General features: G+C 34.5%; 4 protein-coding genes across 8 annotated transcripts in view; all 4 read right to left on the reverse strand.

The window, feature by feature from the left end:
• Positions 1-6,340: 6,340 nt before the first annotated feature.
• Positions 6,341-23,755, reverse strand: LOC142342206 (sodium-dependent proline transporter-like). 3 transcript variants are annotated; one of them, XM_075393451.1, is made up of 4 exons: positions 23,534-23,755; positions 11,332-12,252; positions 9,609-10,663; positions 6,341-6,941 (listed from the first exon to the last, which is right to left on the reverse strand). In XM_075393451.1, exons 2-4 carry the CDS (start codon positions 11,997-11,999, stop codon positions 6,706-6,708), a joined length of 1,959 nt encoding a protein of 652 aa, XP_075249566.1. In that variant the 5' UTR covers positions 12,000-12,252; positions 23,534-23,755; the 3' UTR covers positions 6,341-6,705. The 3 variants fall into 3 exon arrangements, with proteins under 3 accessions (XP_075249566.1, XP_075249568.1, XP_075249567.1); XM_075393453.1 differs by lacking the exon at positions 23,534-23,755 and adding an exon at positions 22,927-22,988; XM_075393452.1 differs by lacking the exon at positions 23,534-23,755 and adding an exon at positions 14,901-15,628.
• A 601-nt stretch (positions 23,756-24,356) lies between these two features.
• Positions 24,357-34,816, reverse strand: LOC142342207 (uncharacterized). Of its 3 annotated transcripts, none has more exons than XM_075393455.1 (4): positions 34,458-34,816; positions 27,892-28,065; positions 25,465-25,491; positions 24,357-24,892 (listed from the first exon to the last, which is right to left on the reverse strand). In XM_075393455.1, exons 1-4 carry the CDS (start codon positions 34,589-34,591, stop codon positions 24,616-24,618), a joined length of 612 nt encoding a protein of 203 aa, XP_075249570.1. In that variant the 5' UTR covers positions 34,592-34,816; the 3' UTR covers positions 24,357-24,615. The 3 variants fall into 3 exon arrangements, with proteins under 3 accessions (XP_075249570.1, XP_075249569.1, XP_075249571.1); XM_075393454.1 differs by having other exon boundaries at positions 27,892-28,068; XM_075393456.1 differs by lacking the exon at positions 25,465-25,491 and having other exon boundaries at positions 27,892-28,068.
• A 15,144-nt stretch (positions 34,817-49,960) lies between these two features.
• Positions 49,961-52,743, reverse strand: LOC142342780 (uncharacterized). Its single transcript, XM_075394343.1, has 3 exons — positions 52,611-52,743; positions 52,378-52,460; positions 49,961-51,889 (listed from the first exon to the last, which is right to left on the reverse strand). The coding sequence occupies exons 1-3, from the start codon at positions 52,687-52,689 to the stop codon at positions 50,075-50,077; spliced, it is 1,977 nt and encodes a 658-aa protein (XP_075250458.1). The 5' UTR covers positions 52,690-52,743; the 3' UTR covers positions 49,961-50,074.
• A 6,399-nt stretch (positions 52,744-59,142) lies between these two features.
• Positions 59,143-72,089, reverse strand: part of LOC142342782 (uncharacterized) — a 123,135-nt gene continuing 110,188 nt past the window's right edge. The window contains exons 22-26 of the mRNA XM_075394347.1: positions 68,343-68,432; positions 67,697-67,829; positions 60,580-61,060; positions 60,048-60,272; positions 59,143-59,629 (exon numbers count right to left, since the gene is read on the reverse strand). Coding sequence (XP_075250462.1) covers positions 59,477-59,629; positions 60,048-60,272; positions 60,580-61,060; positions 67,697-67,829; positions 68,343-68,432 — 1,082 coding nt within the window. The 3' untranslated portion in view covers positions 59,143-59,476. The remainder of the gene's footprint in view (positions 59,630-60,047; positions 60,273-60,579; positions 61,061-67,696; positions 67,830-68,342; positions 68,433-72,089) is intronic.

The raw sequence follows: 72,089 nt of genomic DNA on the forward strand, positions 1-72,089 counted from the left end.
AACTTAAACAAGCCCTACGTTCAAAAGTGGTACACTGAACATATAGTGTAAACCATGACACAGTCAACAGAACCTCACAAAAAGACCCCTGTTGGATTTAGGCGATTTCGGAAAAAGTAGAATTCTTACGCTCACTTCAAATGGCTAAAACTGGTGGATGCAAATGAAGTTGACCATCTTGCAATAGAGAATATTATAAAACTATTATGAGGACGGCTTGAAATTTTTCAGATTGATTATGTTAGGGAACGCTTCGCCACAATCTATCCATATGTTTTCTTAAGGTTGTTTTCCTAAAAGAATCATTATTAAATTTTTCCGAAAAAAATTAGAGATTATTAGTAAACATAATTTAGCTCAACTCCATTAGCTGCTAAATATATTGTATCCGTATAAAGCAGAAAATAAGTTTTACTGATTCAGAATGCAGATTGTAGCAAAGATTTTTTATTATTTGAGCAGGATAAATTAATAACAACCTCAGATCACATAACTGGTGAAAAAAAATTGATTGATTAGTTATATACGTATAATCAGTAAACAAAATAGGAAAAACCAGTCAATTGGTTGGATTCTGAAATGTTAAATTAGTTACACAATACAAGGTTATGTCTCACAAAGACGCAGAGGCCTAATACATATTTTGGCATAAACTAATTGCAAAGGCTTTTTTTAATATGTATACATATTTTCCCCAGTTTAACCAAATAATTGCATTGCACAATATATATATATATATATATATATATATATTAGCTGATTTCAGTTTCCTTCATTTCATCCTATTTATTCAAGTATTACACTTGATTCTTCTCTTCAGCTCTCATTTCTGAAAACAAATTGAGTCATCGGTAACCTGTCAGCGTTTTTTCTCTCTCGATCTAGAGTAATAGTGATGCAAAGCACAGTACAGAAGCTAAATGCCTTCCTATAACTTAAGCAAGCCCAACGTTCAAAAATGCTACACTGAATATAAAGTGTAAGGCATGACAAAGTCAGCAAGGCCCCACAAAAGAGATCTAAACTATTCCGGGAAAAAGTAGAAATCTGAACCGCCTTTCAAATAGCAAAAAAGTTGGATGCAATTGGAATTGACCATCTTGGAAAGGAAAATATTATACAACTATTAAAAAGACGGCTTGCAGTTCTCCGGAATGATTATGCTAAAGAACGCTTCACCACAACCTAGCTGGATAACGCTTCACCACAAACTATCCATTTTTTCTCAGGGTTGTTTTCCTAAAATTTTCATTATTAAAAATTTCCGAAAAATAACTAGAGATTATTAGTACAATCCATTAATCTCAGCTCCAGCAGCATCTAAATTCATTGTATCCGTATAAAGCAGAAAAAAACAAATTGGATTTATTAGTTTCAAACCTATAATTAGTATGCCCGGCAGAAAAAAGAAGTCAATCGCGCACTGGTTTAATTTTGAAAGTGTTAAATTGGATGCAAATGAAGTTGACCATCTTGCAATAGAGAATATTATAAAACTATTATGAGGACGGCTTGAAATTTTTCAGATTGATTATGTTAGGGAACGCTTCGCCACAATCTATCCATATGTTTTCTTAAGGTTGTTTTCCTAAAAGAATCATTATTAAAATTTTCCGAAAAAAATTAGAGATTATTAGTAAACATAATTTAGCTCAACTCCATTAGCTGCTAAATATATTGTATCCGTATAAAGCAGAAAATAAGTTTTACTGATTCAGAATGCAGATTGTAGCAAAGATTTTTTATTATTTGAGCAGGATAAATTAATAACAACCTCAGATCACATAGCTGGTGACAAAAATAGATTGATTAGTTATATACGTATAATCAGTAAACAAAGCAGGAAAAAACAGTCAATTGGTTGGATTCTGAAATGTTAAATTAGTTACACAATACAAGGTTATGTCTCACAAAGACGCAGAGGCCTAATACATATTTTGGCATAAACTAATTGCAAAGGCTTTTTTTAATATGTATACATATTTTCCCCAGTTTAACCAAATAATTGCATTGCACAAAATTGGTTCATTTATAAAAACAAATTTTTGCATATCATACAATAGAGAAAAGTAGAGAACAAAAAATGCGAAGTTGGACATTGTGTTCACTAAGACCATAATTGCATCTCAATGAAAACGATATTACGCCTCTTGAGTATACCATACATAACCCTAGATCGAATAATACTTATTTTTAGTTGTGCAGTAAAATTGCAATAATCCATTTATGTTTCAAAATCCATTCAAAATTTACTCATCTGTTTTCATTAGCGTGTTCAATTTTATGTGTAGTATTTTTATCCCTCTTCGTGAGCAACCATATATATTCCCACTCCGTGCTCACATAAATTAGCTGATTTTAACTTTGTTCGTTTCATCCTATTTATTCAAGTATTACACTTTAGTCTTGTCCTCGACTCTCATTTCTAAAAACAGATTGAGTCACTAATGAACTGTCAGTGTTTTCTCTCTCTGGATCTAGAGTATTAGTAATGCAAAACACTTTCGAGAGGCCACATGCTTTCCTATAACTTAAGCAAACCCTGCGTTCAAATGTGCTACACTGAACATATAGTGCAAAGCATGAAACAGTCAGCAGGTTCTCACAAAAATACCTCTTTTGGATTTAAGCTATTTTGGGAAAAATAGAAATTTGACGCTCCTTTCAAATAGCAAAGAGTGTTGGATTCAAGTGAAATTGACCATCTCGTAAACAAAAGCATTGTGCGCGACAACCTTCGTGGCCCACAACCAAAACGTGTTGAATTGCCCTTCGAACGAAAATATGAGTAAAAAAACACTGGCGCTTCTGCTCAGTCGAAACACTTCAGAGAAATGCTTCAGAGAAATGACAAAACATCTAAACAAAAAAATGATAAAAGAGATATCAAAGACGTATAGAACTCGGTAATATGTGTTGCCTTCAACCCTGGAATCTGGCCGGTCTTTATAGGCCGTCTCATTCTTGAGACCAATAAAAGACATATCATCATTAGTCACAACCCGCATCTCATGATGGATATCATAACATCAGCTGAATTTTGGTCTCTCATGGAAGAAGCTTCCTTTCAAACCCCCAATATCACATTTAACCGCTATGTTTCTCTACAAAAAACAATCAAAGGGATAATAAATTTAGAAAAATTTGGAACTTTGAGAGAAACTTTTGAAATTGAAATCTTTAAACTCATGAAGACACAATATTCCGCGATGTCGTTATAGCTAACATGCAATCCGTTATGTAAGTTAAGACCGAGCCTGCTGTCTTGTAAAAGTACATGCCTGAGTACATATAAAAGCAAATTGTAAAAAGAATATTATTGAAATAGCTGAAAAAAAGCAATAACTTTAATATGTAAGCAGCACCGCTTATGCGAACAAAAAACGACCGAGATTGCCATTGAAACCACTTTTTGGCCGTCGCGCTAACAATCTTCCTAGCAATACTAGCACTTCTCATTAAAACAGCGATCTTGCTTATATAAAAATACTGAAATACTGTTTAGATGAAGAAACGATTACGCGGAATGACCACCCCTCGGAGCAAAATTCGATAGCAAATAGAAGTGGAGAGGGCTCTGGCCTCAACATGTGGGCAGCTACAATTTATGCCCTAAAAAGAGAACGTGAAAGCATGGACAATGAGCCACAACTTTTACACTCCGAGAAGATATGCAGAGCAATCTGTTTGAAAGAGAACAGGTTGTCCAACAAAATGGTGCCTGAAAACAATCCACTAAACGACGATCTAATAAAATTTAGACGGAATATTATAAATGTTTGCACCAGGCTCAGTTATCGTGAAAACGGATGAAAATACTTCCAAACTTTGAGAGCTAAGGAAAATACACGTAATTGACGTAATTGTAAGCAATGTCAAATTCTGGCACCCGGGCAGAATGGGTGACATGCTTGCTAGAATACAGCAACCGGCGCTATCCACGAGTTCCCAAAAAAACTAGCCACGGGCACAACGGAGACACACATAACACAGTCAGTGCGAATGCGGAAATGCCACCGTAAGATTGAGCATAGGGAACGTGATATTGCTAACACATCTCCTCTATACGCAGAAATACTCCCAGGTTAAGATGCCAGACCGAAAATTGATATGTCCAGACCACCCCAGACGGAGGGTTTCTATGTTCAGACTCTCCCAAACTGAAAGAGCCTATGTCCAGACTTTCGTGCGTTCCAAAAGAAAGTTCGAGCGCTCCAAAATTGATAATTTGTACGTTCATGTCCAGACAATCTTGTGTTCAAAAGACCCTATATTCAGACTTTCGTGCGTTCAAAATTGCCTACGTCCAAATTTTGTGTGCTCCAAACCAAAATTCGTCCGCTGCAAAATTGATATTCTGTGCGTTTTGTCGAGGATATCCTGCTTTCAAAAGACCTTATGTCACTTTAGGCTGGACATATCGACTTTCGGTCTGGAACCTCAAACTGGGCTGCATGCGAAATAGGGGGTAAGAATTACAGGATTATCTGCCAAAGTTGTTGATCCAGAAGAAATATCAGATCCAAAAAGTCGCACAACCCCTATCTAACAATGGCTGACTGATATTACCAGCAACATCTGCACCCCACAAAATCTGAAATAAAAATGATGCCCGCCCAAATTTTACGCCAAATTTTACTTAAGATCAGTCTACAAATTCTTGCCTCCGGACTCGATGACAACAAAAAGACGAAAAAGAATTAATGGTATGGAATTTCATCAACCTCCTTTTTATGTCAGCGATTCAACTAATAAAACTGCGGCCCGACTGCAATCAATCCCTCATCAATTTCTTTTACCGCTTATCGGTACGGAATAACCAACAAAACGGCGAGTCAGAGCCCTACACGGTGACCAAACTTTGATGTAGATGAGCTTCAAGTTGAAGGAGAAGAAAAGTTTGTTCCTCAAAAAAACTGGATATCTTACGATTATAACTAAATATTTCCAACAAGCATACATATTCCATCTTTTTTTATGTAACTGGTGAACAATTTATGAAATACACATTGCTTTGGAGTTAACCATTTTGGTTTTAGTTTTGTGCATGATAAAAACTTTGTTGAAACAGAGGTAAAGATTTACTTATTTCAAGGATTTTTTTCAAGTCAATTTCACATGTACATTAATTGTACAAATGTAAATTGTACTTAAATTGTGTGGACCTCAATTTCAAATTATTTTACTCATTTGTTTCGACCAGCGTGTTCGCCTTCATGTCTAGAACTAGTTGTCCCGCTTCGTGAACAATTATCTGTTCATGTATATTAGCTGGAGCTAATTGATTCTCTCTGTTTTACCCTTGGTGTATAAGTTGCGCACTTTTGGTTTCTTCTCGCTTCTCATTTCTAAGGACAAATTGAGGCAAAGGTAAATTGTCAGTGTATTCGCTTTTCGATCTCAATCATTCCTCGTATATTTTAAATATCAACTTTCTTTAAAGGGGATCAAAGCAATGAACGCTAATTTATAATCAGTTGTCCAAATTAGATAATGAAATTATTTTAGAGAGGAATATTTTTTAACTGTTCTTAAAAGGTTTAATTTTTTAATGTCAACTACATGATGCACACGTAATATTTACACGTGCTCGAATCGAATGAGCAAAAGGAAGCTAACGGGAAAGCTAACTACCCAATCGAATAGCCTTTCAAGCAGTGTTGTTTTCTTGAAAAACTTAAATTAAAATCTAAAGATAAGGTTTTTCCTGATTTTTCTAAGGGAGTTCTGCACCAGGATCAATAGAAGTAAGTATTCAGAAAATTGTATCTTGAAAGTGTCATCATCTATAGTTTTGTTTGACAAAATAATTTCGTTGCAGACAAGATATTTCACAGCTGCTGACTCTTGTATTGTTTTACTTGAACATTTCGATTTTTCAATTTCGAAGTTTTCGCTTAAAAACCAAATATCTTGGCTTCAGAAAAACTATATTCATTACTTGAGTTTGAAAAGAAATTCCACTAAAGCTATCATTTTCTCCGTTTTAACAAAGGAACGTCAGAGGAGAATCAGACTGCAGACTTAGTTGTACGAATGCATTGATCAGGTCGGTTTTCTACATGATCAAGATATCAAGCAGCGGAAAAGCACCTAAGTTTTGCTCTTGTTTAGTGTTATAACTATGTCGCAACAGTAACTCCGAGCTGGGTTAAGTTTCACGAGGCTCACGCGGAGGCCTAACAAATTTCACTGAAAATTAGATTAATGAATAGATAGCCCAGTTCATTCAAAGCTTTTTTGTCTCTGATTCTTTTTTGTTAGACTTTTGAAGCCGCCTGTTTCATTGAAGATTGTAATCTGCTGTGTCTATACACCATGGTTTTCTGATGAAACGAGATCATAACAAGCATTTTTAATTAAACAAGTTTTGGTCAATAAAACATCAAACAGGATAAATGTCGGTATAAAATACTACAGCAAGCTTCAAAATTTGTAACAAGTCGGGGAAACTATAAAATAAGATATCTAAACACAGAGGTAACAGAATGTAATTTAAAATTTTGTGGTGTTTTCAATGCCCTTCAAGTTTACATAAAATTTTTTTTTCACTCATGTTAAGCGTGAACGAGTTTTAACCTTGTCAGTTACAACTGTTATTTTTTAGAAAATGCGATTTTATGGGCACTGAAAATGTATCATATCTACAAGTATTCAAAGAAATGTTGATTTAGTTTTAAAATAATTGAGGTGATAATTAGCTTATTAAATACACGAGTCGACGGTCATTTGAGTTTTGTAAGGGTTACTGGTTGTAGTCGGGGTTTGAACCGAACTCATTCGGCGGAATTTTGGGCCCCATTCCGTGGTCGGTTGAATGAGAAGACGCCAGTTCCAGTTGTTTAGGGCTAACTTGATCACACCTACGGCTGGGACTATGAGGACTACACAGAAACCCATAGCCAGGCCCAACATTGGCGTGTAGTCAGGGAAAACACGCCCTAAACAAAAAAATCATATTACGCATGACGTTTTCCTGTGATAATGCTGTTAACTTTTGGTGTTCGCGTGCTCAATTGCTCTTTTATGCTTATCATGGTTCTTCATTGCGCGTCATAAAAGATACATATCTGCCTCTTAAAACCAAACAACCCTAGTTTTCGTGGACATTAAAATTAAGGATAATTAATTATCTTTACTCTTTATTACTTAATCATCTTAATCATTTACTTTATTATTCCACTTATTTAAATTTGGAAGACAAAATTAAGCAAAACAAATGATTACACGATGTACTATCAAACGGGAGTCACGGGGGAGGGGGATGGGGAAAGGGGTGGGTTTTTTCGAGTATTTAGAGAAATCACTAATGGGCTTGAATTTTTGCTATCACAGCTTAGTATAGTCGAAAAAGTGCTAAAACGATCTATATTGGAAAATAAGACCAATTTTACCGCACTACTCATTTGGCTCCAATAGTAAACTGGCGCCATTTGAGTCGCTTAAATAAGTGATTGAGAGTGACTTAAATCAAGCAAACTTCAGGAAAGATGCATTAGAAATCGCACATTTTCAATTAAAAGCATGGCCGGACGACTCGGGAAACCAAATCAAATTTCTGGCCTTCTAAGAAGAACATTGCTACCTCTTCTTACCTTGATTACCACCAATGTTATTGTTTGGTCTAAAATATGAACATTTTGACAAAATCATGTTTTAGTTCATATATTTTGGTTCTGAATTTCTACATCATAAGGGTTCATTGAGGGAGCTAGCGTATTCAGAATATTTACCAAAGACAACCTTTTATACCTTCAGAGGTCTTTTTTAGAGATTTCTGCATTTTATAAGATTCTTGCAGTTTCCAATAAACGAATACGTTTTATAAGATCTTACAAGAGTAGTGCATTTCTTATAATAATCTATAAAGATTAGGCTATGTCATATAAGTTCTTCAAAGAAGGACATTTGTGCCTTTTTTGTCATGCATTTAACAATTGTCTGCACCTAGTGATCAAAAATTTTGTAGATTCCTATCAGGGTCATCGAAAAACTCAGAATATTCATAAAAGATCTGTTATATTTTACAAGAATAATGTGTGTCTTATAAGATTCAAATAAAATCTTACAGGATCTGTTTGAATCTTAACAGAATAAGGTCACCTTATAACATTCTTATAAGATCTTACACGATATGTTTGAAGACCTCTTATAAATCTTGTAATTCTCTTATAATATCTTACAAGATTAATGCATTAATTTGTAAGGCGATATAGGAATCTTATAAGAGCTTATAGGATTCGAAGTGGCCAATGGCTAGGGATATTTAAAATCACAAACTAACTTTGCACTCAAAATTCTCGTCATTCTTCTGAGAATCCAGGACTGATATAATCTATTTGAAAAAACTGTTATCACCTAAAGAAAACTATCGATCACAATCCATAACGGGGGGTTGATGAAAAGATGGGGATACTAAACGTCCAAGTTTCTCAAAAATCAAACTTAACCTAATCAAATATCAAATCAAATCCTTTATATGTTGATTCCCAACGATACAAAACAGAAATCAATGTCGAACTATAAAAAAAACTCCATGAGCTGAAAAAAGTCTAGAGTCGAAACAAAACTATGTAAAGTATCATTGACCCTCTTTGAGTCATGAAAACCGATGGAAGGCCATAAATCATTTTTCCTCCGTAACGAAGAGGAAGATACAAGAAGATGGTAGACAAGATGGTCGCTTGGAAGCAAAAAATAATATCCAAATCAGCAGTAAAAAGTTCATAACTCCATGACTCTGACTCTTGAAAGACAATCAGCCAACTTTATGAGCAGCACTACTGAAGTTCTCCATTCAGACTCTTCGTTTAGTGGATGCAATCACTTGAAATACAAACCATACGTACGCTCTATATCTGCATATATTGATTTCGTATCCGTATCAACTTTCCAAACGAAAGGCACAAAGATGTCTATTAGTATTAATTTGGTAAAGTAATACTATTAGTCGCATTGTTTTGCAAAGTTCAGAAACTGATAGGAAAACTCCAGCAAATGTAGATTTAACATTGTGGAAAACGTGGGGTCAACTGTTTTCCAGTCCAAAATAAAAAAACAATGGTGGCTACAACAAAAACCAAGTTAGTACTTTTAACCCTTAAATAATTTTAGTGGGTAAATAGTTTAATTCAATGAAAATTTTTACACTCATATTATCATTAAAACGTAGCAATTTATAAGGACGTCAAAAGTTACCAAAATGATTTGGATGACAAATAGTTTTCCTGTTTTATTAATTTCCTCCTGTAGTGTACGCAATGCAATCTAAATCTAACTAGCCTACTCGAACTCAATTTTCTACTATTTTTACGTACCAACAAATATCTTACAACTTTTCATCAAATTTTAGCACCGTTCGAACGTCAATTTTTTTGAACTAACTAAGCTCGTTTCCTGTATTAACTCCACAGAGCTCTCAACAACTTTGAATAATAGAATTTTCGTTATTAAATTTTTGTTCATCAATAATTTTTGTAACACATATGACTTCTTTTATAAATTCATTGTCAGTACGTTTCCTACCACAACACAGTAGCATAATCAAAACTTATTTCATTTTTTCAGTACTTTCAATACAAAGAGATACTAATTGCAAACTAACTCACCTTGATAGGAAATTTTTGCAGATCCGCCACTGCGCATGAAGAGTGAGAAGAGAATGAACACGATTAGACAAGGTGTGATTGCACACCACATACACTGGAAGTACCTGCTTGGGGGTCTTCCCAACATTTCCTGGATATCCCGACTAAATTTGTGGTACCCGTACATGTATGCAAACACAATACTTTCCGTAAAACACACAACCAATAAACCAAATATTGCGAAATAAGAGTCTATTATAGTGACCAGAAACATGCCACCCTGGGTAACGAAGATGAGACCCGAGAGGAAAAACATAAAAGAAACTGCAGCCGTTATGTGCAACTTGTATTTTAACAATTTGGCCGGATACGAATCAACAACAGCGCAAATCAGAGCTTCCAACATTCCAAACTCACTGTCCAGTCCTAGGATAATGATCATGAAGAAGAAAATGAACGACCAAAATTGAGCGAATGGCATTTTAGCCAGAGCTGCTGGGTACGTCTCGAACGCGACTGTGATTCCGGTAGACGCTATTTGCTCGATAGGTTTGTTGTACGTGAACGAAAGGAATCCCAGAATACTGAAAACAACAAAGCCTCCGAAGAAGCTCGTAAACGCTGACACCATAGTGACCAGAACCGCGTCTTTTTGAATGTTGTGGTGGAAATCGTTGAAACTGGCGAAGGTCAGCAGACCTCCCCAGCCTGGTCCCATCGAATAGAACACCTGCTGGAACGCATCTGCCCACACGCTCAAATCACCCAGCCTAGAAAAGTCTGGAGTGAGGTACTTTTTGATACCCAACATTGCCCCATCCAGGGTTACTCCTCGGACCAGAAGAATAAAGAGGATAAAGTATGGAAAAGTAGCAGTGAAGTAAACAACTTTTCCGGTTGTTTTGATACCCTTGACCACGCATAGAAAAGTGACGACCCAGATGAAAGCGAGGGCAAGTGCCAGTCTCCACTGGATGTGTCCGAAGTGCCAGAGGCCAGAGGAGAGTCCGAGGACATCGTCCACGAGGTAGCTGGTGGCTGGGGTCACGTACGAGACATTGGTCCAGATTTTTGCCCTGAAGGAAACAAAATTCTTTGTAAGCTGCTAAAAATAAACAATTAAGCTACAAATTAGCAATTAATATCTTGCTCTGCAAAATTCATTGAAACATACCATCAACCATCAGGTATTCAAGAAATTAATAACCTAATCCCAGCCTCCTCAAATTAGAGAACTTCTTCTGCACTTTAAATAATCTCCTGAGCTTCAAAATCATTTTAAAACTAAGAATGATCGAATTCTCATCTCGACAATTATAAGATCACCATTAAAACACGCGTTACACTAGCTGAATGTCCGATAAATTGAGCGCATCACAAGATAAATAAATACCTCAGGCGCAATAGATAAATACTCTGTTTTGAAAGCCGTCGCTATTTTCGGCGTTTTTTCATCAGAGGTATTCGAGAATTTTTGCTGCTTTTTCGGCATTGTCAGTTTTATTCGTTATTCGACATATAACAAATTGGTCAGCCGTTTATTAAACATAAGGAAATATCGTTTTTCTTGATAGTGCGAAATTTTTGGCGTACAAAATATTAGGCCATTTAATAAAGTAGAAAAATTCACCCTTGTCGTTTTGACGCAACCAGTAAAACTTCGGAAAGGCCATTTTAAGGTGTAAAGATAAATTCCCTACTCTATATTTCTAAAAGTTACTTTTTTCTAAAGTGAATATCTTACCCCTCATTCCTTGGCTCCACACAAATCTGATCTCCCACGTGAATATCACTGGTCCAAATTGTGGGGGTAGTTTCCTGGCAGTGACTCCAGGGAACTTCCCCAAAAGTGAGGGAAGCGAACATGTAGTACACGCTGTAACACATGATCACATTGTAGTACAGAATCACAATGGCCGTCATAGTACATGCACACACTCCGATTCCAGAGAAAAGTGGACAAACAGACCAAGCTGTGATTGGACCTTCGTTGCTGAATTGCCCCCATGCCAGTTCCAAGAACATCAGAGGCATTCCACAACATGCAAGAGCGATAAAATAGGGAATCAAAAATGCCCCGCCGCCATTTTTGTAACAGACGTAAGGGAACCGGAAGACGTTGCCGACTCCGATTGAAAATCCGACAACTGCGAGAAAAAACTCGAGTCTGTTGCCCCATTGACCTCTCTCTGGCTGACTTTCTTTGACCTCTGAGTCCGACTTTTTGACCTCTATGCTGTCTGGTACTTTTTTGCTATTTTGCGCGTCATTTGCGAATACATTGTCGTCTACGGTCGAAAGGTCCAGAATTTCAGAATTCGAATGCAGGATTGCAATTCCGTTGTTGCAATCTAGTTGGTTATTCGGATCATGTTTTTGTTCCGTAACTTCGTCTTTCGGCTTATCCTCCATGGTATGTATAAGGAAACAGATTGTTCAATCGTTAACTTGTTGTTAAGAATCGTTAAATTGTAATAAATAATTATAAATCTACCAGACTGTTTTGTATGTAGTTATTTGTCGGTTAATGAGATAAACACCGCGTATAACTGAGACGGGGAGACGTTAAAAACAATAGAGATTCTAACTTCTCGCTCCACAAATTGAGCCCTATAGTCGTTTCTCTTTGATTAGGCCAGGTTCATTGTTGCTGCGGGGCTGAATGCTGAAAAAGAAAGGAAACAGTTTACTTTATCGATTTAGCCAGGAAGTGATCAAGGCCATTATTGCTCATGTTGTTTGAGAATTTCCACCGTGCAAGCAGTGCCCAATAAAATTAAGTTAGTACATGGTGATAAATTATGGAGCTTTACACTATAATAGTATGATTTTGAAACCATCTCTGAACAATGACACTCATGCGTCTGCAATGTGCTGTCCAAAATGTTTCAATGATTTTTTTCAAAGTGTTTATTAAAGTGTTTAAATACATGAGGTGGTTGGGTTTTCCCCTATCCCAAACTAACTCTTCTAAACTCTAAGTGTGCAAAAATTCATTAAACTCATTTAGAAGTTCCCGAAAAATTCAATTTAGATAACAACACCCCGGCTGGCTAGATCTTTAAAAATCTTCATCTTATAATACTAATAAGACAATACACCAATTTGTTTTACATTTTCAATTTTTTTCATTTTTTTCACTTAAAAGATCCATAAAGCAGCCTTTTAATTTAAATTTAATTTTTAGTTAAAAAAATTATTGCTAAGATCTTTCTGTTCCGACCCCTCTTAGTGGCTCAACTGGCTTTTTCGGTCAGACTATTTTGGCCGATCGATATGTTCATTGTAGAGAATTGTGAATGGTATCAATGCAAAGCGGCTCCTGTGTAGATATCTCGGATAAAAAAATGCTTTTTAATTTCGTTTTCTTCATACAATTATCGGGCCTTAAATCTTTTTATCCCTATTTTTCTAAAGTTCGACAACCTTGTTTTAAAAAAATGTTTGAAATTGGTAAGAAAAGTATTAAGGGTTTTAAGAAAATTACAAGGGAGTAAATATGACCTGTTGGATCTCTGTATGACCAAAATATAACCTTGATCTCAGTATGATCTAAAAATGGCATACAAAAAAAATTTTATAATTAGTCATTTTTTTCATCAAAAATGGCTACAAATACGCTTATGTACACCACTTTGTTGAATATAACCGGAAGAAGAAACCTAAACAATGCTGATATAACTTTTGCAAAAACTAATTTTTGCTGGTTTTTTGATAATTTAATTAAATAAGTATATAAAATTCATCATATGTTTTTCATATAACAACTTGTTTGTGCTAATCATCTGTTTTTGAAAATTTGGCACAAATATGTGTTTTTAATGAATAAGCATCAATAGAAAGACTCTTTTTGTCCTCGTGGATTATGAGCTTTGCAACACTTTTTTCCAATTTCTGCAAGCTTGTGGCTTAGTCGCAGCAAAATTTATTTGAAGGTTTTGTTTGGTGAACCTTCTTAGTGGCTTTTAGGTAATGGCTTTCTGCTTTGCTATTACAAGTTTTGTTCATTTTTTGACACTGGCATATCTTTGAGGTTCTTTTTGTTGTCTCCACACACTATCACATTATGAACGGTCATTTATCAGAATATTGGAGTTGTAAAAAGTCTCATAGTTATTGTTTTCAGACATGGATTCGACACAGTTTTGTCGTAATTTTCAATTGAATTTCTGATTTCTTTCTTGTATTTTATTTGCCCTTTTTAGTCATCCGGCATATGCTGGGAACTTACAAGTCCCAAAGCTTCATATTAAAGTACAAAAGAACCTATTTCAGGTAATGGCCATTAGTTTTCTGGACTTTGACACTAATTGTGTTCAAAAAAATTAAACCTATATTCAACTTGGACATTTTTGTTCGTTTTTTTAGTCTACTCAGTACCTAGTCTCACTAAGGACAGATCCAAGTCTGTACTGGTGAAGTAAATGTTAAGTTTTCAAAAATGAATTCATTATTTTGTTTTGTAATGCTATTTTGACTTTGTTATTAAGTGATTTTTAAATATACATTGAGTTTTGGTGGTAATTAAAGCTGATTAATTTCTTGGTATTTTTGTTTGTTTTTTTCTCACTAATTGAGCATCTCATCATCCCTCAAATGCGTCACCATTGAAATCAGCTGCTAGTTTGAATTTAAAGGGATTCTTTTTTCACGCAACAAGTGTCTTTGATCGAAATGTGAATATTTGAATTATTTATATCTCTTCATTATTTAGACTACAATTAGGTCAAAAATATGATTGAGCGAGGTTGGAACATTTTGTGCTAACGCACATTACTGAGACTCCCTCTTCGATGGAAATTTCAAATTTCGGTTTCTTAACTTGCATTTTCTGTAATTTTTTTCTCGTCCTTTGAAAGAAAAAGGAGTTTAAGTTGCTCTGGAAGTAAAAAATTTTTAGAAAGTTAAAAAGAGTTTAAAAATGAACTTGTAACTAAATGTTTGCTCGTGATAAAACAACGTTACTTAGCTCCTACTAATAGTTCAGCAATATTTTCAGCAAGTTGTTTAATGACTTTTCCTCACTTTTTATATAATGAGCAACATTCTCAAAGCTGTTCCATTTTTTTTTTTTAAAAAGCTTAAGTTTTGTCTTTTAGTTAAGGAAAATAACATCCATGGCGTCGAATGAACAATTTTGGCAAACTTTTCTGGTATGTCTGAACATTTTGAGCCGCACACAGACTCGCACGGGTCGTTAATCATTTCACTAGGGAGGGAGGCCTCAATTCCTCCTCAAATTGGGTAATTATATAGAGCATGTAGTTTTTTATTTAGGTAATTTTTATGTAGTTATATAAAAACTCAACTTACCGCCCACGTTTACTTTTTTGGCCACTGATGACGATTTAAGAATTTTGGAAAGCGAAAGTTGCTGCTGTTGTAGGGTTAGACCTTTATTGGTTACGTAATTCAACGACAGTTTATACTATATTGTGAGATAGTTGGTATCGTAAGATCTCAAAATATTGCTCGTATTGTCTCACAGTTTCACATTTCAAAAGTTTTGGGAAGAAGAAGGAATTAGTTTAACCTGAGTAATAAATAATAATTGTTTCTGCGAAACCTGCTGAAAACAGCTGTGTAAACTGACGTTCTCAAGTCAAAATGATCAGTTTAAGTTAAACAAACGGAAAGGAACACGCACCGCAATTATCAATAACAGTCTGGTTGTGCTTTAAACATGGCTTTTAGTTCAACTATTTATGCTAACAAATTGAAACAAAGGTTTCAGCTCAAATTCCTCACTTGTAAAACGGGACACTTCAGTGTTAGAAATGTAAGAATGAGTTTACCTGCGCTTAATTTTCCTAGAATAAATCGACATTCCGTTATAAAGCAAAAAAAATCTGGGAGAGACAAATAAGTTTTATGCCCACATAACACAGCTCGGCTGTGTTTAAAGAAGTTATTGTTGAATGGTTGAGGAAAACTTTAATAGTCCATTAAATTTGTAGAGCCCTATAAAAGTGTAATCACTTCACCTGAAAAACACATTTCTGGTTTTTTGTCCCAGTTTGAGGCGCAAGAATTGTACTGCTAAAATTGGGTAATCGTTAATGGGATTTATTACGTTTCGACGCCTCTTTAAAATTTCTGTAAAATTGAAAGGATACATGTTCTGTCGCAACAAGAGGCCGAACTTAAGCTTAACTACGCGCCTCATTGCTGCGTATTATTAGCTGTTTCGCATAATTGGGACTCAAACTGATAACAATGACTTATAGTGGTTGATACATTTCAAGAACAGCCAAAACAGCACATCTTCGTGCCATTCAAGGAAGAGAAAGGACAATGTACCATCTTAGAAAAAGTACTTCAGACTGAGGAGAGACAGAAAGACAGGACGAAAAGGTACGCGAAGAGACCAACCGTCGCATGAGATTGTTAAAGCACCTATTTGCAGAAGAAAATGTTACTAATTATATGAACTGATTAACGAAGCTAGCGTTTGTAAGAATTTGCAGCTTGCACATTGACAAATTGACGCTATAAAATGCAGTCTGAGACAAGTGTATTATATTATAATACTACGTTATATTGACTAACAACAATAAAAAACATGGCGAAAAGATAAGAAAAACAAGGAAGGCGTGGTAGGTGTAAAATTAAAACATGGGCACTGCAATCTGTACAAGATCTGTAAGAATGCTTGGAACCATAATTAGTTTCCTTTAGCAGAATCTCTTCCCATAGATTGGGAAATGCTTCCACACTTGCCAAAAGCAACCCTACGCCCTCTAATCCAGGATATAAAGAATGAGTAGGTATGAAAACAGAGTAAGTGTTCTTTTTGTTGAACCAAAAAACTACAAACGTGGACAAACTGAGCAAGACCAATTTCAACGCTGCTTGTGCTCTACAACGTTCTGATCTGAGCATAAGTGTGAAAACTTTATACAAATTGTAAAATCAAATTTGAAATTATTTGCAAACAGCTGAAATTCAAAAAAAAACAATAAATAGTTTTTGAAATATTTGTGAACAGGTTTCGCAAATTTACACTTATTTCAAAATTGCTGCAACTCTTATTGCAACTTTTCCTATTTGCAATTCCTATAGCCATTTCAACTATTAGGGAATTTGTTTGAAGGTTTCAACGGACAAAAACTTGATTAGGTGAATAAAATGGCGAAGACCACCATCTTATTATTGTTCCGATCCACTTTGGTGGAGGAAGAACTATATGCTCAACTGGTTTTTTTTAGTTGGGAGTGATATCACAAGAAAACCCGTAGAAAATAGAATTACAAATATTTTTTTGATTTTCGTTTTCTCCATTGAGTTATCAAGGCTTATAGTTTTGTGAACTGATTTCAGTTGTTTTTGTTCAAATTTTCCTTATTTTTGCTCAGTTTCCGGGTTTACATAAAAATGCGATAAAATTGTTAACAAAAGTGTTAATCTTTTTATCTGAAAAACTGTAAGCTGAGCGCAAAATGCAGTGTTTGTGGGTTACTTACAGTCCCAAGTATTTGGATTGTATTGGTGTGCTCTTTTCTTTTTATGATCAGTTCACATTTTTTGCACTTTCTTCACGTCAGTGACTAAACAAATTGGAGCGGTGATTTTAATCACACTGGAGAAGTAAAGGAAGTGTGAAAACAAGCAGATTTGAAGCGTTATTTTTTCAAAGTACCTTAAAATTGGAGTCAAAAACAGTAATTTGAACAAATTTTTGGGTTTCGAAAGCAAATTTTCTTAACAGTATTCGTGTCATCAAATTTTGATGATAGGGATTAGATACCCCTAATTAATGATTTGAGGATTTTTTTAAGGATTTTTTTGAGTTTTGTGATTAATTTGTCGTCTTTATTTTCTCATCATTTGGTGTTGCTGAGAACATGTCAAACAAGAGATTAACAGGGACCATTTGAATGGACTCGCTTATTTCAGTTCCAAGCTAAAGCGTTCTATGACTTGGACAATCATTACTTTTTAAGAAAGGTTGAATATTTTGTGAGTTTGAGTTTCGTGAGTTTTTATTGTTCATTTGTTGTCTGATCGATTAGTCACATTAATGACATGTCCCGTCCTCTGCAAGGAAAAACTCAATTAGTACAGTTAATTATCTCAGTTGATCGCTGGTGCTTTCTAAGACTTATACGCTCTTCGTTTTCGAAAAATTCTTGGGAGGCACAAATTTTATTCGCAATCTCGTTTGGCGTAGTAATGACGCTAAGAGTTCAAACACTTTGCATAAAGTGTTGTTGTTTTTGATAATTCTTAAATTACAATCTTGGATAAAAAATAAGTTTTCTCATTGTTTATAGATTTTTTTGTTCCATGTTGCTTATATGGGGCCATGGGTTTTTTAGATTGCCTCACAGTGATTTTGTAGTGAAATTTTAAACTTTCAAGTCATAAGTCCAGTCAATTTTTTAAGCTGTAATTCTGTTTCCCTGCTTTGTGTTTTTCGTTGTTTGAGGCTCTTTTTTGTTTTAAATTTTTTCAGAGTTAAACCGAAAAAACCAAAATTATTCAGATAATTTTGTCGTCTCAAAAACAAACCAATGTTGCGTAATGTTTATTCTAAGTCTCTCTAGAAAAAATTAACAGGTGGTTTGCGTGATTAGAATTTGATCATGCGTTAGTTATCTTACTCCCTAAAATGAATTTACAACTGATTTACAATTTTGGTATAACTTGAATTAGATAAAGAACAATAAAAATTATATGTAAAAAATCTCTAATAAAAGGTCAGCTGTCGATTGGATTCTAACAAGCCTAAATATTTTAATTGCAATGATTTTTTGAGTGGCGTCCAAAAAATTTTCAATTTATAGCGGCATTTGTCTCTATCTGTATTCTACGGCATGCAATCTATTTCGAAGTTATTTTGTTGTTTTGGCAATCTGCCAGCTATGTTTTATTTTCAATCACAACTTTGTGTTGCTAAACTGTTGCATCGGAACTTTTGGCTTAAATTCAACCCAAATGTTCAAAAATTAAGTTTTTTTCATCGAAAAGGCACCATCTATGATTCCTTCAATAGCACAATTAAATCAAATTTGCCGGAAGAAAAGCTAAATATTACCGACAAAATCTCTCCATTCTACGCAGACGTTTAATTTTATTGCAGATTCCAATAAGAATTTTCTGGATTTCTTAAAAAATCTCTTTTCTAATAAAACTCACAAATTATAAAAGCTTCATCAATTATTTTTTCATTATCGTTTTTTTCTGATCAAATAACATTTTATGAAAACTAATGGATTAGTTGCAGTTTCGTAAGAACAAGCAGCAATATCATGGCTAGTTTTATTAAAATCTACGGGTTTTACAATAAAAAAAGTTTATTTATCTCGATTGATTTGAAAAAAATTGTTTTGCTTTTATTGGTTTCTTCTAAGTTAATATACCGGATAGTTATCATACTCAAATTTGTGGCTCAAATACCGACATTTAATTTATACATGCAATGGAGGCGCAGCGAACATGTTGTATTGTTTCAATTGGAATTTCATGGTTTTTGACATCAACGTTGTATTTGTAATATTGTTTTTGAAAGTCTGTATTTTTGAAAAGTTACAATTGTCCATTTTGAGGTTCATTTTTCATGCATATTTTGTCAAATTATTACTTTAATGACAAGCCAAACTTACATCACTATATTGGCCTTGACAGTGGCCGAAATTGAAGCAATCTTATGTTCTCAGTACTTAGATTAAGGTTTTAACGTCATGGACATTATTTTCTATCACAACTTACACAAATTGTTTTCACATGTGCCTTTATTTGTCGTTGTTTGTATTCGTTTAATATAATACGGATAATCAAAGCCCTCAATAGCTTCCAATAGCGTTATAATTGAACCTATTTATTGATTTCAGCTGATAGCTAATTGTTTTCATAATTCTGAAATCTTTTTTTTTTTTCAAAAAAGAGTCTTGTAACTTTACTCCTTTTAGTCGTTTTACTTGCTACCTAGTCTCAATAAGGGTCAGGTCCCATAAATAATTAAGTGAAGTAAAGGTTAATTTGTTTAATTTAGGTTTTTTGTGATGGTTTTTTTTTGATGCTTTGAAGGCTATTGATGACCTGTTGGAACTGAGTGATGTGTTTGTGCTGAGTGGATAACATGTCTTTAGCTTCTGAAAACCAATTTAATTATTGATTATAACTTTTTTGGCTTTATAAGGTGCTTTATAATGGAAATTGAGCTTTGGTCCTAATCAATGTTTGTTTTTGTTATTTGATTTTGCTGTTTGCCTTGTCTCATTAATGTTATATCTCATCGACCCTTTAAAACGATCTTATTGACTTCGTTTAATGGTTCAAGTTTAAAGTGTTTGGTTTCGTACACCACTTATTTTTGAAAAAAGTGTAAATTTGGAAAACAATCAAGTCAAAACTGTGAATGAATGGTGTCGGAACAATATGTGCGAACGCACATTAGCGAGCCTCCTTGTGTTTTCAAGGCGGTAATATGAGTAGTCTTTTTTGCCTTCAATCACATCATGACTACTTTTTAATTGAACCTTATTAGCTGTTTGGCCTGCACACTGTTGTCATTCATAGTACGTTTGGATGTTTCCTCAATTTGTGATCTGTAATTAGTTTCGTCTTGTGGGAAATCATTTAAATTTTCGTTCTGAATAGACGAAATATGGATTCTTTACTATTCGATCATTACTATATGGCTATCACTCTCTATAGATCTTCAGTTCCATCATATCCCCCGAAAAACTTAGACCTTCATTATGGTATATTTACACATAAATTTGAAATATCAATGACTACTGACTTGCGCAACAGCTGTTCCTGAGTTATATAATACATTAAAAATCAAATAAATTTCAGCATCTTTTCCAAACGTTAAAAAACAACAACAGGTATTTTCAATATGTTCAAGAAAACGAAAAAAAATATATTTAGGCTCTCATCTCAATTTAAATTTTTTGTACGAAGAAATTTTTTTACGTTGTTTGCTAAGCTCTAAACGTTGTACAATAAGGTTTTACATTTGCAATTTGTCAAATTTTAACGACTCCCGTAGAAAACAAGCAGCACTGGAATCCAAAAAATTATATGTATTTTTCCTCATGCAGAAAAAAGATTAATTTATAACAAAAATTGTTTTATTTAGTGTAACAGTTTATGTTCACATTTATTTGCAGAGAAATAATTTATTTCTAGTTTTTGAAAAATGAAAAATTAACATAAAACTGAAAAAAAAACTGGATGTAAAATAAGCTTGAAATTAATTTAACCACATAGCATAAAACTTTCAGTTAATTTTGCCTAAAAAGCTCATCATTCGTTTTTTTGCTATTTGTTCGTATTGCTAGCCAGTGCATATTGCGAAAGAATACTGGCGACACCTTTCAAGCAGATATTCGTCATAGTTTATGCTAAATTTTTTTTTAATAGCTTGCTTCATGGCTTAGTTATGTGCATGATTTAGTGTGTTTGTGTGTCGCATTTTTTGTGTTAAGACACATGGAAGTATCTTTTGCTTAATTGAAATCACAAAAGAGTTAAGAACTATGCCTGATTGAATTTGTCTTGAGCACTTTATCTTCTGGCAATGAAGCTTGCTGCTTCATTAATATTCTGGATCTCTTGCCCTCTGACATTTGCTTTTTCAGGTAGTCGCTATGAGTACTGAAAAAATATGTCTTCCAATACAAAAATTGAATTCTGTATTAAGTAACTGAATTCTGTTGCAATTCACGTTTTATAAATTTGCATATTGATGTTCTTCTTGTAGTTTTCAACTCCTCAAATTGCGGCAAAACTGGTCTCCCGTTTTTTGACGTTCTGTTTGTTTTTAAGATGTTTTGATCTTAAACATTTCTTGTGTTTCGTCTTGTTAAATTTTGATGAGAATTTTGTTATAAATCGAGCTTTCAGGATACTAACGAAGCTGAAAACGGGGCAATTTTCAAATCCAATTTGTTTGTGATTGATGTCTTGTGCATTTGGTCAGCAGCACTGTTGCTATATTCAAACCGTTTGACTACTCGATTACTTAGCCAATTCTATTTTCGAATTTGTTTTTTAATCTTTTATGCAACACACAGAATTCCAATCATTGAGTAAAAATAGAAACAAATAAATTTGATGCACTCCGTCGAAATATTATTGTTTCCCCATATTCAGAGTTTTTCCCGATGTGAGGACTTCGCAGAGGAGCCAAGACCTGGGACCTCTCGGGGCAGGGATACTTGGGTTTTTCTGGGCAGAGAAGAACCCAAGTCTTGAGTTTCTCTGAGCAGAGTTAAGCTTGACATCGTGAGGTTAGTATGTTTTTCATATAATAAGGGGATAATTCTTTGTCATTTTTTGCACTGGATTACAGTCTTTTGTTTAAGAAATCATTTACCGTAGCAATTCTTGGATTTGAATCCTGAGACGTGGGGCCACTCTGGGCAGAAAAAAATTCAAAATTTTGCTACGTTGTGGGATCGATTTTTTCTCTTCACGATCATTTAATTAACATATAGCCTCGTTAGAGCAGTCAAAACTTAGCGTTTTAATTTCAAATAAGACCACTTTTTACATATTATGCACAAAAGACATTAACTGAAAACCGAAATTTTTGAAAAAAAACAACGTCTTCGAATTAAGTGGATCTAATAAATTTCAGCACTGTTTAACATATTAACCAGTCTGCTTCACTTGCAGAGCTGGTGCATATATCCCAAAATACAGACCCATAGTCAATAAAAAGCAGGGAAAACAAAAAAAGGTTTTTTTGGTAAATTCAATTGATTCTCTACCAGATGGTGTAAAAAATTTTTTTAATGCTTTAGGCTCATTTTTGATGCTTTTGACTTGAGTATATGCCACACAATTTTTGTCGCATATATTTATGTCTGGCTCTACATCTATAGCTTACCGGCAATTGGGGGCATTTGAGGTGGGTTTCAATCGGTTGCCAAGATTGTGAGACAATTACATTTTGTTTTTGAAACTTTTTAGGATACTCAAAATTATGTGAAAAGTGCCCCTGAACCTGGAAAAAGGCACCATTCTAGCCGTCGGTTGAGCAAAAATCAAGTCTTGGATCATTTCTGCCAAGCGAAATCCCAAGTCTTGTGCCTTGTTTGCCACGATGTCACCAAGTCTTGGGTCTACTCAGAGTGACACAAAACTATGACTTTCTCTTGACAAAGAGACCCAAGTCTAGGAAATTCTCTGGGCAGAGACTCCAAGTCTTGATTTTCCTCTGTCAAAAAAAAAACTCAGAGAATGACTCTGGTGTGTTCTCTTTGCAGCCTTGTATTTGACCTGATCAGGCTCTGAATCAGGCCTGGGACCTTCTATGATTTTTTTTCTGAATCAGGCCTTATCGTCTACATAGATGTGGTACGGGACAATAGTTGCAACTTACAAAATTGGGTTCTGTTGAAAACTGTCAAAATATTAATTGAATTTCTTGCAGAATAAATTTTGCCCATCTGAAGAAAACGAAATGGCTGATTTTGACACACATAATTTGTCAAAATGTGACAATAAGCAAATTAAATATTAAACAGCTGACAAGAAATATCATGGCTGCTCAAACAGACGGAGACATCAAACCTGATTATTACAGTATACGTGTTTAAATAACTTGAACTTTTAGGACAAAAACTTATCTACAAATTAACTGATGTGTAGACTTATATAGCGTCACCGATCTGCCAAAGCGTATTCGAACACAAAAATGATGGTAAGAAAGAGAATTTGGCGCAAAGAACTTCCGAAAATTGACATACATGGTAAAAGAACAAAAATGAGTTTGGCTTTGGTTCACAAAACATCGAAATTTTCGCGTTTACTTTTGTGTCCCCGTATTTTTAACCAAGTTTTCTGGCTGTTTTTTCCGTTTTCTCGATAAACAGAAATCAAAGCTATTTTTGTCCATATGTTACAATTCATTTTATCCCTTACTTTTTTTTCTTAAATTTTTGTAAGCGATACTGAAGCTTACAATGTTTAGCAGATGTAACCCTTACCTGTAACGGTGAACGCTAAAAGCATCTTAAAAGAATCAGAAATGCTTTGTTAGATGTAACTGTATATTATGAATAACAGAAGCAAATGTGACAGAAGTAAACAAAAAAGGTTTCTTCCAATTAGAAAACAAACTTAAAATCTGATCAAATTTTCTCTCTTTAGTTTCATTTGGCGCAGTCTAAAATGCTCTCTGTTATGGCAAAGTGCAGTAGCTGCAATAAATTAACTCATTAATTATTAATCCTGGCAATAAAAATTTCAATGCATCGCTGGTTTTGAATGAAACTCTATAAAGCTTTCGCATACCATTCAAATGAACATTCAGCTGCACTTGTTCATAGAGAGTATGGACAAAACAGAGAAAACGCCAAAAGTTGCAACCAATTCAACTAGGTGAAGTATATTGACATGGTAATCGAATTTTTTCAGCGTTTTCAAGTACTTTTTTGCGTCCTGCTGAATTGGAGAAAACGTTGTTCACGACATAGTTTTGACACAACAAGGGTGCAGTTTTTTAATAACAACATGGGACAGGTACCAAATGAAGTTTCATTTCCCCAGGGTGGGGGCTGGAAAATGTTGAAGAAAACAGCAGGCAATTTGCGTTTCAATTATGAATTTATGTCAGGTGATTTTTCATTGACGTAATAGGTACAATTTCATATAAATACGGCAAGAATCTTGATTTTAATGAAGCTGATTTTAGTTTTTACAACCACAGCAGTGTCCTTAAGATATTAAGCTTTAATTTGACCCGGATTTTGAAGAAAAACGAGAAGACGCTGAGCTAAAAAAAATTCAGGCGATATAAGATATCAGAACTCAGGATATAAAAACTAAATTTCTATTTGAGCCAATATCTGTTGAACATAACACTTATTATTTAGAGAACACATTTATACATATTTACAAGACAATTCAACATTAACAACAAAAGGGCACTTTGAACGAACAATGCAAAAACAGCCAACATAGTTAAACACAGTTCATTGTTATTGATGAGAGACAGTTGATTGGTGCAGTTAAAATTTTAATTCCACTCATTATTGTATTCCATGATTTTTTGGAATAATAAACCGTATCACATTGTATTAGTCGAGTCAGCTTCCTGAGTGCTGTCCATGTTCATACTTCGTTCACTCCTATCGTCGCCATTTGGATTTGACCCCCCAGTTGAGTGACCCGAACTCCGCTGCTTTGCTGATTTGCCCACTCGGACCACCTTGCGCTTCGTGTTCTTGTTGTGGTCATCGCTCCGGCTGCTGGCGGGTGGGCTGAGTTCCTTTGGTTCTTCAGTTTGGAGGTACGGGGGAACCTTGGCCAGAGTGAACTCCGGGTAGGAATCCGGGTCAATATTCCTAGAAAATTGATTAAATCCAGTTGATAAGTTCACCTGAATGAAAACATTCAAAGGTGACCCTTTCTTAAAACATTCTGTGTCAATTACATATTCAATCACTACGTTTTTCAGTTAATTGTGTTGTGAACAGACTACAATTCAACCAATCGTACAAAAAATAGCGTTCAATACGCCGGGAAACGTACATTTTGATCGTGTAAATTTCTTTAACTTGGTCGCTCTTTTCCACGATTGCCCGTAACCGAAGTGTCAATTAGGCATAAATGAAAGAAAACCTAATTCGTGAAAAATTGCATAGAAAGCCCTCGCATTACCACCTGCGGATTAAGATGCAAGTTGCAATTTAGCACTTGTTCATAATGATGCCTCTGGAGAATTCAATTCTAGGCTAATTGAAGTTGTGGTCAGTTGTTCACGAAAAACCAAAGTGTACGCTTTGCAGCACAATGTGCTGACCACGGCCAATAAATTAAGATAAAAAGGGCAGAGCTCTTGAAATGTAAATTTCGTTCAACAATCGTTAAGTAGATTGAAAGTCAGTCTCTAATGCTATTGTAATACATTTCATACCCATTGTTGTGAAGAAAAGCGACATTTCTAAACACAAAACAAACATTGAATAATAGATTGATATGTGGTCGCGCATCAAGTTCGCAGCTCATTTAAAAAAATTGGTTTCAATCTCAAGCATAGAAATTCAATAGAGGATAAAAATTTCTTCGTCAATTTACCCCACACAAGGTTTGAATCGTCATGAAAGTGTACACATCTAATTGAAAGCTATAAAAGTGCTTTGAAGACCTTGCGAACTGGTAAGAGCGGTGTGATAATTAATAATTTAACGCTGTTGCTATAATATTAACACCTGGCGGAAGAACTACAAGCGGTTTGACGGTTTGATAGATTTTGATAAGCGGCAGATTCCCTGAGAGTGGATTCAATATACTGCCCGTAATTTGCAGGAGAAAAATTGAACAAGGATGAAATCACGCGCTAGAATTTTGAACTCAGAAAAATTTTATTATTTTTTCAAAGAATAGAGTTTTTGTGATCAATTTTTCTACAGCTCTCCTGAATGAATTTTGCTCCCATTGTTCGCTTTACCCTCTTGGTCAGGCATCGCATCAATAGGGGAAACTATTTTCTACTTTTTTTTACCATGAAACATTTTTCGCCGCGCAATTTTTCGCTCCTATCAGACTAGCTAAATCTAGCTTCACTACGCTTGAAATTGCTATGTTGTTTTTCAAAAAATAAAATTCGATGATTAAATTCCTGCCAATTTTTTTTAAAAAAACAAAAAAATCTGTGAAAATATAATTTAATCCAGAGAAAGCCACCCAACATCAGCCCGATCAAAACAATCAGGTAAAAAATAACATCAGCAGAAGTCGGGCAAAGACACATCTGAGTGAGAAACAAATTTTTAAAAAATTCACTAGAAACGTTCGATAAAAACATTGTGTGTTCTAATTTCTCCCTCTTCCCGAATAAAATTCAGCGGAATTTTGAACCAGCTATGGGGAATAACGATATTTTTAATTTTCTCATTAATTCTGTTGGTTTCCCACTAGAAACATGATATTTTTAACGCGAATTAGCGCGATAATGATGACTTTCCCGCCTTTCTCACCGGGCTTTACTGAGAATCAACGAACTGGGATTTGAAAAATTCATTACAGGCCTGTTCTGCAGTGGTTTTGTTGGTTTTGTAGAGTCAAACAGATTAGCTAAATATTAATTGGCTGACTGACTTCTCAATCAGACACGGAACCGAAAAAGTCGTGCAACGCTGGAATCCACGTCTTTCCAATTTTCTGTTATTTGGGAGTTTAAAGAGTATTCAAATGTTCTCTCGAAACAAAAAACTTTTTTTAAAAATATATAAAAAAAAGGAAACTTTGAGACATTTATTAAAGAAAAGTGATCTGTTGAATTGTGAACAAATTTAATCTATAGAAAAATAAGCAGACCAAAAACAGCAAAAGAGTGAAGGTAAAAGAATCGATAATTGTTCTTTAGTAACAGATCATGTTTCAACAAAGAAACTTCTACATTTTTTTCTGAATAGGGAACAGCTATTGACCTCCTGTAAACCCTGAAAAAAAAGCAATTTCTGCTTGCTTCCTAAATCTGTTCTATTAGAGCACCTCTATGTCAATTCCCTTTTTTGTGAGAATAAAGTTTGGAACCTTTGCGTGTTACAATCCCTCAATCTCCTAATGTATTGCAATCCTGAGCTCTCCACTGAGCCAATTTGTCGATACTGCGAGATTCTTACTTATCTCTCCTATTTTGAGCTACAGTTTCGAGCTCGATCGTAGAATCACAACTTACTTACTTGGTAGAATGTATACTCTAGCGTCTTCAAAACCAATCGCTTCATCTTCTCATTAAATCTTCAAATCTACACGTTGATCAGAACAGTTATCCCAGAGCTGTATTTTAATAAGAAATTTTTATTGTACAAAAATTTTGTTCATATTTGATTGCAATTCTACCCAATCAAATCTACTTTGAATTTGTCATGTGAACCATCACCACGCTGCCATGAAACATTTAATTTTATCTGGTAGTTAATTTTTTTAACTAAAACAAAATTGTTGATATTTTTTGTCCTTAGTTTGCTTTTCAGATTCGGTCGCTTGTGTTACTGCTTGCTTTATAAAAAACCTTAAAACAAAAAAGAATTCGTACTTTCTCATGCTTAGCAATCACCACAAAATTTTTGACCCATTGTACCCTCTTTTTTGACAGAAAAAGGATCAATCCCCCAATTTTCATGTTCTCAATGATTACGTGAGAATGTTACAGTTTTGGCCATATTAAATATTTTCAATGTTTCGCGCAATTTTCACTGTTTTCCACATAACACTTTATGATAGTACCACGCAGCATAAATGTATAGTCTCTAAACGTAGAATTTTTATGCTAAAAATAGTAGAAAAATTTCAAATTCAGTGCCCTTTTGCAAGGTAATGAAGGATAATGACTTACTTCTGGGGCACTTTGTACTGCCGTGTGAACAACTCAACAGCTGGGTCTGTTCCTGAGTCCTTCATCTTCACCTCTTTCGTTTGTGTCTTTTTGTGCTTCCCATCTCCCAGCATTCCCTTTTCCAGTGAGCCGTAGAACTGGCCCAGGTTTTTCTCATTGTCACCATTCCCACTTCTGCTACAGTGCAATATTTTTGTTGAAACAAGCAAATTTGATATGAACCAAAAGGTTAAACATGCTTACAACGCAAATAAAAAACAATACTTTCATCATTTATAAATCAGACAAATACAATTTAACTTAATTCTCTGTGAACTTGAATTCATGCATTTTAAATTGCACATTCTGTTTTTTTAATCCCAAAAATGAAAATAACCTAATTGCTTCCATCTACTGCTTAGCAACTTTTTTCAAGCTAAACAAAATAAAAAATTTTGCAATTTTTTCAAAAATTTAATCAAACAGATAAAAACGGCGAACATTTGAGGCTAGTCAAGTATTTCTCGTTAGTAATTATGCTTGGAAAAAAAACTTATCTGGGACAAATTCAGCGCCCATACAGTTTTGCGCAGACGCTGAACTGGTTTTAATTGAAAACTCGCAGCTTAACAGAGTCAAGCAACAAAATTAGTAACATAATAAGAATATAATTCCCCGAATATATGGTGTATTTTCCGAAATACATCAAATTATGACAATGTGTGCATATATAAATGTAGTTGCTTTTATTCAAGTAATTCTCGAAATGATTGCACTTTTCCATTTCTGTTGCAATTTTTCGGAATTAGTTCAATTTTGTCACCCAATTGATTTCATGAAACCTGAAGCTCTAACTGCAAGATATAGAGAAAATTAAAAACAATTCAGCTCTATCCATGCAGTAATAGGTATCCAACGGCGAAACGGGTAACTATAGAGGGCAGGTCGTTCAATTGAGCGTTGAAAAAAAAGAGCAAAAATTTAAAAAATTCAACTGAAGACATTTTACTATGTGGGATTATTGACAATCTAGTAAACAACAAAGCACCGGCCCAAGATAAATTAATGCTTGGGCATTGAAATTGGAAAATTTGATTTTTTAGCACCTCTTCAGATTATTCATGGATCTTGCAATTCAATTCCAGCTTTCGATTCAAGTTCAGATGAAATCTTTCGCAAGAAAGCTCAAAATTTTAATCTCAATCGACAATTTTTGTATTAGAAGTTTTCTCACAAATCGAAAACAACGTCTATTAGCGGCAACTGAATTATCACCGAAAATAAAAGTCAAACATGGTGTTCCACAAAGAAAAGTAGTAAAACCTCTTAACTTTCTGTAAGACGTCAACACAGACGAAAAACCAGAAAGAGAATCAACTCAAATTAAATATCGATAAAGCAGAGTTATTATTCTTTACAAATTATACTAATTTTCTTTTAAAGCTGAAGTTAATAAACCACCTCCAGCTTGTCGTTATCTAGGAATACGACATGATTCAAACCCAAGCTTTGAAAATCATCTAAACTCAGCTTTTTGTAAAACCACTAGAGCAATTCGTTGTCTGTATCTTTTAAGAAACCAAACTCCTTTAAAAGTGAGAATTGATGTTTTGAAGTCAATAGTACTCTCTCATATCTCTTTCTGCGGAATATTACTTCAATTTCTTACAGCAAAAAACATAAGCTGCATAAATAGGCAAAGCAAATAGAGAATAAAACACTATCTGCAACAAATCTGTGATCCCGAAAAAGCGCTGAAAACAAATTGCTTTCTTCAGTAAAAACTGTAAACAGTAAAATCTGTTTTAGTGATGTTTTGTCCGAATTTTTGCGCTCTATCAGCAGAAGAAAATACCAGTCTATAGACAAATAGGAGCGTTCAAGTCCTATTTTTACCTATGAGAACGAATAGCCACAATTTCAATATTACAATAACTCTAATATTACTGATACTGTGATTACTTAACTTAATATTTCAAAGCATGTGGATATTTAACTTGAGGGTTACGATCAGAATAATTTACAAGTTCACCTTTAAAAATTTGCTCACAAGAGCCCCAAAAACAGTTTGTTCAAACAGTTGTTGTCATTCGTATTTTTATATCATTTCTTTTGTTTTCAATTGTTTTTTCAAACGGAGTGAGATTTTATTGAAAGTCTGAAATTGATAAAACGTTTTCTAACGAAATAGAAATGATAAACTGGTGTTCACTGAGATTCAGCACAAATTTAAGATTCAGAATGAGCAATTTCAGACTTTTCCTGTGTATTGTTTATTGGCAATTGGTAAAAATTACCTAATTCACAGGTCCTCAGAATTTTGGCAAAAGGTTTTTTTAATCAAAAAGAGGCTAATCTTTCTGCTGGGAAAAGTGCTCCCAAAGTTCTTCTGATTGTTTCAGAACTAATTTTTTGTGTAATGTGGAATACTGTTGGGATAAGAGTATATACCATTTGACGCCCTAAAGCAACAACTGAGTGTACATAAATTTGTTTGAATTTTATTTATAAAAAAGTAAGACATGCAATCGCTTTCAATAGTAAGAAAAAAGTTATTGTAAAATTTTGCCAAAAAATGAAAGAGCTGCAGTGCCAAAAAATTAGAATCGCACAACAGAAATAGCTATTGGGGACCCTCAACAAGGGGGTAATCCCCCTGAGAATCAAAACGGATGCAATCACCCGGTTAACATCTTAGAACCAACGAAACTGCGAGAAGAGAAGTCAAGACAATGTAATGATCTATTCTAGAAAAGAGCACAAATGTGAATATGTCTTTTGAAGTAATCCTCCATGACAAAAGCTCAAAAACGAGGGTTGGAATTCTTGTAAAACTACTGTTGAGACATAAAATCATATCTCTAGCAGCCTTGGACTGCAAATTGTCTAAACTAGGGTTCATATATCTTAAAATCATCCAAGGAAACAAAAATTTAACTATTAGTGAATTAATAAGAAAAAGAACAGCTGAGAACAGGCTAGTGTAGGCCTAATGCTGTTCCGCTCCGATAAAGCAGGAACCGCAATTATTATTATTATTATTATTATTATTATTATTATTATTATTATTATTATTATTATTATTATTATTATTATTATTATTATTATTATTATTATTATTATTATTATTATTAATTAAACATTGCACCACCTCTAGAAGATATCAAAACAGAGGCTAATTATCAACGATCACGTGGGCAGCATGCTGAGAACAGTCGACACAAAGCAGACCCAGTGTCCTATACATCTGCTGAAAGAGTCACAGTAACCAAAAAGCATAAACCTACAATAGCTAATCTAAAAATGATAACAAGCAACCAGAACGAGTTGATGAAGCTTCTCCTACGAAGTTTTTTTTAAAAAATCTGAAATCAAGTATTATTACGAAAAATTAGAATCGAAACTCAAAACTGTAGCTTCAACATTGAAAAGCTATGAAAAGGCAAATACTATTTGCAATTGAGTTTGAACTCAAACATTGAATTGAGCTTGTTCTTAACAGGAATTTATTGCTAGGTACAAAAAGTTGCCCTAGAAACTGCCAATGACGGCAACATAAACGGGTTTGAAAACTAACGCGTAAACTATGTCAGATCCTGTAATTTACATCTTAAAGGTTTTATAAAATTTAACACTAATGCGACAGTACACATTTTCTGAAGTTTTGATTTTGTGGATTGATGGTAACTAGCGTTATTTTTATAAGCTAAACTAATTCTTGTTAGTCGGCCTCGACTAATTATACATCTTTCTTTTTGCCCTTTTCAATTCGAGTATGATTTAACGATAGTCTGACTGTAAAAAATGGAAAAACATTTGATTACAATTAGCAGAATAGAGATCGCAAATTACATTGTTCCGCTTTGGTTGAGGATTTGGCATGTATCACTGTCAACTCTGAAAATGATTGCTCATAGGCATGGTAAGGTCTAATTATGGAGTTCACTTAAATTCCCGTAAAATTTTGAACTGTAGCAAAAATTAATCATGCCAGCTGCTGCCTGTCTTCACGATTTTTACACAGAAATTACATAAGCGTTTTCTGGATCACATCAAAACATTTTCCAGCAGACTCATAGTCCTAATAAACTCGGGGGAGAAACTATATACTCAAACGGGTTTTTTTAATTCATTCAATTTTCGCCGATCGATATATTCACCGTACAGGGCTGTGAGTGGTTGTGAATGGTAGAAAGCCCGTCCAGTGTAGAATTTATAACTAAAATTTTAACGTCTAATACAGAAGAGTGTTTTTGAACTGTTTCATTCATTTTTTGGCTGGAATTTTTGCTAACATTATTCAAATCTCAGCCTTTTTTCAACAAAAATGGCACGAAATAGTCTTCTTTAGTCCCCTTTATATAAACTTATCGGGTTAACGCGCCAAAAACTGCTCACGCAATCTTTGTTATTTCCAGAACAGGATAATTTTAATTGAGGATCCTTTGAGAGTGTTCTTGAAAGAAACGATTGCCAAGTTTTTGCTAATATAATTTGATAACTAAGCAAAAAGCATAATTTTTGTTTGAAATAGTTACTTTTTTGTCAAAATATCCATGCACATAAACTTCAGAACCAAAAAGTGTTCGCGACACACGAACGGCAATAGCAACGCTGCATTTGGTGTAACTGTTGTTTCTTCAAGTCAAACAAATCTCCGATTTTAATACGTCGTGTTTTTTTTAAAAAAAACATTTTGGCGTTTTTGCAATTTTTGATTTGATTAAAGAAAAGAACAATTATTATTGGGACGCAATAATGATGACAGAACCAACAGGTTTCCTAGCCAGTTGAAAGGAAACCCATTGACTTTTAGATATAAATATTTTTAAAAAAAAACAATGATTTACTGATCTTTCCGATTTTCTTATTTTCTGATCAACTTGTACCTTACCTTAAGGTCCGTAAACACAGCTCACTTCGAGTTTCTAAATGATTGAAATTTACTACTTATAGCGAGAAATGATTTCTGGACATTTTCCAATCGTTGAGGTTCTTTTAAATCTTTTCTCAAATTATTTAAAAGCAAAGAACAATTGAATAAGTCAATTTTTCAGGGAATAGAATATAGCTTTAACTACTTTGACACCGTCTTCCTGCAGAATTTAATGGGATTTTTTTCTAGACGTGTTTAAAAAAATTTTCAATAAAAACAGGTGGATTATAAATTAGTCTAAACCATAGAAAATCGAATGTCAAATTATTGGTAATGATGAACCATATCTAAGGTTTTCAGTGCAATTCTTATTGCTTTTATGACTGCAAAACCTGTTACGCTAAATTTTCATCAACTCTTTTTTGTTTAAGCGTAGTTCATTTTGTAGACATATATTAAATTTTAAGCGAAGACAGACCACAGTGACTTGCTTTGGAGAATTAAAAAAAACATTTTTAAAGATTTCAGTTGCTTCTAACAATTAGATGTCTTTGTAATTAATTGCTTTTGAAAATAAATTAAATGTTTTTTTTGAATTTTCCTTTTTTTTCTTTTTTTAATACTTGTTACGTTGTCTCACTATTATGAGATCACTTATCATATTATTGGTTTAAAACGGCGCAGTTGATTGTATCTTTTTTTCGGATTATGATATGGTTTTAACTGCTTTGACGCCGTTTTCTTGCAAAGTTTAATGGATTATTTTTCCTTCTGAATTTGACGTTTATTTTTGTAGGCGTACGACATTTTCTGGATACTGACAGATCTCAATGTCTTTATATTGAAGTATGAGTGGACACAAACTTATTTGAAGATTATATCTTAAGGTTTTGATTGAAACTATTTGTTTTCAAGAATACTTTAATCGCAGTTTTTCATCTTTGTCGTTTTGTTCCTTTTTGTCTACTTTTTACCGAGTCTCATCAAGGATTGATCCCATGTTTTTTTCTAATGAAGAGGAAACTAGTTCTTTAGTTTTGATTTTATTTGAAACTGTTATGTCTTTTATATTATGTAGTTTTGTTCTCAAAAAAATATACAATTGATTTTTTTTGTTTGTCTTGTCTCGTAATCTGAATAATAGCAGGTCTCAGTGGCCCACTAATGTGGTGTTATTTTCTTTACTGAGGGATTTGAGTTGGAGGCATTTTATTAGATTCATACCCGAATTGTTTTGATCAATATGTGAGATTTCTTGAAAGTTTTCTATCTCTGCCTGATAGATAGACAATTAAGCCTAACTTGCCGATGAGCGGCGTCGGAACTTTACACGCAAACCCACATTACTGAGCCTCCTTGCTTCCTTTTAGTACACTACCTATTATTGAAATGCAAATATTTGAAACAAATATCGTTCATTTCAGTTGGAATACGAAAAACATAGATAAGAATCAATGGACCATATTTCAGCTTACCAGAAACATTTATAGACCTCGTCAGCTATACCTGTAGAGCTACAATCAACCATAATCTTAAATTTAAACTGCTCTTCGTAAACTGCTGTAGAAAAAGTATTTTCAAAGCAAGTTCACTACGAATACCCCCCCCCCCCCCCCCAATCTGAACTCCAATCTACACCAATGGAATATACCATGCAATCCGTTTTCAGATAATTTCAACATCATTGCCATGATGTTTATGTTTCACTAACCTAGAGAAGATGGAAAATCCTTTCTGTCGCTTCAGGAAACAAAATACAGCCAACAAGGCAATCCATACTGCAGTAAACACTAACAAAACAACTACCACAATAATCAACAAAACGTCTGTCGTTTTTTCATCCATTTTAAATAGCCTTTTTACATAATAGGCGCCATCAATAGGTATCAAAAGGTGGTTGAGTTCTCTGTTTAAACTACTAAATCTCGCACAACACTCCTGTAACGAAGTTTAATTAAATAACGTTACGCAAATCTAATGAATCGTATTAATTGTGCCTTCATTTACGTATATAATTTTTTTTATCAATTTGTGCTTTCTCTGTTTGGCTTCAACAATCTTTGCATACTAACCAATGATTATATGAGAGCCGACCAAATTGTACAAAACGAGGGCAGAATGCTCGCTTTTTGATCAAAAGTTTATCGCTGTGGTTATTTTTGGTAATAGCAAGTTTCAGCACGCTGTTTAGTTTAACCTTCTTGACTTTCGTTTTGAGTATTTTTGTATCTCTGAGAAGAAAACTAACACATGTTTTCGGTTCATTTCGAACTGCGTCAGAACTAAAATAGAGAAACTTGTACATTATATGTGGTGTTCATAACAAATGATAATAATAATAATAATAATAATAGATTCGTTTTCAGTATACGTTTCAAGAACAAAATAAATAATTAAGTTTAAAAGGCATTAGAGCCGTAGAGAATGGTTGCTCGGAGAATTTTGTATATATGTGGTTAAAAACACTTAAGTGGAACTTTTATAAATAAAAAAAAAACAGAAAATCCAAATCACCAACTTTCACACCAACTTCTCTAAAAAGATAAGGTGTAAGAATAGTTTTCTACATTTAGATTAATCTAGTTCTTGGGACATTTTTGAGACAATAGACAATGTGTGCGCTGCAAATCAAGGCGTTAAAAAATTGCCATAATGCTGGCCTCTGCGGACATGGAGGCTCGGTAACATGCGTTTGCGCACATTTTAACCACACTGAACACACGAGGCAAGCTTTTGAGGTAAACGCACTGATTAATTCATGTTGATCTTTAATGAATAACAAGTAGGCTTGGAAATGTGTGATCGCACATAAGGTTTTGACCGCGCTCATCCACAATTTTGGCATAATTGTCTACCAAAAAAGGAACAGATAGAAACCCCCAAAAATTCAAGTATTTTCCAAAAAAAAAAATTGGTGTATGAACAAAAAGATAGCCTCCAGAGCAAATAACTTAGCGGAGAAAAAATGGCGCATTGGATTGATGAGATCTGCCGATATTAAGAAAGTGAGACAAGACGGACAGCAAAATCAAAGAACAACAACAAACATTAATTACATCCAGAGCTTTAGTTCCATTTTAGGAAACAAAACGTCATAACAAAGTCATAATAGCGTCAGATAAAACTGAAACTAAACAAAATGACTGGTACTTCACTAGAAAAGATATGGTAGCAGTCCATATTAGAGCTCGGTAACAATTAAACAAAAAAGAACGAAAACATTGAAGTTAAAAAATTCGCAAACACTTTTATAATAACAATTAACTTCAAAGTAATGAAAACCATCAGAAAGCAACTGAAAACATCCCACATATATACGATTACATAAGCCTCTATAAAAGGGCAATAATACCTGTCGTTATTAGGGTTTTTATGCAGTTATAAAAAAGAACAACAAATAAATAACAAACAAAAGTTCAATTAAAACTTGCCAGAAAACGCTGTCAAAGCAGTGAAGCCATATTTTGCCCATCAAAATTTGTTTGATTACGCCTTCTTTGAACAATGATAATGCAGTATGTGACCTGTGATTGATGAGACTAGGTACCAAGTAGACAAAGAAGAAAAAGGCCAAAATTAAGTACCACTTTTCTATTTTTCGAAAAGAAATTAGGACATGAAACCCATCAATTACAAAATCAAATAACTATAAACGTCCGTTTATCACTACAGAGGAAGCCTTTGAGACCTGCAATTATCCAGTATATGTCTTAAGTCTACAAAAATAAGAGGAAAATATGACTAATATTAAAAACTGTTTTACTTTTTTTTCAAAAAAATCCGTGTCGAAGCCAGTAATGACATAATGAATTCTTTAAAAACAATAGATTTTGTGACACAATTCCCTTGAGACCAATAATATGATATATGTCATGTAAGCGACGAGACTAGGTAGCAAATAGAAAAATAAAAAAACTAAAATTCGAAGTTAAATATTGCTTTTTTATATTTTTGAAAAAAATCGTTTTCGAAATCATGAAAGCATCAGCTATCTACCAATATCAGAATATCGGCTCATCTATTATTCTATAAAAGCCAATCCAACCATTGACTATACGGGAAAATTCAAACAACTTAAAATACAAAGTAAAAACTACAGTTAAAGAAAAAATTAAAAATTTCAATTAATTTATTCGAGTGTGTAAACACAAAATTCAAATAGACACTAATTAATTAAAAACCAATTATTTCTAAAAAGCAAAACGACCATATCGTTTCAAGCATAAAATTAGATACATTAATTTGCAGCTAATTGGCAGCTAATATATAAGCCAATTGGACCTATCACTATTGAGGTTTGATCTGATATGTTGTTCTTTAATTAATAGAAAAAAGATCCAACATTTTAAAAAAAGACCAACCGATTGAAATCCAACTCTTATTTTGGATTATAACGGTCCATGATTGGTAAAAATTAGCCCCGCCAATGCTGTTCGTCCAATAGGAACACATAAATGTTTAATTGTTATTGTTATAGTTAATTTGTTAGTTACAAAACTAAAAAAAAAAGGTTTTTGATAATCACTGAGTAAAGTTCGCAAAAAGTGGCAAAATTTTAATTACAGAGCACTCTCAAGGGAATTTGAACTAGAAATAGCCCCTCTTTTAGTCTACAAACACTGTGTTAGTGGCTTTTGGGTGTGTACTTCCGGCACTATTATTGAAAATTGAATAAGGAAGCCTATTTTGTGCTATGTTTGATGAACAAGGCTGAATTTTGAAATATTTAGCCAATATTTTTGCCATAAAATGCAATAAAAATAGTCAACAATACATTTGTCTTCAAGAAGAAAATCAACAACACTTCTTGAAAATATGTAACAAAATTTAATAAAGTTGACAAAATTTTATGCAAAAAAAACTCAGAAAATGTGAATAAAAATAAAGCATATTGGTCTAAAATTCACAAAACATTCAACATTGGTAATTCGCTCTAGAAAACGATATTCAAGAAAATCTTTTTAATTTCACATTCTACGCCGGACGGGCTTTTCAATGATACCACTCACAACTCTCTGCGCCAAATATATCGACATGTCAAAATTGACTGAATAAAATGCCATTTGAGTATATAGTTCCCCCCTTCTTAAGAAGGGTTGATACATTACGGAGGCCAGGAAAAGTACCTTCTCACATAATGTTTTGACCCCGGTCATTCACATTTCGGCTGAATTGTCTACCAAATGAGGACGGAATAGAAAACTTTAAAGGAATCAAGTATTTTTTCGAAAAAATGTGTGTGAATACAAAAGTGCGTCCAACTCAAACCACTTAGTGGACTGAAAAATGCCGTTTTAAAAGGCCGAAAGAATTTTGCTTTATCAAGAATACGAGAAAAGACCAATAACAAATTCAGGAAAAAATGACAAACATTATTAAGATCCAAAACTCGATGTCCAAATCCAAAAAACTCAATAACAAATTCTAAATAGCTGCAGACAAAACCTAATCTAAACAAATTAACTATTTCATTGTTTTTCACTAGCGAAGAATTGGAACTAGTCCTTAATGAGACTCGGTAACAAAAAGACAAAAAAATGACGAAAGCGGCTAACATAAAATTTACGCTCATATTTTCGAAAGCAATTGGTTCCAAAGTATTGAAAACACATAGATATGAACTTAAATCATAATACGTTTGTAAAACAATGCTCTATTACTCCATAACATAAGATATTGGGACCAGTTCTTAATACAATTTTTTTAGTCAAGTGAGAAAAATCGAAAAAAGAAGAGGATTCAATTTCTTAATTTAAAGGTCAAGAAAACGATTGAAGCAGAAAATTGGGTTCATCTATTCCCCTGAACGAACCCAATGAAACCTGTTTTGATCAGAATATGTCGTACATTTAAAAAACGAACGTCGAATACAGAAAAAAGCAAAAAAAGGTCCAAATATTTTTCTTTCGAAAAATAGTTGCGAAGCCAATAAAATCAATTTGAATTCACTTAAATAATTAGGAATAATAATTTTTGCCTGCGTTTTATGACAGAAAAGAGATAAATGACCTGTAATTAATGAGACTATGTAACAATAGACGAAAGAGAGAACAGAAATAAATAGTAAACAAAAAACACTTTTTAAAAACCAAAGTCATTTAAACAATCGGCAAAATATTAGATTTTTCAAACCGTCTCTAAGAGTCTTCCAATTAAATGTAGCTCTTGAAATCTTTCTGTAATCAGAAAAAGTCGTACGTTCACACAAATAACTTCAAATAGAGAAAAAAACAAAAAATGAAAAAAAAACAAAAAAACTGATCTCAAACACGTGATAACCATAATCAATTCGCTAAGACTTTTAGATATGTTCAATTGCGCCTTTTTCTGACAACAATATAGTGATAAATGACCTCCAATTAACAAATATATAACGAAAAAAGACCAAATAAGAACAGAAGACTCAAAATTGAGAAAAAAGCATCAGCTATCAATTCAAGTATTTAAACAGGTTCCTTAATTCCCTTAATGGAAGCCACCGAGACTTTTCATTAATCAAAAATTGCTGAAACGAAGAGAAACTTGAACCCAAAAATTGGAAATTTAATTTTTTTTGGAGGAAAAGTTGCTCTCGGAGCCGTTAAACCCCTAAATTTTAAATTCGGTTTAAAAACTAGTTTCATTCAGATTTGCCTTCTTTGGTTGTCAAAAAAGTGATATCTGAATTCATTTTCATAAAACCGTACACCAAACAGACAAAAAAACGAAAGATTCAAAGCTAATACATACTTTTTTAAAACAAATATTTTTATATTCATAAAAATCGATCAGCTTCAAATTGAATTATCTAATCAAGTTTGCTTTCCACCATGGGAACCAGAGAGATCTGTCAAAAAGCAGAATTTGTCATACGTTTAAAAAAATAACTTGTATTCCTAGAATACAAGCAAAAGACTTGAATGAATCACCTGAGAAACTTTGATTTTAATTATCGTTAACTATCGTTAAATATCGTTCCGATGCATTTCACAAAAGCGCAATCTCTCGCGCAAAGTTGAAAAAAAACACTCAATTATCAAAAGGTTTGTTATTGCGGCAAGTCAATTTTTTCTTAAAAAGCAGTCAAATGATAATCCAAATGAATCAGGCAAAACCAATATAAACCCTCCATCATTCAATAGGTTAATGTAAGACGTTTTGAGCCAAAAAAGGTCCCCATAAAAACGAAAAATCTTGTCATTGGAAGCAGTCTGGTGAAAGAATTGGTAGGGGATAGTACAAAACCAGAAGATATCTGTATAAATGATTATCGAGGCTCAACAACCTGTAAAAAAATTGAAGTTGTAAAACAATTGCCCAAAACAGTGATCAGAAGAGCTCCCATTCAGGACGGGACGAACTCAATTCTGAAAAAAAAACTTGAAAACATTGACGAGTAGTTTGAGAAGTATATAGAACTGGTTGATGTAACAAAAAATACGCCATCTCATGAGATTATTCTACTAATGCAAGTGCCACCATTTCATAATCTGCCAAAAAACGAATATGTTGAGGCTCGCATTAATTTTTTTAACGATAAAATAAATGCATTCGCAGGAGATGAAAATTACAAAGTTGCGAATGTGTACGACCTCATTAAAGACATGCAAAGCTATGATAGTTTGTATTATGACAATTTGAGTTTCCATTACAAACAAGGTTTCCCTTTTTGTAAAAATTGTGTGCGTTCTCAGTTGCTTCCCATATCTAATAATTTAATAGCTCTGAATAACAACCAACGTAACCCAAATCAATGCCAAAAATACCGCAATCATTGGAGACAGATTTACAATTATATGGGAGGTCAATACCAGTCGAGATAATTGCTTTGCTAAATTTTCTTGGTTTCATTTCTCTTGTTTTATTTGTATTGTTTCAAAATGAAGCTTCAGTTCCACATTATTTTGTTTCTTATTTTGTGCGTAATCAAATCAAAAAGGAACTGGGTCTTCACTACTACACATATAAATCCTGAGAGAATGTCATCGCGCTTGTATAATAGTAATGCGTATCCAAAAAACAAGGTCATTTTTACCTGTCTGTTAAAGAATTTTCTTTACTCCATGGTTTTCATTAGATTTCATTTGTTCTTGTCAGGTGATGTAGATTTAAACGCAGAGCCACCTCTCAATTACACGCAAGTTACCAACCGAATGAAAATTACAACGATCAAGTAAAGTTTCTACATCAAAAATGGCGAAGCGTGCTCGGACAAAGGTTGCTCCTTAAGAATTTTCTGTCTGACCTAGGTGACAATTTTCTTTTTGGGCTTCTCAGAAACGTGGTTGAAATCAGTTAACCAGACACGTGACGCGATTCTCAAAAGTGATCACTTAGTCACTCTTACTTTATTTGGTGAAACCGTTAAATAAGAAGCTATCAAAAAATGTGTTTGATGAAACAAAGCTCACTAAAAACGCTTTTTCCGTACATGTTGGAAGGATAAATTGGAGATTTTTTTATTTATCAGAAAATCCTGAAATCATGTATAAATCTTTTGTTTGTCATTGGAAACGGTAACTAAAAAGCATTCTCCACAAATGACCGTTTTCGTACGCCATGACAAGCCTAAACTAACGCTAAATCAACAATAGATATCAAAAAATACCAAAAAAAGTTTGCAAAGATATCAATTAATAACAACAAAAATTTTTTGAAGCAGGAAAATCAAAATTATCCGCTATATGCGTTTAAAAACTTAAATAGTGCAAGATAAAGTTGGAGTTTTATCAACAAAATCAGAAACAGTGAAAAAACACAAACAGAAATACAAAGACTCAAAAACAGTTTTTGAACGGTTTTGACCAATGGAATTGATATTGACAGTCTTCTCGACTATAAATTTTCAGCGTTAAGTGACTATTTTGGTAAAAGAAACAGCATCAATTCTGTAATAATTCAGCACGCCACAGTAACAAAATTTTATTCAGGCATATGACAACCAAGGATATAATTGATATACTCAACAAATTCAATGTTAAAAAACCGTTGGGTCCATCACTCACTCCAGCTTGGGCTTCAAAAGATGCAAGAGAACACATAGCTGAACCTCTCTGTTTTTGTTTAACCAATTTTTCACGGAACAATTTTTTCATGACGACCATACGCGTGCCCACGTGCTGCCTCTTTTCAAAAAAGATGATCCTGAAGATCCGATAAATTACCGACCAATTTCACTTACTTGAACGCTGGTTAAAATTTCTGAAATCCTTCTTCGAGATCAAATATTAGCTTATTTAGGGAAGGATAAGTTGCTTACAACAACACAGTTTGGATATCGAAAAATTGTGTCAACTACAGATTATCTTTTATATTGCACTGAAAAAATCAGATATGTTCTCAATAAAAACATCATTACAGAGCTTTTTAGACCTATTATAAGCTTTTGATTCGATATCGCATCCTATTCTTCTACACAAAACTAAACTTTTAGGTTTTAATGAAGATGCAAATACAATTCTAAAATCTTACCGAGAAAAGCGTGTTCAAAAAGTCAAATTCTCGAATTATGAATCAAATTGTATAGCACATAGCTGTCGAGTACCACAAGGTACTGTGCTCGGCCCACTGCTTTTCAACATATATGTAAATGATATGAAAGATGATACTGTTGTGAATTCTAATATAATCCAGTAAGCTGATGATACTTTTATCTTTTGCAGTAGAAACACAATTTCTGAATCAGAATTACGTCTTGAAAAAAGTATTGCTCTACTCATTCTGTTTATAAAGAAAAATGAGTTAATTGTAAAGAAAAACGAAACCAAATTCATTGTTTTTGGTGCCCCTAAAATGAACAAAATCGAAAGAATAGTTCTTAACGGATGTACAGTTCTCGAGAAAAAAGTTGTGAACTACTTGGTAGTGCATATTGATTGTAATCTTTTTTTCGATGAAGAAATAAAAATTTAGTAACAAATGGCTGTTGGCGTAAAGGCCATTTACTCCATCAAATTTTTTTTCCAGATAAAACTAGATATGCTTTACACAACGCTCTTGTTTTAAGTCATCTGCATTACCCATCTGCATTGTTCTGTTCTCAGGTCTTAAAAAATCAATTCGAGTTACTCTAAATAAACAACTGAACTGGGGGATAAAAGCATGTTTCAATAGAACTAAATTTGACAGGACCACTGATCTCAAGACCAAACAAAACATCTTACCAGTAGAATACTTCATAAAGTATCGGGTTAATAAACATTTTATGAAGCTTCTAAAAGCAGATCTACCAGCTTTGGATAAACTCATATTAGCCACACTTAGTGCTAAAATGAATGGCCATACAAACAAGCTGTCATTTGGTGCAAACAAAAAAAAACAAATATATTGCAAAACTCTTTTAAAAAAAAGCAATTGACTGGTATAACAATTTACCTATCTCCTTGAGGCGGAATATCCCTAAAAAATGGTCTGTCAAAACTACAATAAAAATCAATCCTGGAATGAAATTCTAAAAGACCCAAAGAATTCTGAATTGAATTCTAATCTCAAATCTTTCAAGTTCAATCTTAATTTGACTTATTTTAAGGGCGTCATTAATTCTTCTAAGAAATGTTAATTGGAGGATCAGCTTTTTTTTTTAACTTTTCTCTTTTCTCGAAAATGTTAATTGTAGAATTAGTTTTTTAAAAATATTTCTTATAATTATAATTCATCTCTCTTAATTTGTCGATCTTTTAACACATTGTAAATTTAATACAATTTTTAACTTTCCCAATATGTGACGTTTGGTTCATTTATGCTTCTTAACACTACATTGCCTTCAAACTTTGTTCTGTATTTTATAGTTCATACTCAGAAGAAATCACAAAGTTTTTCTTTTTCTTAATAGCAGACAATTTAACAGTTACATGCCAAACAAACAAAATCTAGTTCAACAAACTTATAGAAAAACTTAAAAAGAAATGTCAATACTGGGTACTGCTGGTGATAATTTAAAATACGCAAAAGATTCGGGTCAGAAACAAACGAAAGCAGGAATTAAGAATAATGACATTTAATAAAATTGTGCTTGACACAAAAAGCAACTAGACGCAAAACAACAAAAAGCAAAAAAAAATCTGCTTTTGATTACCAAAACACAAGAAACGTGCACATTAGTACAAAACTTGATGGAAAACTTTTGAAAAAAAGAGCAGGTTTTACAACGGTTGCTAAAAATGTTGAAAATTGTTGCAAATCAACATGATACAAAAATTTGAAACATTTGGAGATACTTCATAGGCTTTTAGAGTTTGAAAAATAGTTACTATTCTTCGCTAGAATACATAGCTACTATTCTTTGGTGTTAGACTCGACATTAGCAATCTGCAGAGTTCATGAATTCGCATGAAAAGCTTTTTCTACTGCTTGCCGAAATGTAGATCAACAATTACGGACAACGACAATGAACAAAATTGATAAAAACTGAATTTTGAGAAAAATTCGAAAAAAAAGATCCATTTCTGGCTTGGAAACATATAAGACCGGCATTCGTACTTTAATTTCAAGCCATTCCATCAACTTCAAAACATTGAGCACTAAGAATTGAACACAGTTGCGGACGATAATTCTATCTTGTTAGCGAAAAACAAATTTGAAAATGGAATTTGAATTAAGACAGGCCACCACAAGAAGTAAATGTTCTCAGAATTCTTAAAAACACTAATGCTAAAAAGATTAATTATGTTTTTGCTAAAATCTAAGAAACAGACAAATCAGTAGAAAAAATTTCTTTCGGTTGGTGAAAGCAAAATATTAACAGATAAAAATTTCAAAAAAAAATTGAAACAACAAAAAAGAGCCTTTAACCTCAAAGCAATATCTATTTGCCAAAAAAAAATCTTCAATAACATTTAATGATGCAGCGGACCCCCATGACCTGAAATCAAAACAACTGTGCCGTTTCACTGTCACTTCTTGACCATTTGGTTTTAAATGGAATATAAAAAATATATTTCCCTTAAATCTTTGTTTTTAAACGAAATGTTAACAAAATTTTTGCAATTCAAACATTCAAAATTCAGAATGCAAAGAGAATGGTAATTTAGTTCGCAATATCTGAGCTGTTCAGGTTGAAACAGACAAAAATAAGTTGTCAAGTTAATTGGCTTTTTCACTTAAGTTTCCTTTACATCGTCAGAACAATATTTCTTCCAAACAAACTTTGTCAAGTGGTATAACGCAAGAACAAGTTATAAGCCAAAAAAAAATCTTGGTTGACTTCAATGCAGAAACAATGGCAATAGGAACAAAAATTTGGTCAAAAGGTCAAAATTATAAAAATTGTCGAATGGAATAGAAATTCGCTTAACGTTCATTGATATCATAAATAATTTTTCACATAACCCATTTTTAAAATTCAAAGCAGTTTATTTGCAACATTAAAGTCTAAAATTACAATTTTCTGAAAAAAAAACTAGAGGAAATTTGCAAATTGCTTTGTCTAAATTTAAAAGTATGCGGCACAGCAAATGCTTTAAAGTGATTTGAATTGTAGATTCGTTTTCCCTCACTGTAGACTTGAATTGACCTGAAGACTGGATATGCAGTCTTTCCTTGAAATTTTGTTTATTTTGGTTGATTTTAAAAAAAACTTCTGGTCTAAAACCATTTTTGGCAAATTATTCAAAGTGAATAGACAATAATTGTGCTTGAATTTGCAGAAATGTCTTTTGAATCATCAAATTTCTACAACATGAAAATTAGATATAGGTTTTGAATCTCAAGAGCAATCTCTGATAGCAAATGAATGTCCGATATTCTTATTTTCAAAAATATAATCGGGCAAACGCTTGATGATGTAGGTAGGCAGCCTATAACAAGGGCCGAGAAAATTTTCTCATGTCTCAATTTAAAAAATCCACATTTAAGATTTTCCCTCGCCTAAATTCTGTAAATTGCGATGAGTTTTCTCATGACATTCTGTGAGCAGAGGAACGCTATAGTCTTTTGAAGTCTGAAACAAAAAACGAGAAAAATGCCAGAGTTCTACGACGGTTTATTGATAAACAGAGATTAAAAAAAGGCAAAATTTAGAGTAGTAGATTCAATGTGAAGTGTAAATTTTTGTTGAGTTTTTTATAGGTGAGGTGAAATGAGCAATCAGATTTGTGAAGCCATCACTATTTTTTACGAATAAAAATTTAATTTGCGAAGAATTTTTCGGTTTTGCGTGTTTATCTTTTGTTCCACGGACTACTGAGCCACGCAAAAAACGACCATAAAAAAGTCCGTGAGATGCAACAAATTATGAAAAACAATTGGGGCAGCATATGCGGAACTATTGAGTTCTATATTAAGAAAAATCATAGGAACACAAATTCTTACAAAAGAATTTAAAATCGGTTTCATTCTGTTAAAAAAGTAAAAGCATTCTCCAACGAGTTTGCTGAAAAATCGTATGAATATCAAAACATCGACACTTAAAAATTAAATGTATCTTTTTGAATCTCGCAAGTTATCTCTGATAGTGAATGAAGGTAATCGGCCAAGCGTTTGATTATGCATATAGACTGCCCATAACAAGGGTCGAGACAACTTTCCCCTTGTCTCAATTTAACAATTCGATGTCTGAAACTTTCCAATGTCTATATTCTGTACACTGAGTGGAGTTTCCTAGTGATATCTTTTGAGTAGATGAGCTCTGTCATCTTTGGAAGTCACAAGCAGAAAACGAGAAAAATAAAAAACTTAAGCAGAAAAAAAACAAACTCGTTTGAGGTAATTTGTTCGGTTTTTCTTTGTTCTTATTATGTTCCACGAACTAAGAGGTCATGCAACTAACGACCATAAATTTTCTGTAAAATTCTATGAAGTATGGCTGAAATTTGGGTCAATCCATGAGGAATTATTGAGTTCTATATTAACAACAAAAAAATTAAAAACAAGCGATTTAACATTAAAAATTGGAATCAATTTCATTCTGTTTAGAAAGCTAAAGAATTTTGTTACCATGAAGTAGCGAAAAGTGAAATCGTGCTTTTTGGCTAACTAATCAACAATAAAAAATAGTCACAAACAGAAATAATCATAGCAACCAAAAACCAGATTATTTGAGGAGGGAACAACTGAAATCATGGTAAAACTACTCAAAGGGGATCACAATAAATACTTTTTTCAATAATGGTATGTTTTTGTTTATTTTCAAGAAATGCAATTATGTCTTGCCAAATTGATACACCGTAAAATTTTGACTACAAAAAAAATTTTAGCTCATTTGCTTCACTTCAGAGCGAAAAAGCTCGACATAATATACAAGATCAATTCAAGTGCTTAATTTGTGATCATTCAAAGCTGCGAAGCTTAATTTTCCCAACGGTTTTTAAGGAATGGGGAGTATAAATGGAAGATTTGATTTTCTTTCTTCAGTTAAATTTTTTCTTTTTATTATGCTATTTTAAGGGGGAACCAACTCTTCTAAACATATATTTTAAAAAAAAAACAAAATGATAAGTGAATGTAAATCAAACTATAAAACATTGCTATTATAAACAAATTGATAAAAGACAGCCAGGATTTTGTTAGACGGAAACTTTCAATTCAGTTCTTGTTTCCCATGTAACTTAAAAATCTTTAGAGTTTGTTTAATGAGCTCACAAAACCTGTTTTCATTGGATTATTCTAAAAATCTTGGAAATAAAGAAAAAAATTTCTTCATTTCCCAAACAATTGAGAAATGATCAGTACACCTGGTGCTATGTTTACAACTGCCTTATAAATAAAAATATTTCGATGTCTATCAGTTAGTTTGCTTAGCATACTATAGAGACCATAGTCTTAAGATTTTTTAAAATTTTTGTTAATGCTCTATAATAACATGAAATTGAAAGTAATTTCAAATCATTTTTTTAAAATTTCTTTGGATGGTCCGTTTCATTACATTTTGACAAGTTTTCATTTGATATTTAATCGGAACGAGGTAAAAAAGACTTTAACTTTAAGGTACTCTGAGAATTTCGTGAACTAGAACAGAATAGATGTTTGAACTAATCACTCTAAGACCAACAATTTTTTTCTCCATTTTCTAGAATTTTATCAATGAAGGGACTACTCAGCTATTTTTATCGCAAAAGTTGCATGAAGAGTGGAATTTAGCTATAATTTAACATTTTGGCAAATTTTGCCATCGTTTTTGGGTTTTTCATGAAAAAAAATGAGTAGCCCGCAAGTTGGCTCGATTTTATGTTTACTAAAATTTTGTAGCACATTTATTTTGCCTGTTGAGCATAAGTGAGTTTAAATCTTCTTTCAAGCAGTTTTACCTACGAAAACGCTAAAATGGCAGAAACATTTTTCAAAACAAAAGAAATACTCTTTGAGCTAAGTTTGCTTTTCAAAACAGAAGGAAAAATTGTGAGCTACCTTTGCTTTGATAACCTTCTGCAAATGTCCGCTTTTTTTATTGATCAAGGAGTAACGCGGTTATTTTTTTGAGGGTTGTGTATGACTGAGCGTTGGCGACAAGCTAGAGCTCCGTTGGCTCTTCTAAACAATTAAGCAGTTTTCTGCAAAAATATAAAATGTTCTGCAATCGCAGCTTTAAAAATTTAGATTAGAAAAATTGAACAAATACATAGTAATTATTTGCAATATTAAAATTACTCTATTATAACAAAATCAACCAAATATATCTAAAGTATACCACTACAGACGAGATTGATTAATTTCCAGTCGCAACGGCAAAAATATACCATTGAAGTTTTCCCAAAAACAAACAACGCTATTTCCAAATTTTTTGAGTTTCATCTGTTAATCTAACTGGATCACTCCATATCGAAATTTTGAAACGCGTAATTGTTTATACATATTAGTTCCGTAAATCTTTCATTTCATTTTTTGATCCGAGTGTGATTAACAGGAACTGATAATCTGATTTGTAAACTTGGACAATATCGAAGAAAACTCAATATGATATTCGGGATAATTTGAGCTGATATTTTGTTCCTTACTTCAGGCAAACTGAGTGTTACAATAGTGGTGATTTAATCATCCTTTTAAAGTTTATATGAACCCTTTAAGATTACCAGGAAATCATACAATTCATTACAGGGAATCAAATATGACAGGGTATGCTTACCGGGATTTTTGCAAGACCGGCGACTCGGGTAAATTGCTGAAATCATTTCTTTAACATATTTTATGGTAACCCGGAGAAGTATATATAGTCATGATGTTGCTATTCATCACCCGTGGGCGGAATTATCAAGCAGTGGAATTACTATTATGTGAGCAAAAATTTTCTATTCAAATTTTTGCCATTGTATCCTAAATACTGTAAATCAGAGGCTAAGCTAAAATGCAAGTCCCATCATGTCAAACGTTTGAAAGCAGCGTCGATGTTCGGAAACAAAGAATTTGAAATTCAAGTCATGCGAACAAATAGTCTCCAGATCAATACCACTCGTCGAGTACCATTAACCAAGATAGGGCCTCTAACAACTCAGCTTTTTCAGCTATTTAGAACACCGAAAAACTAATACAAATTACTGGGATCTATTAATCATAAATTGTTTTCGGAACAGATAAACGAAAATATGTATGCTTTTTACACTTGTATACAGTTTACTGAACCAAGAGCACCAAAACGCAGTGTTGCCTCGTCGTCGTGCGGTGCCTCATGAAGCAGAAAATTTATCGTCTTGTGTCATTCAAATTATTTGGTTCGGCAAACATGAAAACAAAGCTCTGGGATCTGTTCTGGGATCGTTTCTGTTTTTGCGAGCAGACAATAATACGCATTCTTTTCTCTTTTTGCACTCATTGCTGCAGAGATAACAAACAACCAATTTTTTTCAAATTGCTTCGAATGGCCCAAAATCCAATTACGGCTATGCGAACCTTAGCTATGGCTGATTCTTTTACGGAACAAAGAATGATGCAAAATTCGTGGAACCAAGCTCAAATTTTGGCCGAGTGATCAATGTAAAACATAAACCAACTAACGTCGGAAAAATTGTTCTCGAATGACAGGTCGCGCAATTTAATTCAGGGGCTGTAGCCTCGATGAAGCCTCCTGAGACCGATTCCGTCAACTCGACGAAGGTATTAACCACTCTCGTTTACAATAATTGCTTCTCATTGGAGAGCAATTAAAAACTGTCCTCGGAGATCATTACAACGTGTTCAATAATGGTGTTTTTTAAACAGGATATTCAAGCCATTGGGTTCCCTTGAATCTAGCGAAGAAAGCTTCAAAAATTGCACTACATTTCTCCCAATGCTTAACACGTAGCAAAACTTCGCATTCAGAGGAAATCAAAGTAAAATATTAAATTCAAAACAAGATTCGATAATAATCAAAGTAACAAAAAGAACTTTACAACGGATAAAGACTCACAGAGATACTCCCGCCAAGATAAATATGCAAATTTATATAAATTTAGAGAAATACAAGTTTCTGCTAGTTTTCTTAGCAGACCCTCTATCGGATCCAGAGTTATTACTGCGGAATGAAGAAGTACTGGGTTTAGACGAAAGCTGAGGATGTCCAAAATCTTCGCCATCTTCGATATCTGAGCTTCTGCTTCGCCTGTGCTTATGATCCTTCCGACTTTTCTCTTTTCTATGTTTCGGAGGTTCTCTTTTGGTTTTGACTTTTGATGGCCTTCTCATTGCTTCTTCATCTTCGCTCTCCTCGTAAGACGAGGCATCGGAAAAAATCTTTTCCACTGGCTTCTCCAAAACCTTTTTAGTTTTTCCAGAAATGGAAAACCTGAACGGTCCAGGTTGCGGAATGGGTGGCGCAACAACAGCCGATGGGCAATTCGCAAAACTTGGTATGGGCAAAGGCGGATTTTGTGCTAACGCAACCTGAGGGCGTACAAATGGTGCCTGTTTTCTGCATTCGAAAGGTTTACCCGCGCCAAAAGACCTGATAGGAGGTGGTGGCACACCTTGAATTCGGGGAACAGGTGGCGGGGGAGGTTTTGGAGGAGGGGCAGAAGGCGGCTGAGGTACCGGGACCTCTGAAGCCATTGGTTTTACTGACGTAAGAAGGGGTTTTGATATGCCTACAGAGTCTGTAGAAGCATTTGGTCCGTTAAGAGCTGCCTCGAGTAATTCATTTTGCTTCTCAGTTTTGCTTTTACGCTTCTTTTTGGTTTTTGTTTTACCATCAGGCTGGAAAAGATCCCCATAGCTTATAGGTGTTCTTGATTTAAGCATGAAATTTAGGTCAGGGTTGTACTCATTAGGAGATGACATCTCCTGCGTTTGCAGAGGGTGATTTGGTGGCGCATTTGGTGAATAATTCTGCTGAGATTTAGACAAATATTGCACAGGCAAGTCAGGAACACCTGACATTAATGATTGAATGTAACGACTACTGTAGTTTGCAACAGGGTTATCAAAGTTTTCTGGTTGCGGTTCTTGGGAATAACCAGAATATGGATTCCATTCACGATTTGAGTCGTATTTGATTCTTCCCCAATCACTACTGCTTTCAGGCGACAATGTATTAGCCTGTTTCCAAGAAGTGCACGGAGGTCGGAACCCGGGCGAGTGACCTTGTGGATATTGCTGCTCGAAGGAAGAATCGATCTCAATAACTGCCGGTGCGTGGTACTCGATCAAATTAGCTCTGGAATCCATTTTAATTCCCAGTGAATCTGCAATGTATCTCATTATGTAACTTGAAAACTGCCTATTCGCAAAGCCATCCCAATGCAAACCATCGCTCATTTGGTGAAACAGAGTCAAGTCTCTGCAGTGAAAACTGAGGTCTAAAAAGTCTCGTTGGTAATCATAACACAACATATGTATGAAGTAGTTCGCTTGCAGCAGATCTATTCTCATCGAGTGACCTTTGTACAATAACCTCGGCATCATATAAGCTTTATGAGAATTGGTATTCACGGGCAAAGATGAGAGCCAAAAGAAAAGACATGTTGGCGACAAGATCATGTCCAGATATTTGAACAACCTTTCTGCACGTGACTCGAACTCGGCAACCGATTCAGGCCCGTACCGCGTAATGTCCCATAAACAACTGTTAAACACAACAATATCAGGGCCTTCGTTCAGAAGATCTTGGAATATTTCCTCCATATATGTGTCGTATATTCGGGAAACGAAGAAATATTTAACATGAAAGTAGTCTGATATGTATACTCGTTCTTCCCGATAATGCTTCCCATTTTTCTCATTCGAGTATTTTAACTTATCACCGTGGAAAGTGGCCTCGCCCTGAAAAGTTCGTTTAATTATTTCACCACAGCAACCATTTCAATTCAAAAACATGAAAAGCCTACTGACAATTTTCTATTTAAAAACGGGATCTTTTCCGTTTTTGCCCCCCCCCCCAATACGTTATGCGCTCCCCAGTTACAGAGCACGAACCATTACATAGTAAATCATTATGTATAAATATTTCACGTGCGTCTGGGGGTGCAAATAACATGCGCCCACTAAGCTTGGGGGGGTACAAACAGAAGAGATCCCAAAAACGTGAAAAACGTGACAATTCCTAGGAATCATAGCACTTTGAATTAAAATGATGCATTTTGCGTTTGTATCGGATGCAAATAATGTTTTTTTCTTGATACTTGTGCACTTTATGCTCATCGAAAAATAGAATTAAAAAAAAACAGGCTCTCAAACGAAGGTCGGGGGCCAGGTGGGAGTGGGAGTGTTGGAAAGGCGTGCTCAAGCATAGTAATACCAGTTATGCTTACCCTAGCTTCAATCTCTTCCGCACTAAGGTGGTCTTCACTGTTCTGGAGATGCAACACGATGTCCTTATAAATTGACCGCATCACTGAAAACAACAAATTAGTTATTGAATCGATTCAAAGAATCGTAGAAACCAATTCTAAACAGTGGTTGTTGAGAACAATAGATATAAATATTGATAGGACTCGAAATAATGGTCTCATTTAATTAATCGATTTAACTTTGGTCTTCATACCGGTATCTCCAATCAGCACCAGAGTGTAGTTAGCAAGGACTTGTTGCACCTCGTTACGTTGCAGTGCTCTTCCCTGCATCCTGCACAGATCACACAAGGTACTCTATCAATACCATATATTACATATTCATCTGAAAACAGGCAACTCAAACAGAAAGAATTTAGAAAATCATTAATCCCAAAGTTTGATATAATACCTTGGCAATTGGAGTATATGATAATTAAATTATAAGAAACGTGATCCCATGTATTTTGAAATCAAAATTTCAACTCAATTGCACCTCAATTTGATCAGTGCTTGGCCTCTGTATGTTTTATTCTGAGATTCCTATATCTACAAGTATTCATTGTTTTTGGCCAACTTTAGTGGGGAGACTATATGTTCATCATTTTCAATTTGTTCGATAAATATTTTGCTGATCGATATACTCTATGGTACCAAAAAGCTACGTACAGCATGATTTCTGCTTTTAAAGCATGATTCGTGTTTCATAAACATGCTTTGCGCTAAGGCAAGAAAAAAGGTGTGAATTTAGAAGTTTTAAGAGAAATTTCATTCTCAATTTCTCGACTTAAACAGAAAAGATGGTTAAACCACTTTGTTCATTCACCGTTTGCCAAGTTGTTACAGTACGAGATGTCGGACTTTCATGGACTAATATACAAAAACAAACTCAGCTTCAAATCAAGATCCAGTGCACAGCATGCATACAAACGTTACTTGAAAAATAACAGTTTCGAGGCCCAAAAATCCAGCGGAAGACCCCCATAGTTGTCAAAAAAATAGAAGAAAAGTTAGTTACCAATGTTTTGAAAAATCCCAAAACCACATTGAAGCGACATAGAGTGGCTCATAATGTTTTCTCTTGCTACGATACAATTTCCAGAGGTACAGTTAGACGAGTTCTCAAAAAATAGGGCGTTTTTTCAAGAAATGCTGCAAAAGTCAGTTTGAAGAAAAGCAAGTGTTATCGTTCAAAATGGTGTATCAATATGCTCAAGAAGCCTTTCTCTTTCTGGCAGAAGGTTGGTTTTACAAGGGCTGATGAAACAAGGGTGCGCATCTCCAGCGACGGACTTTTCCGAAGACGTGGAACGAGATTTCTTGAAAAAAAAACAAAACTTGACTTCAGACAAATGATCACTTATGTTTTGGGTTGCAATACGATCAGATGGACGGAAATTGCTTTTTAATTGTCCAAACAAGCTAAACACTGTCAGTTATTTGGAAATTTTGAAAAATTACGAAGAAAAAATGCATTTCTTGGACTTTATTTTTATGGTTCAACAAGATAATGCTCCTGTGCATAAATCAAAAATTATCGCCAATTTCTTCCAAGAGAACAAGTGGAAGGTAATGAAATGGCCAGCATACAGTCCAGATTTGAATCCTATTGAAAATTTATGGGCGATTTTTGAAGCAAACAGACGATTACGAAAACACAGTTGAAATTGACACAGACTTTGTGAGAAACCTGTATGAAAACTATACAAACCGTCTACTAGACATCAAAAAAGCTAAAGGTGTAATGACGCGTTATTAAAGAACAAACTTTAAATCAAAATGTTACATTATTTGATGTTTGTATTGCTTTATAAAAAAATCTTCAGGTGTACGTAGCTTTAGTGTATTAGTCTTTTTTTACAAAATTAAAAATTTGTTCACTCTAGTTTCTTAATATCATCACTGGTTTTGAGAATGACGTTTCTCTGGCCACAAAATCGTGGTTTATTACGTTCAGCGAATTGGTTGTTAAAAGTTAATATTTGTCAACAGAGTCTATCGAACTTGCATGTTAAAACCTTCAGAAACACCATGCTTCAAATTCAATTTACATCGAATTAATGTCATCTCCCAGGATGTTTAGGAAGAGACCAAGATAAGAATTGGTCATTTGTATACAGTATTAATAAAGAGAAATTCGTAGTTTTTTGGTACCATAGTGAATATTTGACGCAAATAGATAATATCTCACCAAGAGTATAATATCTTAATTGGAAGGTGTTTAATATTCCGATTTTCAAGGCCGTATTGAGGTACTTGTCTTCATTTTTTCAATACTTTAGCTCTATTGTGCAGTACATTATTGATGTGAAAAATATCAATGTACGCTTAAACTTGTGGCTGTTTTTCATTATAGCCCAAAGATTTCCAAAAAAGCTGCAACAAAAACTTGCAGTCAGTCGAAAAAAATAGAAAAATACAAAACTAACCTGATGGATTCATCGACGCAATCAACAAAACTCATCAAAAGATCAAAATTTTTTAGAACCTAGCTTGCAGATGGCAAGAATAGCCGCTTCTAAAATCTGCAGTCTAAAAAAGATAGTAAAACTAACAAACAAAAGGGAGCTCCTTTTTATTAAATACTGCGATGTTATATTCTAAATAAGATTCTGGGTAACTTATAGCTGTTTCTAATAGCTGCTCAAGAATAACCTTCAAATAGCGCACTCACTTCACTTTATCTCGTAATGTACGTACAAAAAAGTTAATTTCAGAGTGAGGAAGTCATTTTGAGAGTGAGGTAAGTTATGCGTGACCAGAAACGTATTCACGTGAATGAGAAACAAACTCGCTCCATTAAGAGTGAAAAATAAAACGTCACGCACGCAATTCAATTGAAATAGCAGGAACGAAAGAACATAACGCAGATTTGAAGTGATTGACTTCATATGGTCGTAACAGAAATCTTGACGACGCAATAAAAAAAAACTTGAATAAGGCCAATAATGGCCCCAGCTTTGCAGCTATTAAAATTTAATCATTGTGCCTTTTATTTTAAATAATTCTTTTTTAGCGATGCATTATTAGTAAGCCTTTACCATAAAGGAGTCCTCCTTTCATCTTAAAAAGGTTTAGAGTAAACTTAAGTCATGTTATCACTGAGCACGATATCATGAAGCATTTGAAACAATCTATGTACAACAATCAGCTAAAGAAAAAGCTTAACACACATTAAGAAGTTATGAGTTTGAGGAGCTATCGTTAAATGACGGCTGTTTTGTGTTGGAAACAATTCCATTTTTCTTTTTGCATCTAGTTCACTCAGTCATTTCGAGTGCCGTTTTCGCTATTCTCGTAGGTTGTGTGAAATAATCATCATTATTTAGACAGGTATGCTCTGATCAAAAGCGTATATTAATAAAAAGTGAGATCAGAGATAAAAGGATCGAAGTTGTAGATAACAAGCGGGTCTCGAAATGCCTTAGCTTCGGTTTATGAATCGTAACATAGCGCTGCAACTAGTGGTCTCGTGAATGAATTTAGAATGAAATCAATTTAATTTAATCGTGCGATACGCAATCTGCTTAAAGTAAAAAAGTACGAAATTCGGGTGGGAATGGAACCCACAAATAATGGTTTCGTGGAATAGCTATCTAGACTAGTATTCGCCAGGACCGAGTGCAGCATTTGTGTCAGAAAAGGCTGCGTTATGAAGAATTAAAGTAATTAAGAAGAATCAATTTCGAATGAGCGTAAATACAGCGATGCCGGTGTTTAGAAAATTGGCAGATAAATAGTGATAAACTTCAAGACATAGCTGCCATATTCTCAGAAAATACCCGGAATAGCTTTGTGGATCTGCAGTCCCAAAAAGATTTTTTTTTCATAAGTGATGAGATGTTAGATTTTGATTAAGAATATGTATAACAACTTACTGCTGCTTCTTTTAGCTGTTCTCAAAACCTTCAATTAAAGTAAAAAAAACACTCACTTGAACTTATCTCTTCAAATTCATATGAAGAAAAGTCATATTTCAGAGTGAGGAATTCATTTTTGAGAGTGAGTTATGCCACGTGTGACCAAAACTTATTCACGCCAATGAACAAAAAAGCTCGGTCCGCTAAGAGGGAAAAATGACGTCAAGCAAGCAATTCCAGCTGTCCCTTTGTGGCTTTTAAAAATGAAGTTTTAAGTAAACCTAGCAAGTTAACTATAACTTAATTTGAAGAGACGGGATAAAAGTGCTACGCTGACGTGCACAAAAAAAAATTAATTGAAGCAGTGGATTGTAATAAAAGGAATGATATTGGAAAGATGGGAAGGGGAAGATGAGTGCACAGGCTGATCTTCATTGTGCTAACAGCACACGAAAACAGCTTAATCGGTTCCTCCACGAATTGAATAGGCGAGCGACTGGCCTTTTGCGTAATAAGAGGACAAAGAACAATAAGTGATGCAGAGTTGATGATTGAACAGCGTATCGTATGGTTCTTCAAATTCGCGTGTTCTGAGGGTCCAGTGGTATATTTCTTTTAAAATGTGGTTCTAAGTTGCTAAGACTAGAGAAAGCGAGAAATGACAGCGAGGGAGAATAATTTTTGGTCGAACTCGGAGCTGAACCGTAGTTGTAAATATTTTGTTAGTTCGTTATAGTGGCCACTCAACTGCGCAATTTTTCAACAGTTTGTTTCAGTTTACTCAAAAACCAGTTTAATTTTCCGTTGTTTTGGTATGGACGAAAGTAGAAATTTTCATATGGCTCCGAATTTATGAACAGAGACGCTGCTTGAATAGGAATGATTATTGGAATTTAGGGTGTAATTATGCTTGCTTCTCACATGTCTCAATCTTCCAGTTCTTTGATCAGGTTTTTTGAGCACGATATAATGACGCACAAGTTTAGCAACATAGCCAGCAGACTGACGAAATAGCTGCGAAGGACTGAGTTTGTCTTCTTTGAAAATATAAAGAAAATATTAACAGGAGCTTTCAAAAACTTTATGCTGAAAAAACCCACTTGATTTAAACTTTAGAACTGAAAAATAGCGGCAGAGTGCCGGGAAATGGCCGCTCATGACGCGCTAGACGCACATCGGGATTGAAATAGAAAATATAGCCGCCAGATTGCCGGAAAAGAGCCGCCGTTGACGCGCTTGATGCACATCGGGATTGAAACAGAAAAAAAAGAAGAGATAAATTGACCGGATTTTTTCTATTTTTAGAGTCAAAAAGTAATCTAATTCGGCGTGCAGTTTCAGTTAGATTCTAAACCTATACTCACTTCAGCTTCTAAGCTGAAGTGTATTAATCTTAATACTAATATCAGCCAGCGCTCACTCTAATGAACTTTGATAACCTAATGCACTTTGACTTAATGACCGGGCTTTATCGGTTTATCCCGTTTCGATTTTGATTTTGCCTTTTTGACATTGACCGTATTCATTACCTTGCGTAATTCAATGCATGAAATTATTTAGAATCCATTCAGTTGAAACAGCGAGTAAGGTAAGTCAGAAGTCAAACGTGAAAATCGTGACTAAGTAAAACGAAAAACGTGATCAAAAGGTAAAGCGAATTAAAAAACATAGCAGGACAAGTTCGGACGTACAATTCAAAGAACTCTCATTGACTAAATAAAAACTAGACCTAGAATGGACTATGAGTGAATTGGGAAAACCATTTTTAAAAAAGACAGACCAAAAAATCAAAACAGAAAATCAATGTCAAAATGCCGCATGTGAACAAAAACCAAGCGACAAATGTAAGGCTCAAATAAAAAACTAGGCCTGGAATTAACTATGAATGGATTGGGAAAACCATAAAGAAAAACATTTGATCCAAAAAATCGAAAAAACAGAAAATCAAAGTGAAATTGCCGCATGTGAACAAAAAACCGCTAGCGAGAAAGCGAATTTTCGTTCAAGCAACGTTTTCTCACTACTTTACAATTAGAGCAAAAAAATTTCACGCCACAAAACCACTCGCATTTTCGCTTCATTTCCTGTTTCGGCGTGACCAAAATCACTACTCCAATTTGACTTCAAAAGTCATGAAAATGTGTGAACAGATCTTAAAAGACAGCGCCCCAATACAATTCAAAATCAATTCAAATTGTAAAAAGGAGAGCGCCTAAATAATAGCCGTTTGACAGGCTGACGCGGCTATTAACATGAAATATAAAATCTATTTTTTCTCATTCTTATCTGTTGGCACTTATTGTCTGGTGTCAATATAACAACCTATTAATCATTTATATTCAAACTTTTAATTAAACGGATCATTTTGATTTGGGAAGTTTGCGGATGAGCGGGTTGGAACATTATGAACAAAACGCACATTAACGAGTGAACGCACATGTGTTCATTCGCCAAAGATGAGAAAAGTAAAGACAGTTCGCTGTGGTGACCGGAAAATAGATCGAAAGGACAACAGATCGAAAACAGAAAAATTGGGACAATAGATCGAAAATCATCCTCTATTCTTATTGGCTGAAATTAAGCATTATTTGCGAGCTGCAATATAATTACCACTGTATGGCCATGCCTCGCGAGCCATGGCCATGCCTTAGCGGCCCGTGGAACTTGATATGAATCTATCACAACCGAACAAAATATCACAATAGAACATGTTATATGCAGTTAATAAATGAGCGCTTAAATCTGATTGGCCAATACGCAACTTGATTTATTTAATTTTCTATCTATTGTCCCAATTTTTGCTTTCGATCTGTTGTCTTTCGATCTATTGTCCTAGCACCGTTCGCTGTACAGCTATCTCTCCTGTGCTAAGTTCTCATCAGAAATATTTAAAGAATATCTCCAGTTCAAATTCATAAGCCTGCTCATGAGATTAAATCAACAATATGTACATATTTACATTTAATATTTATTAACACTGCGTGAAATGTATTGCACTGATGAGGGGCACAAAAATGAGAGAATCGATTCTTTATTTCATTAAACTAGAGTGAATTTTAAATCACGAAAAGAGAGTGATCAAACACGCAAGATTTCCACATAAAATGAACCGCTTTTAGAACTAATTGAGTAAAACTGTTTGAGAATTATTTGAGAACGACAAAATGAAATTAAATAAATAAATACATTTAAATGAAGGTAAACTAAGGAATGATAAGCAGCTATGACAGGGAGCAGACTTTGCTCGATTTAGCTTTGGGTCGTTCAGCTGCGCTCCGACTGTTACTGGAATGGCTCTTGTTCAATTCTTCGTTGCCTCTTTCTGATTTTGTCTCCGATGCACAACTACGTAAAGTAGATTTACGTTGAAGCGCCTAAAGCATAAAAAGCCCTCTGTATTACGTTAATATTACCGTAATAGTAGATTATGAACATCTGTAGGGAAAATTATGAAACGTGATAAGTAGACGGCTTTCCACGAAGAGATTCAATTGATCAAATGTGAACCTCAAACACTTCATGCAATCTCTAGTCTTAACTATCAAAGATTTTAAATAATCAAACAGATATAAACGTATAATTTTACGTCAGACAAAGGGTTTTCGAACGACAGGCTGGGGCTCGATTTTATTGTAGACTCGAAGCCAAAACAGTCAAGAGGAAATTTTGCGTTAAAAGAAAAGACACGTACGACAACAATTTGTTCACACTTCGTTCGAGGGCAATTAAAATAGTAAGACCACAGTTCGTAGCAGAAAATCAAGTTGGTAAAAAATTATTAAAATAATCAACCTGATTATTTGCAAATTCGTTACTAGCGGTGGTCGTGTGCACAATTTGTTCCTGCATTCGACTAAGCTCTGCTGCGTTTTCAGCCAGAGTGCGCCCTTGGTTTCTCAGCTCAGACCTCATGAGAGCCAACTCCTCTCTCAGTGCCTGTTCCATCGGAGACGAATCTGACTGGCCAGCAGACGGATTAGGTGAAGACGACACTGCTGGTGGGACTGTAGCCAGTTGCTGAAATTTAGGACATCTTTTCATTGAGCATGCATCCACTATCAATAATTTTTAGACACATCTATGTTTACTTAAATCATAGTTATTCAAAATTTAAGGCTAATTGAAACAATCTCAAATTATGAGAAAATATTAGATCTATTCTGCAACATAAGAAGAGACACTCAAAAAATACTTGCATCTTAAAGTACTCTTAATGAGAGCTTTTTAAATCGAAACTTTTATCATTGCATTTGAGAAAACAGAAGCTGACCATATTGGACAAGGACCTTTACTTCTTCAGCAAAATATTATCAATCATACAAACCTGTCGCATCTGTTCAATCACTCTCTGCATCTCCTCTCGCTCTCTCTTCATCACTTCCAACTCCTCTTCCAATTTCCTCTCATTCGTCGACTTCACTGATAATGCTGGCTGCTGCTCCCTCGCTCTGTTCTGCTCTGGTCCCACAACCGCCATTGGTTTTCCCTGCACATTATTTGGGGAGCTATTTGCAACTACAGATCCCGGCGAACTTGAATTCGAAGCAGGCTGACCTTTGCATGCTTGTTCTTTACCCTCTTTTCCATTGCCATTACTACCGCTCACACTAGATTTAGGATGTTTGCTGTTCGATGTAGCAGGTCGTGTCAAGTTGACATTGCCTCCATTGTAAGCTGCAACTGTAGCAGCGGCGCGTTTGGCAGCAGTTGTATTCTGGCTATTAATTGCTGAAGGTGCATTAGATCTTGATATTTTACCGGTGTTTGGACGAGAAACAGCAGATCGCGCAGTCTTAGAAGTTCTCCTAAAAGAAAATCGAAGTAATAGTTAGGAACAATTACGTCCGACAGTCACATTCTAAATGACTCATCGAAAAATGAGGTCTGAGAGAGACAAAGAACATTATAAACATCTTCACAAAAAAAGGAAAGAAGAAATAGAAATCGGCACGAGTTTACGGCGAAAGCAATCCATTTTTATCTCAATTAAGAGAACTTACAACATTAAGAGAACTTATTTCAGGAGCAGTAGCCTATACAATAGTATCCAGTTTAACTGATAATTGGCCAAGGCTACAAATTTGGGCGGGCGAGTGGTGAGATGACTTGAGAGAGCGGGGGTCTCAGAGAGGGGAGGAGGTGTGTCAAACTTCTAAGAACTGCTCTTCACACAATGAACCCCCTCAACAGTTTCAGTGAAGCGCATACTTATAGACCAGTAAGGTGTAAGGCTCTAAGAGAGCTGCTTAGCCACTTATTGCCGTCCAGGTTCTAACTGTTTACCCACTTTTGAGGACGAAACGTTTAAAGCATCAGGCGAAAAATCAGCCAGGTGAAAAATTGCATAAAATCAACAGCCGACAGAATATCGGAAACGATTCGATGAAAGATTCAATATAATCACGATCCTATCCTTATGTAAACGAGAATTATCAACGGAAAGAGGAACAAAAAAATGAAACATAACCGCCTAGCGTCGAAAGAATTAATCTTGAACAACTAGTGTAGCTCTAATCAACTGCAGCCTGCTACAGTGGGGGGGGGGATATTGAGGGGCTTCAAATAACTTCATTAGAGGTCAATAAATACCATTAGGATTTAAAGTGAAAAAATGGCACCAGTTTTGGCGCACTTATCATTTGACTTTTAATACTAGAATGCCATCAATTGAGTTCAGCTCTTAAAAATGTGGATGAGAAAGAACTTTAGATCACGCCTAGATGCAAAAAGTCAAGGGCGTGAAAGTCAACTTAAAAACGGTCAAGCAAAAACATAAAAATAACCTAATAAAAATAACATAGCCGGCAGATTGCCGGAAGAGCTGCGAAAGAATAGACCTGCGTGCCGTATGATAAAAATAGAAAGACAGATCTAAATTTAAAAAAAAATGACGCCGCTCAAAAAGCTAGGTTAAACATTCAGTGATAAATTAATTAAGCTTGTTGAAATTCATTCCGCAAAAGCCTTTTATTAGAGACATTTACTGCACATGTGGGTTCCTTTGACCTTAAACTAATTCAAATTAAACTTAAGTTTTAGATTGCAAGAGTCATTTTCTTGAGTGATGTAAGTCGCGTATGATCAAAATTTAATCACGCAAATGAACTTCTGCTTAAGAGAGAGTGAGAAATGACGTCAAGGGCGCAAGTGCTGTTAGTGAGAGGAAGAGGTCATCAGAAAATTTGACTTTCAGCTTTGCTGTGTGAACAAATGTAAAACGAAAAAAAGCGTCCGAAAACAAATGTAAAACGAAAAAAATCAAGAGCACCGCAACATAGCTCTGCGAAGCCTACAGCTTCTCAGCTATAATAAAGTGTTCGAAAAACGCTCAAAACTTTTAGTTTAGGGGTCTGGGTAGGTGAGGGGGACTAGGAAAGGGCAAAAATAACCACTCGCTTTTTCGGTACTTTCCTGTTTCAGCGTGATCCAGATCACAACTCCAATTTGGTTTAAAATCATCAAAATCGTGGACAGATTAAACAAAGAGAGTATTGCCCCAGTACAATTCAATTTCTCTTAATGGTCAAAAATGTGAGAAGAGAACTTCAACAAAGCTCCAATGAGCTATCGCATCAATTAGAAAAATTAGATCTGAAAATTGTTACCAAATATGTCAGCTCACAAACAAAAAATAAACAACAGAACACTCATGCAAATTGGCAAAGTACTGCCCAATATCACCGCAAAAAACTTCTCTCATTTTTGAACATTAATAATAGTGGGGCAGGGTAGCGGGGTTAGAGTGTTGAGCGGGGTCAGAGTTTGACGGGGGAGTAGGGGTATGACGGCCAGCTAGTAAGGGCACGAGGTGCAGTTGGGGTGGGGATGCAGGTGTAGCTGGTTCAGGCAGGCGGAGGACGTAACTCAGGGCGGGGGTTACGGTTAGGATTCAGATGAGGGAAGGAGGCGCAAGGTGCGACTGTTAAACAACCAAACACTTGGAGAATCCTATTTATTCACTTTAATTTATTCACACACTGCTTTCTCGATTTTTAAAAGAAGTGTGAAAAACATTAATTAATGAAAGCTATTCGTCGCTTTATTTTCTATGACTTGTATCCAGCGGTTTCCAGCGAAACTCGTGAAGATCAACTACCGATTCTAACGTAGAGATCAATTTATTACGTAGGCAATACGAAGCATAGCGGGCAGATTGATGGAAAATAGGAGCGATAGCTTTGTAGACTGTAGTCCAAGAACATCGATAAAAAACAAGACCCAAGAAACTAATTTAAAAATGTTTTCAAGATTTTTTTTGCGATGTCTTATTTGACCTAAATTATTCTATTTAAAGCGAACGTTTCGAAAATGCGTAAAAGTCATTTTTTGAGTGAGGTAAATCATGTTTGACCAAAAACTTCTTCACTTGCATGAAACAAAATCTAACTAATAAGGAACGCAAAATAACGTCACTCACACAACTGAAAGCTGCATGGACGAATAAAAACTGTTGTTCGCGACGTCATGGTTTCGTCACAACAAAAACACACAGAGATAAGAGCCAGATACTCGAGAGAAAATTGAACTAAACTCATTAAACCAAGTATTTCTCCATCACGGTCTAGCGAAGGATCTCGACCAGATAGTGAATAGATAAAGGTAACGAAATTGGAAAATCCATTAAATCATTCGTTTATTGCTCGTCTGCATTAAAAACTGTGCCCACAGGAGGCAAGAGAACCTTTCCTATCTTGATACCAAGCAACTAATGTCCCCAGCGCTCTGCAATTTACAAAAAAGGCAACAAACAACAAAAAACAACGGAAGTTGAACAAAAAATCGTCGGCAGCAAGTAAACGTTATAAAGTCTGCCGCTAGTTTGAAGTAGACGTATGAAAATAAAATACCATCATATTGAAGGAAAAAGCTGCTAAATGCAGCAAAATTGGAGGAAAACTAAGAAACATTAGCGCGGGTGGTTGCAAGCGTGCGGGGTTACAGGTAGAATGAGGTGGAGGGGTGGAAATGGGAGGGAGTTTGGGGTTTTGAAATAAAACAGCACAAGTACCGAAAAACGATCCAAAGAATTGAATTAACAAAGAACCTGACGTATTGTTCCAAGCAAAATCGGACTATGGCATTCAACAAAGCACATGATCTTAAATGCCAAAGAAACAGCAAATCTTAATTTTCCTCCAAAAAATAGTTTTAAACAGAAACAATCCAACTCATACATTATATTAACATTAACTCTACATGTCCTTAGAATGAGTACACAATACAAAAACTATGTGCAAATCACTAACAAGATACCAAAAGCGGCAAGCATGGATAAATGGGGCACAATCAGAATTTTTGAAATTGGTGGCGCAAATAGAAAATTGCATACTTAAACCCTTAATCACAGCATAATATACAACACCATAAAACAAATACAGGCAATTCCGTTAGGTTAGAACGGGACAAAGAACAAATGAAAGTAAGATTCAAAAATTCACCAAAAACGAGAAACAAATGTACCCCAGTCAGTGAAAATGATATCTAAAAGTCGAAGTCAAGAAAATTGACAATTACACTCCACTATAAGGCCAATGAGAACTGTTTTCCTACTAAGCAATCAGACAACAAAAAAGTCAAAAAAGCGGCAAAATGCGGTCAAGCGAAACAAAATTTTGTTGGGCAGAGTTAAAAATTAGGAGCGCTATAATAGCTGGCTAAGATGATGATGGAGGCTATTTAAAATAAATCCGATTATTTAAGCCACATTAGCAACCCTTTATTGATCTAAGAGTTAATTAGATTGAGTAATACACGGAAAAATAGCTGGTAGTTGTGAAAACATTGTGTCAACATCATAAAAGACACTACGAAAAAATCATTAATTGGAATCATTTATGCCTCATGATCAAACTATGTGATATGACATTATTGATACTGAGTGATAAGCATAGCGGGAAAATTGCCGGAAAATAGCCGCCGTTGACGCGCTTGATTCACATGGGGATTGAAACAGAAACAGAATAAAGAAGAGATAGAAGTTGACGGCATAATTTGGCGTGCAGTTTCTGTTAGATTCAGCTCATACAGCTCCTGAACTGAAAGCTATAAAGCTTAATACTTATGTCGGCTAGCAATCAGTCTAATGAACTTTGATAAGCTAATGCTCTATGACTTAATGACCGGGCTTTATATGTTTATCCGTTTCTTTTGATTTTGGTCATTTGACTAACTGTATTCACTACATTGTGTAATTCAATTAGTGAAAGAATTAAAAATCCATTCAGTTGAAACAGCTAGTGCGGCAAGTAAGGAGTCAAGCGACGCGTGATAATTGTGACTTATGAAAACGATAAACGTGATCGAAAGGTAAAACGAATTAAAAACGAGAGCACCTAAATAATAGCCGCTGAGAGGCTGACGGCGGCTATTAAAAAGATAACCTAGTAACGTATGGCGAATTGCACTCAGACGACTGGCGAACTGTTGGCTTCTTCAGTATCTAGCTACGGTTTAGGGAGGTTAGATAGATCTCAACTGAAGGTGCTGGGCGCGGGACGGGGTTCGAGAGCCGCGTTTGGTTACGGATGGGACGATGTATCGGGCGTGGGATGGGGTGATGTGAGGCGAGGGGTGAAGTGCCGCTCTTCACACAATGGATTCGTCTTAAAACCAGATTTTGTTAATCACAAACTTAGTCAAGTAGGCCGAAAGGCTCTAAAAAAGTTAATGGGATTCGGTCGTTACAAAAAATTACAAAACTGTGCAACACTATTTTTTTGAAATTAAGTGTTAAAGGTAGTTAAAACCTTTATACATGAATTAAAGCTATTGCATAGCTTCCATTACGCCTCATTAGAGAGCCAGTGATACCGGTCATTACTGAGACTAAGACAAAGGACAACAAAAAACGGCAAAAATCACCGATATTTTATTATAACGAACGTTATCTAAGTCACACAAAGTTTCAATTGCCCTTTTATAAAACAAAAAACAATCATGCATTTCTAGAACACAAATATGACATTTTGCAACCATTAATTTAAAAAATCATGTGACAAAATACCGAAAACAAGTAAAATTGCCGCACGTGAAAGAAAATCTGCCTTCGAAAACCGGAAAAGTTGCTCACACACGAATTTGTCAATCTATTTTAAAGGTTGAAAATCACGCTTCAAAGCTAGTCGTTTTTTGCTCATTTTAAAACTCCAGCATGGGTCAATTTGACTTCCTTGACAAGAACACAACAAAAAACGTATGAACATATCGTTAAAAGACAGCTCACCAGTACAATCGAAATCCTTTGCATTGTAAGAAAGGAGACCGATCGCCTAAATAATTGCCGTTGGATTAGATGGCGGTGAATGTTTAAAACACAGCCGTGAAATTGTCGGAAAATAGCTGTGGCTAAACCCCTAGACGCACATCCTGATTGAAACAAAGAGAAAAAATTGACAAGAGAAAAGAGGACTTTTTTCGTGCCGATAGTGTTCTGATTTCATGTGCAGTATCTTCCTAAATTATACTTAATTCAGCCTGAAGGCTATTAAGCTTATAACTAATGATAGCTAGCGACAGCTGCATTGAACTTTGATAAGCTAATGCACTATGATCTAATGATAGGGCTTTATCGGTTTATCCCTTGTGTTGATATGCTCCTTTGACCTTGACCGTATTCACTATTTCGCAGTTCAATGAGGGAATGTATTTAGAATCCATTTAGTTGAAACAGTGAGTGATCTAAGTCACAAGTCAAACATGAAAGTCGTTACTTACGTAAAACGAGAAAATTTGATAGAAAGGTAAAACTAATAAAAAGGGAGATTGCCTTAATAATAGCCGTTGAGAGGCTGACGAGGGCCATTAAACAACCTAAGAACGCTCTACAAATAATTCATTTTGAGTTTTAAAAATAGAGCACCGCAAAGTCGCTACACTCAGCTTACTGCCTCGCAGCTATGTGAACAAGGCCGGCTATGGTCCGACTAATTGCTCCCTAAGCACGAGCCAGGCATTGGCTATGACAGAAAAAGTTTAGAGGGTGGGGGTCCAAAATTGCCCCTCATATCATGACATTCTGCCGCCTCAAGGTTTCTGCCGTCTCAAAACACGCACCGCATTATTTGCTTCAAACTTCGTTAAAGAGCAGTTAAATATAGCTTATAATAACCGCCTTAACTTTTCTGACCCATCCCGGCTTTATGTATGGCGAAATGTAGCCGATCGAGTAAAGCAGCAAACTTTTCGTTAAATTGTTTTAAAAGCCCAACGCAGAACAGATACCAAGATGAATAGCCTTTTTGTACGTACATTTTAGTTCATTAGTTTTTTCCTCGCTTCGGGGTACAAGAATACTGTCGATTTTCTATGCAAAGCTTTAGGTTATATTTTTAGAGAAGTAGTGATGTTATGTAGAGAGCCTTTAAGTTGGTTTTAAAAAAATGTATTTGTACGAATCTATTCTGCATGCCATGATTATGTATGGAGACAACGTAGAAACTCACTCTGGAGTCACGGGTGTATTTTGGGAGAGCATTAAATCTGCCGATGAATTAGAAGTTGACATATAAACAGAGTTGGCATTGTGTGGCTGAGTAGCCGTTTCCTTCTGAGAATCTTCGTGTCCCGGCTTGGGTCCTAAAATTACGATCCATTCTTTGTACAGTGGGTATTGTTTAATTCATCAGTCTTTTAAATCACATGGGATCAATTCTGTGACTCACATTAGTCTTTGATGACCCCCAGTTGACAGCTGGACTGTCAATAATGTTGTTACATATCACATCAGTTTTCCAAAAGTAAAGCGTGCACATGGGAGCGAAGTTAAATGCCCACGGAGATGAGCCGCCGAAACAAATTAGATTGATTCATGTGAATATTAAAAGAACTGATTCATTTCTTGACCTTATTTCTCATGATTTATCAAACGGTCATTTAATGTCTCCATTTAGGTTACTGTCAATGAACTATTTATGCCCTTCAATTCAAATTCTACAAATAAGTTTGCTCTCTACTTGACGTTCTTTAGCAGAGTGTTGAACCCTTGGATCAAAGTAATTTTGCAGATAGAGAACATTTTGACTTGCACATCTTAATGGAATTTAACCTATCAATCAACTATATGGTTACGAATGAAAAGAGAAGACTTGCTTTGCTCATTTGAGTTGTCACTTGCACTGAGATTTCTGCCTGTACTTGAGGTTCCTGAGTCTTTGTTGCTTCGTTGACTGCGCTTGCCGTCTGAAGTGACAAAACATGTAACCAGAAAATCCATTTTTAAAAATCGCCTAATACAACACATCAAATCAGCTCATTAAAAAACAAGCTTGACCAACGTCGGACAATTTGCTCCAAGTTATGCTCAATTTTTTAATGATAATATATTCACAGATGAACGACAAGTATAAATTACGTGCCTATTTTGAAGTCTCTGAGAACTTGAGGCGTTTATCAAAAATCACGTAGCGGTTCGAGACAAGCCAGTATATCGAAGTGATTTTACAGAGTAACGTATCATTGTTTAAAACACACAACTTGTAAACTTGAAAACGTCGAAAGTTAATGGAAGTCAAGTACTGGCTATTAAAGGAACTTCTGGCACTTTAACGTCTTCCACTGTTGGCGACTTTCGGTGTCTTAAAACTTGAACGTGCGAGTTTTAATGAAAGACAAGCAGGCTCGGTAATGTGCGTTCGCACATTAAGTTCAGACCCCGCTCATCTACTTTTTTCACTTAATTGTCTACCAAATGAGGAAGAGATAAAAAAAATTAAAATATCAACATATCAGTCAAGAAACTACTAAAAGAATAAAAACAATCTACTCTAGAGGGCCTATGAGACCTGTGGCTACCATAATATTACTACCAGAAAAGACGGCAATAAAAATCAAATAGTTACAAATAATAATTACGACCAAAACTCCTTGTCCATTTTTTTGAAAACCACTAATAACCAAATCAAAATGGCATCAGATAAAATTTATACTCAGAAGATTATCCGGCATTTTTTTGGAACAAAATATGGGACAATTCCTCAATGAGACTTGGTAACAAGTCGACAAGGAATGAGCAAAAGGGGCAAAGTTTACTAAAAAGATTGCTTTTTTTTTTTAAAAAAAAGAATTAAATTCGAACTGATTAGAAACATTACGCATCAAATGAAATGATTGAGAGAGTCTTTTACACCTCAATAGAGAGTTACTGAGGCCTTTCATTATCCAGGATATGTCATACTACTACAAAAAAAACGACAAGTACAGGCAAAAACTAAAAATTTGCACAAAAAATTTTGCACGAAAACGATGTCTCCCAATCAATTAACTATTAAGCTGATCACTAAAAACAATAATAATCTTCGTTTGCATTTTTTTCGTTTGCGTAAATCAAATCACGTCCATTATTGTGATACTGTGAAAAGAGAACAGAAACCTACAGAAAAGGGGGCAAAAACGCAAAAATCAAGAAAATTGGTTCTATGAAAACTGGTTGTTCCAAGAAGAAAGACCATTTGAGGAAAATAAAACCGTTCTGAAGAGCAATTGGTATTTCAATAGATCAATGGTGTGAATTGCATATATAGATGCTTAGCTACAATTTAACAGAAATAAAATTGGCAGATTTCAAAAATCTATCTTTTTTTTATTAAAAACAAATATTTTCAAAATTTATAGCCAACAAAAGCTTTCGACTAAAAAAGTAAACAATTTGTCTTGCAACTACTCGGAAAATTAATTGCAAATATTATTAATGAGACTAAATCATGAGACTATAAAATAACATTAAATACAAGCTGAACTAAAGAGTTTCACAAACAACTTTACGAAACCAGTTTTGAAGCAATTAAATTTGTAAGATAATAACCGCGAGAATATAACATCTTCATTTGCGTCTCCTTTAACCATCATAACGTTTTTTTGTAAAAAGACTAACACAAAATGACAACAAAAAGAACCACAAAAACTGAAAAGTATCTAAACTTCACAAAATTCTTCTGAAACAAATTGTCTAAGCCCTGAAGACATCATTTAAAACATTTGAACAAAAGAAAAATTATTGTTTGATTCAACAAAACCTTAAAAAGAGCTTTTAATAATGAGGCTGATTTACGATAATGATACAACATTGTATAATACAAAAAAAAACGCAAACCAGAACAAAAAGGGATAAGTTGAAGAAAACTATTACTCTTTTTTTTTTTAGAAATTTAATTCGAAAGTCAAAACAACCATTAGCTATTTAACGCTATCAGTAAGCAAGTTCATTCGTTTATCTATAGTTGGCCACTGAGACCCTTAATTACACAATATTTGGCATATGACGACGAAAATTAACGACAAATAAAGGGCAAAAATAAAAAAACTCTACCAATTTCTGCAAGAGAACGGTGTCGCAGCCGTTCAAACCATATGTTATGAAAACAAAAAATATGTTCAAGTTCAGATGTTGTAAAGCTTTTTTCAGTTAGATTGTTAAATAATGCTACAATTTACAAAAGAAACAAATAAAAAAGGAAAAATGGGAAATTATGCAAAAAAAATCAGAAAATTTTGTATGAAAACTCGTAACAAAAGCAAGAAAACCTTCTGTTACAACAATCCGCAACAAAATTGTTTTTTATTCTATAAGGAGGAAATGTTGACATGTACTTACCGAGAATAAGCAAAATGTTGACTAAAATAATATAAAAAAATGACAAGTTCAAAAAATCACAGAAATTTCCTTAAAACAAATACATTCCATAACATAAGAGACATTAGATAACAACCAAATGAATAGAAAAGGTTCACTTGCACCTCTTGAGGAGAAAATTTAGATCATTGAGTGGTTAAACTTAAAAATCAGACTGCCAAAAGAATAACAATTGAAGGCAAAAGACAAGCATTCAGTTAATATTTACTAAAACTCTTCCTCAAAGCCATAAAAACCCTTTGGTTCTCTGAAAACAAACTGTATCTACATTCGGCCTCAAATTTACGTAAATTGGAGGCTTCATTAACGGAGCCGTGAATTAAAAATATTGTCAGTAATTAACATTAAAAAAACAAAAGCAAAATATTTTGAAAAAAAGGCAGCATCAAAATAAAAACCCAAAAGTCTCTGATTCTAAGAATCCATGATATTGTCAAACCTCTCCCATATTTTGTCGCACGCCTAGCAAACCGACCAAGTGTTTCAAGTGTTTGCGAATCAGACCACTTGTTGCTTGGAATTCTTCAAATATTAAAAAAAGAACGATGCATTTTGTAAAATTATCGAGTTTAATCCGCAAAAACGGCAAAGTTTTAATTCCAGAAGACTATCATACGGCACCTAAGTGCAACCAGCGCTCTTTTTGAGATTAGGGAGTCTGTTTTAAGGTTTCTAGGTAACTAAGTCTGGCAAACTTCAACAAAGTGGACCAGAAAAGCATATTTTGTGCTATTTTTGATGAAAAAAGTTTGGATTTTGAAAATTTTATCAAAAATTTTAGCCAAAAAACTTCAATCAAACAATTCAGAAAGGCTCTTCTATCTCTAACGGTAACAAAAACACTCTGCCGTTAAAAATTTTAACTTATTTTGAACTAGATTAGCGAAATTTTGCCAAATTTTAGCAAAAATTACTGAAACTGAGAACAAAAACAGTCGAATGTTCACAAAACTTTAAACCTCGATAACTCCCTGTAAAAAACGAAAATCGAAGAAATCCTTTTAATTCCGTATTCTACGCTGGACGGGCTGTTCAATGATAGCACTCACAATTCTCTACGATTAATATATCGATCGGCCAAAAATGACTGAACAAAAAAACCCAGTTGAGTATATAGTTCCTCCTATCCACTAAAGTGGGGGTCCGAACAATTAAAAACTGACGCAAATAATGACGCCATAATGTAACGAACAGGAACGATAAGTGCG

Source organism: Convolutriloba macropyga, chromosome 7, assembly GCF_964194025.1.
Source record: "Convolutriloba macropyga chromosome 7, txConMacr16.3, whole genome shotgun sequence".
Taxonomy (NCBI): Eukaryota; Metazoa; Xenacoelomorpha; order Acoela; family Convolutidae; genus Convolutriloba; species Convolutriloba macropyga.

Coding starts and splice junctions, on each gene's coding strand:
- LOC142342206 (XM_075393451.1), bottom strand. CDS start 11,999: ATGGAGGATAAGCCGAAAGACGAAGTTACGGAACAAAAACATGATCCG. Junction 10,664..11,331: donor GTGGAGCCAAGGAATGAGGG/GTAAGATATTCA, acceptor TGTTTCCTTCAG/GGCAAAAATCTGGACCAATG. Junction 6,942..9,608: donor TGCAAAAATTTCCTATCAAG/GTGAGTTAGTTT, acceptor TTTTTTGTTTAG/GGCGTGTTTTCCCTGACTAC.
- LOC142342207 (XM_075393454.1), bottom strand. CDS start 34,591: ATGGATGAAAAAACGACAGACGTTTTGTTGATTATTGTGGTAGTTGTT. Junction 28,069..34,457: donor GGATTTTCCATCTTCTCTAG/GTTAGTGAAACA, acceptor ATTGCACTGTAG/CAGAAGTGGGAATGGTGACA. Junction 25,492..27,891: donor CAGTACAAAGTGCCCCAGAA/GTAAGTCATTAT, acceptor TTTTGTGTTTAG/AAATGTCGCTTTTCTTCACA.
- LOC142342780 (XM_075394343.1), bottom strand. CDS start 52,689: ATGCAGGGAAGAGCACTGCAACGTAACGAGGTGCAACAAGTCCTTGCT. Junction 52,461..52,610: donor GGTGCTGATTGGAGATACCG/GTATGAAGACCA, acceptor TGTTGTTTTCAG/TGATGCGGTCAATTTATAAG. Junction 51,890..52,377: donor CGGAAGAGATTGAAGCTAGG/GTAAGCATAACT, acceptor CGAACTTTTCAG/GGCGAGGCCACTTTCCACGG.